We start from the raw sequence: 72089 nt of genomic DNA on the forward strand, positions 1-72089 counted from the left end.
TAGGAGGTGTCAGAATGATGGCCACTGGCGATGATGGGGAATGTGATGGTAATGAGGAAGGTGATGGCCAACATTTCAGGTTGTTCTACAGGAGAAGGTGTGAGTATATGGATGTGCAGATGTACATTCTGTGGTATATCTATCTACCTTACTGAGCTGGGGTATTTGTGACTGGGCTAAACATATTAATAAAATATATTTGTAAAAATTAAAGAATTCCTATAGTGTGACTGTTGCAACTGGGCACTTTGAGATTCTCAACAATATAATAATTTGAATAATACTGGGCCTGATCTCAGGGCAAGAATCTATCAACCCGCAAAGTGATATCTGGGGATTCTTAAAAAATCAATATTATTAATACATAATCCAGACATCGGGCAACAAGATGTATCTGCCCCTTCTGTAACCCACTCCCCTGCCAGAGCGGAGATAGAACCCACTAGTCCTCATGTGTTTGCTATCTCTGCAAAGTAACTAACAAAGTAAAAATATACATTAAAATTGTAAAACTAACTAGTGTCCCTTAAGCAATTTACTACAGGATATCAGAACATGTTAGTATTAGAGCTGAAAGGGTCTAATATTTATTTAATTGTCTTTCTTTTATACAGGAATTAGATACTGCTAAGTTATCTGCCAAAAAAACTAGAATTTTCCAGGGTCTAAGTAGCTCCTGGAATCATGATAAAAGTTGCCATTCCTACCAAAGTCTAAAATAGGGATCCCTTGCCACTGGGGGTGGAGGGAGGGAGGTGGAAATGATCCAGTAAGTGACAGGGGAAGGGGAATAGAGGAGCAAGTGACAACTGTGTGGCCTTGAGGAGAAGAGGCAGAGCAAGGGCAGAGCCTTGGGAGAATAGGTGGGGCAAGAGGTGGGGTTTCAGGGGTACAGTTGTCAGCAATTAAAAAGGAGGCAACCCAGTGAATGGTACATGAACTGATTCCCCAGTTTGTCATGCTGACACAGCACAGTAGTATCAGGAACGGATTTACTGTCTTTCTGACTATCCAGCAAGTGATTCAGCATGAAGGCCAAATACCATGTCCCCAGTGATCTCTGCACAGAGCTCGGTCTGAGAGCCAGAGTACAAGGAGAAAACTTTAGGTCTCTTTATGAGTAAAGAGCTGGAGAAGCCTGTCCTGGATCTGTTTGGTGCTCACCCCGTAGATGATGGGGTTTAGCATGGGGGGCACCAAAATGTACACATTGGCAATAAGAATGTGGAGATGTTGGGGCACATTGTGGCCAAATCGGTGTGTGAGAAAGGAGAAGAGAGGTGGGATGTAAGAGGCTAAAGTGACACAGAGGTGGGAGCCGCAAGTCCGAAAAGTCTTGTGCCGGGCATTCTTTGTGGGGAGGCTGAAGATGGCCCTGAGGATCTGGATATAGGACACAATGATAGAAAACACATCCACACCCATCACCAAGAATGCCACAAAGAGGCCATAGTAACTACTGATGCTGGTGTCGGCACAGGCCAGCTTCACCATGGCTATGTGCTCACAGTAAGAGTGGGGGATGATGTTGGTTCTACAATATGGCCACCGCTTTGCCAGAAAGGGATGGGGCAGCACAACCATACCACCACGCAGGACCACGGCCAGACCGATCTTGGCCACCACTCGCTTTGTCAGGATGCTGGAATGTCTCAGGGGATGGCAGATGGCCACATAGCGATCCAAAGCCATTGCAACAAGGATCCCAGACCCCATCACTGAGAAGCAGTGAATGAAGTACATCTGGGTGAGGCAGGCACTGAAATCGATTTCCCTGGAATTGAACCAGAAGATGCTCAGCATTTTGGGCACAAAGGACGTAGATACAACCAGGTCGGTGATGGCCAGCATGCAGAGGAAATAGTACATGGGCCCATGGAGGCTTGGCTCCGTCTTCACGATGGACAGGATGGTGAAGTTCCCCAAGATGGCTATGACATATATGGCACAGAAGGGGATGGAGATCCAGACATGGGCCACCTCCACGCCAGGAATGCCCAGCAGGATAAAGGTGGAGGGGTTGGTGAAATGAGTTCTGTTGGAATCTGACATGGAGTAGGGGAGAAGGTGTCCAGCTCTGAGGCAGAACGGTGTCTCCTGTATGTGCCGTGCGTTCCCCTGACTTCCTGTACGTGCCCAGGCTCTAGGGTGATGGTCACAGTACAAATATCTGGATAGAGAGACAATGTTAATGTGAGACACTACATGCACAACTGGAGGCTGTTCTCATGGGTAAAGCAGTTTGGTCACTGTTCACAGACTGAAAAATGACACTTTAATTATTCAGAGAAATGAAATATGAAAAATTGACCCTACTAATGCCAATTCCATATTTTATGGTGTTCCATGCATCAGTAATTCCTACACATCTGAGACTGTTTAGTTTAGAGCGGAGAGAAAGAAGGGAGATAGAGGAGAACAAAGTAAAAGAATGGAATGGATTACATTCAAATGGAGAAACAGAGAACAGTTCTCAACCAGAATCATCTATAGACACTTACTACTTCAAAGGGGCTAATTCCCCAAAGCTGAGGCAAATTATCAGCAAAACTGACTGGAAGGAAAATTTAGACAAAAAATGGAAATGAAAATTGGGAGTTCTTCAAGAAGACTATATTAGATAGCTAAAAAGCCATGATTCCACAGTCAAGAAAGTGGACAACTTTACCTAAAAACCCAGTTCAGTGGCAAAAGGGAAACAACTGTTAGAGGAAAAAAAATAACTATATAAAAATGGGGGAAAGGGACTATAGAAAATGTTTAGACCAATTCCTAGAGAGCGAAAGGAATCTTTTTAATGTATTTGAAAAGAGATGTGTTCATGAAATAGATTTGTTCTGCATTGGAAAGAAGCAGTATGAGGTAATCATATCACCTGAGGTGATCAAATACTCTCCAGTCCATCAGCTGTCAGGGAGAATGTTAAACAGCATCTGTGGTAGAACCTTAAAGTGATGAACACCAGAGTTATGTACACATCTCACTCGGAACCAGAGATATGCGATCAGGCAGCTGCAGAGCCCTCAAAAATAAATAAAAAAAAGGCAAATTCAAAACAGTTCTGTCTTAAAGTATTTAAAAAAAAGGAAAATTTTAAAAAATTGAGACGTTTAGAAGACAACGGAAAAGCTGGTAGGGGATTAGTTGAAAAAAAGTCTTGGAATGTTTATGGAAAACATGTCTTATCAAATGAACCCGATTTCATCCTTTAATGAGAGTATACATTTGGTAGCTCAAGGGAACCAATTTCTCTTACGCATTTCATTCAGCAGTGGAAAATACTTAGATAAAAAATGAACACAGCACAATATCAGTAGGTGAGAAATATCAGGAGGGCATATGTAAAATACAGTCACATGCAAAGTGATTCTCTCAGAACAAGGAATGCAGGCCTGACTCACAGACTAGGGCACTCTATTGTGGAGCACAGGGACCCTGAAAAGGATTTTGGAGTCATTGTAGACAATCAGCTCATCCCAAGCTACCTGTATGATGTTGTGGCCAAACGGGCTAATGCGATCCTTGGATGCATAAACAGGGGATTGGTGAGTTGGAGCAGGAGGATGATTTTACCTCTGCACATGGAATTGGTGAAACTGACTGTGTCAATTTCTGGGGTCTATATTTCAAAAAGGATCTTTAAAAATTGCAGAGGGTGCTGAAAAGAGCCCCAAAATGAGGGGAGGCTGAAGAAAATGCCCAACAGTAAGAAACTTAAAGAGCTTCATCTATTTATCTTATAAAAATAAATAATCAAGCCAGATGTTCCTGGTCAGAAAAAAGTGAGTAATAACAAGCTCTTTAATCTAGCGGAGAAAGGCAGAGCAAGACCCAAGTGGAAATTACGGCCAGATTTTTAGCATTGAAGGAGATTAACCATTGGATCAAACTGCAAAGTGAAGTGGTGGATTCTCCAACTCCTTGTGTCTGGAGATGCAGACTGGGTGATTTTTCTGGAAGATCTGCTTGAGGGATTGTCTACACTTAAAATGCCACATAGGGCTTTCGTGTAGGCACCACTTACACAGACAGCAGGAGTTCTTCTGTCAGCTTAGGTAATACACCTCCTTGAGAGAGGGTAACTAAGTCGATGAAAGAATTATTTTGTTGATCTCATTCTATCTACACTGGGGCTAGATTGAAATAGCTTCACCTCTCAGAGGTGTGGATTATTTTGCTGTTGCAAACAAAGAAAATGCAGTTTTGGGTTTCATTAACAGAGGCAAGTCATGGGAGGTGATAGTATTACTCTACTCGGTGTTTATTAGGCCTCCATGCTTTCCATTAGATAAAAGTCAGGTAACAGCCCCCACTTTAACAGCAATAGCCCTGAAATGCAAAAGGAGGACAAGGTGACAGTGTCTGTGCATTAAGACACAGCTGGCTTCCGAGGTCTTTACTCAGTTCCTACCTCAGTGGGGCCCCAGCAGAGTATGGTGGGCTAGGGCCTCTGAATTTGGTCCTGTGCCAGTCAAATGCAGCCACCTTGGGCTGGAGGTTGTCAGCCGGGGAGGAACAAAACAGAGGGAGCTATTTGCCCATGATACTGGAGCAAACTCTTCACCTGTGGCCAGGGAACTGGGATGTTTAATGGCTGTGCAGAGCAGAAAGAACCACAGACCTATTCTCCATCCCATCACACCCACATTGCACTGAGTTTGACAAGCCTGTAAGCTCCTCAGCAAGAGATGGGTACCTATGAATCCTGTGATGGAAATGTCTTCCCTGCAAATTCCCCTCAGGTAGCCGTGCCCCACATCTCTGACCAGAGCATCTGCAGCAGCATCCCACATCAGGAGCTGACAAAGGGGTGTGCACCATTTATAATATAGCTCTGTGCAATCCCAGTGGGATTCGTTCAGCCTCTAGGAAAGAAGCAGCATCTTAATGTAAACAGGCTGGAGACAAAACTCTCTGTGCTGCTGCTTTCTTAATCCATCTTTAGGAGTAAACAGTCATTAAGGGAGATGAGAACTCTTGGGCTCTGTGCTGAGTCCGAGAGCAATTGGCTGTTGTGTGTATTGGTGTATATTTAAAAATATAGTTGATTATTAAGAAAACTAGAGATAATGACTAGCTCTCCATAGGGTCTGAATCTTGTAAATACCCAGGATGGCTGGGATGATAGCAGAGAGGCAGATCTGGAGACAGATGCCCTAGGGGAGACACAAATACTTTCTACAGGTACACGGGGCTGTCACTCAGGGATCAGAGATCAATAATTCTCATCAGTAACTATCATCATATTAGTTAGAGCATAAGCTTTCGTGAGTGAATACTCACTTCGTTAGATGCATATTCACCCCTGAAAGCTCATGCTCCAATACCTCTGTTAGTCTGTAAGGTGCCACAGAACTCTTTGTTGTTTTTTACAGATCCAGACTAACACGGTGACCCCTCTAATACTTATCATCATACTGTGTATCACATTTCATTGAAAGATTTTATCAAACTCCTATCAAACAGAAGTCCCTGTGAACCTATCCCCTTTATACAGATAAGTAAACTGAGGTTCAGCGAGACATGAATGGGCCAACGTCACACAAAGAATGAGTGGCAAGATGACAGAGAGAACCCAGGAGTCCTGACTTCCCTGCTATAACCACAGTCTTTCCATCACACCAAGAGGGAAATGGACTCCCACTCTGGCAGGGATGGTTCTTTGGGTGGGATGCAGAGGAAAGGCTGAAAGTGGGAGCCTGAGCCTTCACCACCCTCTTAAGGTGAATCTGAGGTTTTCAGAATGAGCTGGAGTTTGAGAGTTCCCAGCTCCTGTGAGGTGTGAACTCTGGGACTCCCTTCTTCGAGTGTGACTGTGCCTCCGTCTTATGAATTCCCAAGACAACCCCTGGTACTGGGGTGGAGATGAGAGGAGAGGGCAGAGATAACAGGATGAAGGAAAGAAGGAGCCATCCTGGAGATGGAACAACTGAAAGCCCCCAAGAAGTTGAAACTCTCGCATAATGCAGCAGACTCTGGGAAGAGATTCAGGCAGAGTTTTGAGATACATCTATGCAAGCAGCCAGGTCTGGTGAGAAAAAGCAGCAGAAAATAGCAATCCTCTTAAACAGAGCAGCACTTGAGACAGTGGGCCCCTTTACTATCATGCAACTCAGGGTTTATCTCCACTGGCACTTTTGTCAGTAAATCTTTTGCCGGTCAGGGGTGTGAAAAAAACACCCCTCTGACTGAGAAAAGGGATGGTGTGGACATCGCTATGTCAGCAGGAAATACTCATTCAGGATGATTTAATTCTGCTGGCAGGAGAGCTCTCTCACATTGACATAGAGCGGCTACAGCAGAGACCTTACAATGGCAAAGCCGTACTGCTGCAGCTGTGTCACACTAACATCTCTAATATTAGTGGGTAGCCAGGTCAGTCTGTATCCACGAAAACAACAAGGTGTCCGGTGGCACCTTCGAGACCGACAGATTTATTTGGGCATAAGCTTTTGTGGGTAAAAAAACCTCACTTCTTCAGATGCATGGAGTGAAAGTTATAGATTCAGGCATTATATACTGACACAGGAAGAGAAAGGCGTTCCTTATGCCAAAGTAAATCTGTTAGTCTTTAAGGTGCCACCAGACTCCTTGTTGTTTTTATCAACATCTCTAGTGTAGACATAGCCCCAGTGAGGCCGAGGGAGCAGGTTATTACACATTTTGCAGAAATGTGAAGAGCCATGCGTAGCGCAAAATAGCAAAACATTCCAAGGGTGAAAGTTTCACCTTAGAACAGAAAACTAAGGCAAGTCCTTTTAAGAATTTCTAAGAGATGGAAGTTGGGGAATGGTCCCATTATTGTGTGGAACTTTCCTGGCTTATACACTACCCTGGTGGAATGGGCTAGCAAAAGGATCTGAGTCCTCGCTCCCACTTCCTTTACCCAGAGGCCTCCCTGCCCTATAGGGAAAAGATGTAAGATGAGGAAATACAAAGAAGGAAAAGGGGAAAAAATCCCCTAGTGAATATGCACCAAATAGAACAGTGTCAGTGTAACATATTATAGAAGTGGCATCCCAGCCTAGGAGGTAGGAGAGAGAGATGTCGCCCTTGGGAAGTGCCAGAATAATGGCCACTGGTGAAGATGAAGAAAATGATGGTGATGAGGAAGACAATGGCTAACATTTCAGGTTGTTCTACGGGAGAAGGTGTGAATATATGGATGTGTAGATGTACATTCTGTAGTAATAGAGTCCGGCACTGGATGCAGTCAGTTTCACCAATGCCATATGCAGAGGTAAAATCCTTCCCCTGCTCCAGTTCACCACTTCCCTGTTTATGGTTTTTTTTGGCTCTGTTGTTGCCTGACTGCATAATTCTGGTACCGAATGAGGTGTGTGGTTGATTGGTCACTTTGTAACCTGGTGGTCATAACTGTAACATTAGATGCTGTATAACATCCTCATTGATTGCTAATGGACTGGAAATGCCAAACAAAAAATACAACTCATTTTTCTGCAACATTATCAAATTTCCTTTGTCTCTGGAGAATTTGGCCTAAAATTTTTGCATTATTTCTTCGTTCTTAAAATACTTAATAGCCTCCTTTTTTTGTGATCCATAGCCTGGCCAAGCATGGATTTTTCCCTGATGTCTTTAATGTCCCTTATCATTTTCATAAAGTGCAATTTGAATTGCTTGCCATCTGTATTCCTTCTCCATTCATCATACATTGTTGCCTCCTCCCTGCAGTTGCTGCCTTCACTTTGTTGCTGGACCGGATTTTTAGCAAAAGTTGTCCACATTCTTGAGTTATCATTGCTTTTTAGCTATGTAATAAAGTCTTCTTAAGGAACTCCCAAGTTTCATTCCTGTTTTTCTGTCTGAACTTTTCCTCCCCGTCAGTTTTGCTGACAATTTGCCTCAGCTTTGAGGAAGAAGCCTTTTGAAGCACCATCTGTCCATTTCAAAGCAATCAGTTTCACTGTTTATTTTCCTCTCCTCTATCATATGCCCCCTTCTTTCTCTCTTCTTAAACTAAAGAGTCACAGACTTTTCAGTCTCTCTGCATGTGGCAGCCTTCTCTACTCTCACATCCTGTCTTATGCCTTGTCTAGGCTCGGGGGGGAGGGATCGCTCTAAGTTACGCAACTTCAGCTATGTGAATAATGTAGCTGAAGTCGATATACTTAGATCTACTTACCACAGTGTCTTCACTGCAGTAAGTTGATGGCTGATACTCTCCCTTCAACTCCTCCTGTGCCTCTTGCCCTGGTGGAGTACCAGAGTTGACGGGAGAGTGCTCAGTGGTCAATGTATTGCTTCTAGGAGTGATAAATCAATCTCCGCTGGATCGATCACTGCCCGTTGATCCAGCTGATAATGTAGAGAAGCCCTTGGAAAACCGCTTTCTCTCTCCTATATCTTTTATCGAGACTCGGCAACCCAAACTGAGCACATATTCAGAGCAGGTTATTTTCCATCCCATTCCTTAGGCATTGTCTTTGTTTTGGCCACTGCTTCAAAAGAGCAAGTTTGTCGGTTGAGCTGCCAGGTCTTTTCCCAGAGGTGTGTTCTAGTTGGGATGTTTCTCCTGGCATATGTCTTGGCAAAGCTTTGATTTTTTTTCCACTCTCAGATTTTGAGCTACCAGGTGAATGAAGAACTCCATACAGCATGAAATTTCTAGCCTGGGTTTCATTGCATTAAGGAACAATGAGCAATAAACAGTATCCACCCTCATGCTTCCTGCTCGTGTCTATTAAGGTTTCCCACACTGAGCCAAATAGGAATTATTGACCTAGGGAGCCTCACCAAATATGAAATTGGCATTAGTAGGGTCAGGGGTTCATAATTCATTTCTCTGAATTATGGAAATCTCATTTTTCATGTGTGAAGAGTGAACAATCTGCTTCACCCATGAAAATAGCCTCCAGCAGTGCATGTACTGCCTCATATTAATATTGTCTGTCCATCCAGATATTTGTACTACCACCATCACCCTAGATCCTGGACACATACGGGAAGTCAGGGGAAAGCACGGTACATGCAGGTGACACCGTTCTGCCTCAGAGTTGGAAACATTCTTCCCTACTCCATGTTAGATTCCAACAAAACTGACTTCCCCAACCCCTCCGCCTTCATCCTGCTGGGCATTCCTGGCCTGAAGGAGGCCCATGTCTGGATCTCCATCCTCTTCTGTGGGATCTATGCCATAGTCATCTTGGGGAACTTCACCATCCTTTTCATCGTGAAGATAGAGCTGAGCCTGTATGCGCCCATGTACTATTTCCTTTGCATGCCAGCTGTCATTGACCTGGCCCTATCTACGTCCATCCTGCCCAAAATGCTGAGCATTTTCTGGTTCAATTCCAGGGAGATCAATTTCAGTGCCTGCCTCACCCAGATGTACTTCATTCACTACTTCTCAGCAATGGGATCTGGGATCTTGGTGGCCATGGCTATGGATCGCTATATAGCCATCTGTGATCCCCTGAAATATTCCACCACTCTGTCAAGCCCTGTGGTGGCCAAGATGGGTCTGGTTATGGTACTACGCAGCTGCATACTCGTTCTACCTAATGTCTTCCTGGTGAGGCGGTGCCCTTATTACATAACTGACATCATCCCCCATACCTACTGTGAGCCCATATCCATGGTGAAGTTGCTCTGTGGTGACATCAGTGTCAATATTTACTATGGCTTCTCTCTGACATTCCTCATCACTGGTGTGGATGTGTTTTTTATTGCCCAGTCCTATATACAGATTCTCAGGGCCATCTTCAGCCTCCCCACAGAGGACACCCGGCTCAAGACTTTTTGGACTTGCAGCTCCCACCTGTTTGCCACCTTAGCCTTTTACATCCCAGCTCTCTTCTCCATCCTCAGGCTCAGAATGTGCGTCTGCATTTCCGAGTTCTCATGGCCGACATGAACATCCTGGTGCCCACATGCTACATCCCATCATCTATGATTTCAAGACCAAACAGATCTGGGACAGGCTGCTCTGGCTCTTTACTCATAAAGGACCTAAAGTTTTCTCCTGGTGCTCTGGCTCTAAGGCCAACCACCGTGCCGAGCTGGCTGGGAAGATGGTGCTGAGCCCTCTTTCCTGAATCACCTACTGGACAGTCAGAGAGACATTAAATCCTTTCCCGGCCCTACTGTGCTGTGTCAGCCTGACAGACTGGGGAAACGGTCTGTGTACAGCTCATTATCGCATAGGTTGCTACCTTTCTAATTGCTGGTAACTGAATTCCAAAGCCCTGCCCCTTGCTCTGCCTCTTCTGTCAAGTCTCACCCCTTGCTCTGCTCCTTCAACCTAAGGCCCCACTCCTGTATATTGATCCTCTCCTTCTCTCCCTTGTCACTCGCTGGATCAGCTCCTCCTCCCTCCCCACCTGCCCCAGGATCTGCAAGGGAGCCATTTCAGATTTTGTTTAGGGTGGCAACTATAACTGTGATTCCAGGGGCTACCTAAGCTCTTGAAAGCTCTAGTTTTTTGGCAGATAACTTAGCAATTAGCAGACAGGAGCACTGTATCTAATTTGTATATAAAGGAGAGAAAATTAAAAAAATATTACACCCAGTCAGCTCTAATACTGACATGTTCTGACATCTTGTGGCAAGTCATTTAAGGGATGCTGGTGAGGTTTATAATTTTCTTATTTTGTTACTAAATCTGTGGAGAGACCCTGCCACTTCCTGGGTTCTTGCTCAGTTCTGGAAGGTGAGTGGGGTCTAGTGAGTTAAAGTGTTTGTGTGTGTGGGTGGAGGAGATAGATCTGGGGTCTAGATAAGAATATCAGAATTGTCATAGTAGGTATTCTGTGTATCCCAGTATCCACTTATTATAACAGTGGCCAATGCCAGTTGATTCAGAGGCAATGAACAGAACAGATAATCATCAAGTGATTCATGCCCTGTACCCACTTCCAGCTTCTGGCAAACAGAGGCTAGGGACACCATCCCTGTTCATCCTGGCTAATAGCCATTGATTGACCTCCATGAACTTATCTAGTTCTTACTGGAACCTTGTAATGGTTTTGGTCTTCACAAGATCCTCCAGCAAAGTGTTCCACAGGTTGACTGTGGATAAATGCTTTCTTTTGTTTGTTTGTTTTAAACCTGTTGTATATTAATTTCTTTGGGTGACCGCTAGTTCTTATGTTATGTAAAGTAGTAAATTAACATTTTCTTATTTAATTTTTCCACACTGGTCATGATTTTATAGATCCCGTTTATATCCTGGCTTAATCATCTCTTTTCCAAACTGAAAATCATTCATCTCTCTTCATATAGAAGGTGTCCCATACCCCTAAAAATTTCTGTTGCCCTTCTCTGAACCTTTTCCAGTTCCAATATATCCAGGAGACTGTGAGTGCAAGAAGCAGTTCAGATTAGTCTGGTTATTAATACAGGTAAAATGAAGTCCCTGGCCATTACCGTCAAACAGCCTGCAGCTGCAAACTGTTCATTTCAGTATTAACTTGTGCAGAGAGATTGCAGGGCAGGTGGCAGCTTCACAGACAGGGCTGGAGACTGCTTGAAAGACGTGGGAGATTGTACAGCAGCTGCTGCTGCCCTGTACCATCCTCAGCCTTTGTGGGGATGTCATGGCATCAGGCTTGCTGCAAATCTATAGAAAAATGGACATCTCACCTCCCATGGATGGGAGCGATATGGGAGGGCTGAGGAAGGCTGCGAAGCTCCGGGCTCCCCTTTTCAATGCTTGTGGTCTCCAGCAGCTGCTCAGTATGAAGCACAAGATCAGGAGTGAGGATTTTAAAACCCAGCATTCGCCGCCATCAGTGCTGGGTCAGTTTTGGCATCTTTCTTGTTGGGGACACATTCCTAGAGTGAAAGAGCAGAAAATTCTGAATTGAGCCTACTGAGAAATGCCACTGCATGGCCAGGGATCACATGGGTGACAAATGTTTCTGTAGCACAGCACAACTGCCACTGTGTCAATATATATACAGCCAGACCACCTTAAACACCTTCCCAGAGATTGATCCACACCGAACTCTGTTTGCAAAGAGGCTACAGTACTTTCAGATTTGCTATGAAGGTGCTGATGATGACTTATGGGACGAATGGTTCCCCAGATACTGTGGTAAAAGTCTTTTGACCCAGTAATGTGTGTGAGGCTGAGGTCTGACAAACAGAAATTGCAGGTGACATTAGCTGAACAAGGAAAGGGAGAGGAATATTTTCACGGGATCATATGTTGCACATGTGATGGGTATTGTGGAAAACGTGCTTTCATTTTCCATTGATCCGCACCTCTGCTTGCTTTTCTCCTGTGGCACAGACCAAAATGTAGCCTTTTTCAGGACATGGATGGATGCCTTATGTAAAAAAACAAAATTAGATCTCAGTGAGATCTAGTTCTGCTGATATATTGCTGTGACACTCTGTACATCAAAGCAAAACCCTGACAGACCCATATTCATCACTGTTCTAGAATTACAACAATTCTTGTACAAAATATGTCATGTAAGGTGTCTATTGAAAAGTTATAGTTTTCTGAATATGATTATCTGATTTGTATACATGCCTCATTTTTGTACCTGACATTATAAATATTGAATTTGTACCTATATTTCAAATGAGTTTTCTCCTGTTGTTACTCTCACAAGGTAGTTTCCATCCAGTTTAGTCAGCGCATTGTGAATTGACTATTGAAGTTGATGGCCCCTCAGTTAACACAATGGACCGTGAAAGAAGCTTATATCCACCAGATGGACATTCCTGTGGACATTTTAGCCAGAATATGGGTGTGAATGAAGTTGAGCTTTCCCCCTTTGTATGTTATACATGAGTCTTAGTGAACTGTAGGAACACTATATGTGTACCTCAGCTTCCCTTTGTGCTGCACTAATGCCTCAGAGGTGGGAATTGGGTGTGTGGCTTTTGCTGAGGCCCTCAGGGGCAGGAAAGGCTACACAGATATCTGCATGTCTTCAGTGGATGGAGCCCTTTGTAATCTGAGACCCAGGAGTGGGATGCAACCAGGTGACACTTTGCCCAGAAAGCAGACAGGGGAGGGTTACTTTTTTTTGATAACATTCACTTCCATGTGTGTATTGAGGTTCCCTCAGCTGTGTCAGTGGCCCAGAGAGGCAGACCCCCAGCTGGTGAGGAACCTCCGTGGGGACATCCACCAGCTGTATATAAAGCTGTTCCCATTCTCCAACCACTGCAACTGGGAGTCTCCTGCTATTGGAGCCGGGTTCATCCTTCTCTGAGCGGATGAGCTAAATTCACATTGTCTTACTGCTGGGGGGATTGCTGGTGAGTCAGGGGTCTTGGGGAAACTGACTTCTTCATGGTGGAGTCTCTTCAGCCGTTATACCAGAGGAGAAGAGTAGCTTACAGGAGCATGTACGGGAAAGATCACCCTGTTCAGTGGGGAGACGGGTTCACTCACGTGGCAGCTCACAGTGCTGAGCATACAAAGCCCTGATGCTCAGTGGTCTCTGGAAGTGTGTGAGTTAAGGGTTGTGTTAGCTAATACGTAGATGTTAGGAATCATATACAACACTTTACTGGGTATTATGCACACAGCATTAGTGTTGGGAAGATGTTAACTCAGCGCTCTTCTCACAATTCTGTCCACCCATGCCGAGTGCCCCACTGCACTTTGTATAGCCGTGACAGTTTGGCCATTAGGAAACAAGAGGCTGTCAAAGGTTCGATGTCTAGGGTTGGCAGAATTAAGTTTTTATTTTTTTATCATTATGAAGGTTAATCTCTTTGTTTTTAAGCATTTTTATTTCTTTTATCAATTTATATTTCCATAACTATTTTGCATTTTTATAAATGTTTATTGATTTAAATTTTCACAGTTGCCAGAAACTGTCACACAATCAATAAGTAACGCCAGCAGACACTGAGATTCAAGAACTTAAAGTTGTATAAATGTAAAAATGTATAGCCAGGCTACTCGAGCCCACAAGAGCGTTTGATTTAAGATTCTTCACTTTGTATATTTTGATATTTGATGTTAACAATTTGTGGTTTGATTATCATCAATGCAACTATTTTTCATCAATTTGTGCCTGTGACTGATGGTTCTCAGGACATCCAGGACTGTGAGTCACCTCATTAGCCCCTGCCTCAGTGAGAGGGAATCTCGCTTCTGGAGGCTGAAAATCAGGTCCCTGACACTCAAGTACTCTCCTCTGGGCCAGCCCTGACTTTGCATTGCAGGTTAATAGGAGCACCCCAGTCCCCAAGTCCCATTGAATCAGTCCCCTATGATAAACATCCCTGACACTGGCTAGTCACAGACATTCCAGATTCACTGCCCCTGAAGAGCAGTGTCCCCTGTTTATCAGTCTTACCTTAAACCGCTGCTCCTGTGTTACACACAGCGCTAGTAATAAAAACAAAAATTGGTTTATTTAAGAAAGAATAAAGATTTAACTAGAAACAGGAAAGAGTAATGGAAACAAATGGTTACATTGCAAAAGAAAATCATAAAATACAAACCTAGCTCTACACTTATCCTTTCTTATCCTACACAACCTTTCCTATCTAACAAAGTGGATTCTTCCCCCCACCCACCACCTCCCAAGTTCAGTCTGTTGCAGAGCTAGCTGGTTTCACAAGATCCAGGATCCAAACGTTCAGGAAAAGATTCCCACTCTGCAAAGCATTTCCTCGGTGGATGGATACAGAATGCTTCTACTTCTTTGTGCTAGACTGAAAACAGCCTTTTGTTTCTAGTCACGGGCAGGGTGAACCCCTGTCTGGCTCTCAATTATTATTTTATTTCCTTTAAGTGGTTTTGATTCTTTGTGATTGCTTCTGATGGTTTTACATTGAAAGTCCTAGTGTTTGTGCAAGGCTAAAGAATGCAGATTATCATGCATCTGAGGAAGTGAGTATTCACCCACGAAAGCTCATGCTCCAAAACGTCTGTTAGTCTATAAGGTGCCACAGGATTCTTTGCTGCTTTTGCATTCTCATTGTCATTGTTGATGATGATCTTGACCCGTTCGTAAAGTGCTCGGAGATGTGCTGATGAAAAGTGCCATCTAGGAGCAAGGTATTTGTTGTTGTTGTTGTTATTATTAATTATTATTATTACTACTATAGTTACTGACGTGCCTCAAAGGGCTCTACTCTCAGAAGCATTTTCTGAAAATTAGATCCAACCAAGGAGTCTAAAGTTGGTCACCATGAAATGAATCACTTTCAGAATTCTTGGTTACACATGTTAAGGCCTGAAAGGACCAGTCTGATAATCTATTCCAGTATAACACAGTCCCTAGAATTCCGTCCAGTGATTCCAGCCTCCCACGTGGTACCTGGTGAGTGGATGCCTCTTTCTAAAAGATACACTCTAGTTCAACCTTGATTTCAGGGTTTGAAATGATAGAGAATATACTGCATCTCTTAGTAAGTTGCTTCAATGATCAATTACCCTCATTAAAAATATGCACCTTATTTCCTGATTGTCTTGGTTCAGCTTCCAGTTATTGGATCTTGTATGTCTTTGTCTGCTAGATGAAAGACCCTCTCGCATAAGGGATTTTCTCCACAAGGAAGGAATTCCATTTTGTGACCAAGTCAATTGAATCTACACAGATTGAAAGCAAGATGACTCTGACAGTAAAGCCTGATTTTCAGCCCTGGGATCATTCTTGTAGCTCTTCCATGGTCTTTTGCTGATGTTCCTGGATCCTGGGCATATCACTTTATCTCTCTGTAGCTCAGTTCTCCATCTGTAAAATGAGGAAAACCACATTTCTCTCTCAACCAGGAGATGCATAGACATTACAGCAATAGGGGCTATATAAATACCTTCATAGATCACATACCTGTTGTTGTTCCACTAGGTCAAAAATAACATGAACAAAGAACAAAAGGATAGCTAGGTTGGGTCAGACCAAGGGTCTGTCTAGCCTAGTATCCTGTCTGCCTATAGTGGCCAATGCCAGGTGCCCCAGAGGGAATGAACAGAACAGGTAATCATCAAGTGATCCAGCCCATGTCATCCAGTCTCAGCTTCTGTCAGTCAGATATTTGGGGATACCCAGTGCATGGGGTCAAGTTCCTAACCATCTTACCTAATAGCCATTGATGGACTTATCCTCCGGGTACTTATCTAGGGGTTTTGTTTTTTTTAACCCTGTTATGTGTAACCCCCAAGGAGGTGACCTAGATTCCTGGGGCTCTGTCTGCTGGCAACTCAGAGAAAGGCACTGTCCCTGTTAGGGAGGGGGAGTCAAGGCAGACTCAGAGTCTGCCCAGCAACCAATAGGGAGTGATATGTCCCTCCCAGGGAGTTCAGAAAAGGGGAGAAGCCATTATTTGAGTCAGTCTGGAGCCAGCCAGGGCAAGGACAGGACTGGCTTTGTGGGGAGCTAGGGAGTCCCAGGCCTGAAAGCGAAGTCATAATCACATCACGGTGATGAATATGGGGGGCAGTGTCACAAAAGCCTCCTCAGCTGCCATGGAACCTGCATATAAAAAGTTCAGGTACTTCAAGAAGAGACAACTGGGTGGTAGCAGACATGGGGGTGAGGGAGATGACTGGGTTGCAGTCACGAGGCCAGGGAGGCTCTGGGCTTCTCTTGGAAGCCATTGCTACTGTCATAAACAGATAGCTAAGGGTTAACATCTCTTTCACCTGGAAAGAAGTAATCTGAACACCTGACCAGAGGACCAATCAGAAAACAGGATTTTTTCAACTCTGGGTGGAGGGAGTTTGTGTCTGAGTCTTTGTCGGTCTGCCTGCTTTTCTCTCAGCTATGAGGAGTGATTTCTATTTCCTGCTCTCTAATCTTCTGTTTCCAAGTTGTGAGTACAGAGATCATGTATTTACATGTCTATAGTTGCTGGAGTGCTTTGAATTGTATTCTTTTTGAATATTCTTTTAAGCAATTGACCCTGTATTTGTCACCTTAATACAGCGAGACCATTTGTATGTATTTTTCTTTCTTTTTTATATAAAGCTTTCTTTTTGAGACTTGTTGGAGTTTTCTTTTCTGGGAAACTTCAGGGAAATTGAGTCTGTACTCACCAGGGAATTGGTGGGAGGAAGAAGTCAGAGGGAGATCTGTGTGTGTTAGATTTACTAGTCTGATTTTGCATTCCCTCTGGGTGAAGAGGAAAGTGCTTTTGTTTCCAGGATTGGAATTGCAGAGGGTGGACTCCCTCTGTTTAGATTCACAGAGCTTGTGTCTGTGTATCTCTCCAGGAGCACCTGGAGGGGGGAAGGGAAAATATTTATTTCCCTTTGTTGTGAGACTCAAGGGTTTGGGTCTTGGGGTCCCCAGGGAAGGGTTTCGGGGGGACTAGAGTGCCCCAAAACACTCTATTTTTTTGGGTGGTGGCAGCAAGTACCAGGTCCAAGCTGGTAACTAAGCTTGGAGGTTTTCATGCTAACCCCCATATTTTGGACGCTAAGGTCCAAATCTGGGACTAAGGTTTGACATGGTGGCAGCGGTTACGGGATAGACAGAATCCAGAAGCCAGTAGGAATATTATATTTTTCTTTTCTCTGCTAAGGGCTTTTTAGCAGAGAGAAACAGTTTGATTTTAAAAGGGAATCAGAGAGAATTTTTTTTTCTGCTCTCTCTGGCAGTTTGTGGCTTGCATAGTAAGCAAGAAGCCATTAAGAGGCTGTTCAGGGTCTTTTGTCACACAATAGCACTCCCATTAGGAGTCAATTACCAGCACTATATACATGCAAATAAAGTGGTTTTTCTGGTTTGCTTTACATTGAAAACAAAGGGCAAAAGCCCTGTTGCTAGGCAGACCCCAGGAGGCAACAGAGCCTGCAGTTCAGAAGATAAACACCAGAGGGCACCCCAACACAAGAAAACAGGAACCATGCCTACCAAGACAAAAATGGAGGCCGAAGAACAAATCAAAGAAGCTGAACACAGGCGAGAACTGGAAAAAAGACTACAAGAGATGGAGCTGAGAGAAAGAGAAGGAGAGGCAGCCTACAAAAGAGAGCAAGCAGACAAAGATGCAGACCACCAAAAACAGCTGGAACTCCAGAGGGAAGCCCACTGACAGGCCATGGAATTAGAAAAGGTTAAGCAAAACACAGCCAACCCTAACAACCCTGCGCCAATGATTGTTCCACAGCACAGGAAATTTCCCACCTACAAGGCAGGTGATGACACCGAGGCCTTCTTGGTAGAGGTCAGCTCAGCCCTCAGGCTGCTCTAAACTCCACTGAGGCAGGGAGAGAATGGGCCAGCAAATCAAACCCCTGTAACTGGCTCCTTGCCATCCCCGCTCTCTGGAGCACAACGGGGAGCTCTGCTGGCACAGCAGAGAATCCAGCTGGACCTGTCACCACTCAGATGGCTGGAAGGCTGGTTCTGTGCTCCAGACACTGTTCTGTGACTCAAGACAGCTGGGTTTGATTCTCTTTCCATGTGTCACCGTGGCCAAGCCATTGGCTGTCTCTGAGCCTCTGCACAGGTGGATAATAGCCCTACCCTGCCTCACAATGGTGGTGAGAGGATAAATACATTCACCCTAAGCTCAGGGCTCTGTCAGGGTTCCACAGAGCTACACCTCTGACATTAGTCTATCAAAGGCCACTTTTCACAGACTCCTATGACAGCTGCTTCTGGGAACCCCCATGAGTCCAGCTCCTTGGCGTCTGTGGGGGTAGATGTGGGGGCGCTCAGGCGTGACAGTGAGGGGTTAGTAGTAGATTTTTGAGGTGAGTGCTGCAGCATCACGGGGATTGTTGTTAGTCAGCCATTGAGGCTGAATTGGTCTAACTGCCGAGCAAGGCCACAGGGGGTTCATCTTAGACAGTCTGGCTCAAAAGAAGGAGTCTGAGGGCAAAGGTTACTATGGGGACTGGGCCCAGGCTCAGAAAAGGCTGTGTTATGGGTTTGGTTACAGAGATCCCCTTGGGACTATCACCTGATGTTCTGAAATTACCTCTGAGCCAGTTTTCTCTGCCAGCTTGGGACCTCCAGAACCCTGTCTTGTTGAGCCAGACATGCTAGCCTGCTCCAACTCAGACCTGGGGGCTGGGACATGCTCCTAAAACTGCAGGTTTTAGCTGAAAACTGCTCAGCAGGTTACCTGTCTCCAGCACCCAGACATCCAGTTCCCAAAGGGATCCAAACCCCAAATAAATACGTTTTACTCTATATAATGCTTATGTAGGGCAAATTAATAAACTGTCCACCCCCTGTAACACTGATGGAGAGATATGCACAGCTGTTTGCTCCCCCAGGTATTAATCACTTACACTGGGTTCACTAATAAACAAAAATATAAAAAGTAGGATTTACGTGGCTTCAAGTAATAACAGACAGAACAAAGTAAGTCACAAACAAAATGAAACAAAACACTCAAGTCTAAGCCTAATACATTAAGAAACTGATTGCAGGTAATATCTCACCCTCAGAGATGTTCCAATAAGCTTACTTCGCAGACTGGACTCTTTCCTAATCTGGGCCAAATCTTTTCCCCTGGTATTTTCTTTGTTAGATCCAGCAGACATCTCAGGTGATAAGCAGGAGTTTTCTCATGACTGGCAGCCCCCTCCCCTTCCTGCTCCACCCTCTTTTATGACCTTGGTACAAGGTGGGAATACCCCATCTCTTTGGTTACCTGCCCCCATGCTAAATGGAAAAGTAGCAGATCTAAGATGGATTTCACCACCATGCAACATGGCCACATGTCTCCAGTCTCTTCAGTCTTCACTCCCTCCACCACCCCCGGCTGGCCCCCATGCACACAGGAAGGCCTGCAGGCAAACAAACCATCCATCATCAACTGTCCTAACCAATGGGAGCCATCAAGCTCCCAATGCCTCATTGAGGACCCCCAGCCGGCGCGACTACAACAGTGACACAAGTCCACATCCCATCTCCCCAACTCCAGACACAGAAACAACACATGCATACAAATAGGATGTGCAGACGACAAGCTTTCCAATCACATCGCACAAAAGACTTCTCACATAAAGCACGTTCCAGCCACATCACACTTACACTCACAAGCATACCTCCCCAAGCACATGGAATGCAACATCACAGGCTGCTTCCACAAGAAAGGGGCAAACAGATGGGAAGATGGTCTCAGAGACACAAGGAAACTAGGATGGATCCCAAGAGCTCCCTAGCTTCCCAAAGGAATGTAAGTTGGGCCAGGTCTGTTTCTATACCTCCAGAACAAACCCTGTCTAACTTAAGTTGTTGTGACACATGAGATAAGTGAATGTAGATGTGTGACTGCTGTCTTTTATTTTAAAACCTTTTTCTCTGATGCTTTCCACTGTTTGCTAATAAAACTATTATTTTTAAGGAAGCTGGGGGTGACTGTTTAGCTCTGGTCACAAAAGTCAAATGGAAGAGACTAAGGTTTCCAGTCAGACCTTCTTCGTGATAAGCATTTTGCGTAGTTGGGATTATGTTCCCAACTCGAAGAGTGAGAGAATTGTGATATTCATCTGAAAACAGGAAAGAACCTTGTTTAATGGGTAAGGAGCTCATATATCCTGGTTTTACTGTGACAATCCTGATTTTTCTTGGTCAGCCTCTGTCCTTGTTGACTGCTTGTCGTTGTAGTAAGATGAGGCCCTGAAACATAAACTCTTGCATCAGAGGCCTGGTATGAGGCCTAAGGCCTAAACTAAAGTAATGGTCAAGACTTTGCTAATATAAAGCAAAGTTAAGTTGTGAGCAAAAAGCAGGCCCTGCTCACAGAAGCTGACCAGAAGAGGGCTGATGTTGCTGTCATGGTATAATCCCCACTCTGAACCTTAGCGTCCAAAAAGATGGGGTACCAGCATGAATTCCTCTAAGCTCAATTACCAGCTTAGAACCTGTAGCGCTGACACCAACCAGGAATTCCAGTGCCTGGTACACTCTGGTCCCCCCAAAACCTGGCCCAGGGACCCCCAAGACCCAGACCCTCTGGATCTTAACACAAGGAAAGTAAACCCTTTCCCTCACCTTTGCCTCTCCCAGGCTTCCCCTCCCTGGGTTACCCTGGAAGATCACTGAGATTCAAACCCCTTGAATCCTGAAACAGAGAGGAAAATGCACCTTCCCCCCTCCTTCTCTCTTCCCCTCCCAGATTCTTCCTCAGAGACAGTAATCCTGGCACTGAGAGAAATCAGCCTCTCTCTCCCTCTTCCCTCCTTTCTCTCCACCAATTCCCTGGCGAATCCAGACACAGTCCCCTGGGGTCTCACCAGAATAAAAAAACAATCAGGTTCTTAAACAAGAAAAGCTTTTAATTGAAGAGAGAAAAACAGTAAAAATGATCTTGTAAATTTAAGATGGAATATGTTACAAGGTCTTTCAGCTATAGACACTGGGAACACCCTCCCAGCCTAAGTGTACAAGTACAAATTAAAATCCTTCCAGCCAAATACACATTTGAACTCCTTCCAGCCAAACACACATTTGCAAATAAAGAAAACAAGCAGAAGCCTAACTTGCTTTATCTATCTAGTACTTACTAGTCTGAATCTATAAGAGCCTGTATTGGAGACACTGGAGAGAAACCTGGTTGCACGTCTGGTCCCTCTGAGCCCCCAGAGTGAACAACAACCAAGCACTAAGAGCACAGCACAAAAACTTCCCTCCCTCAAGATTTGAAAGTATCCTGTCCTCTGATTGGTCCTCTGGTCAGGTGACAGCCAGGCTCACTGAACTTGTTAACCCTTTACAGTCAAAGAGATATGAAGTACTTCTGTGCTATTAACTTTCGTTATCTGTTTATGACAGTTGCAAATATACACATCCCTAAAAGGTACTGAGTACTAGTAATATAAACGTGTGCTAGGATGGTACCAGAACATTCCGGTCCTAGCACATTCCACATAGATAACAAGGAACACGCTGACTCATCCTAAAGACAGGGTCAACAGGATAATAAGATGGATAGAGTTGTTTCTATGGAACCAATATGTACAAGTTAATAGGAGGCACCTTAATACGTAGAGGGGTTGTACCTCAATACGTTGGGAGTGATGTGTAACTTTTTTGTACTAGTGTTTAAAAATGTACCTCTGAGGGGTTTCCTTGTCTGGCCTAGGGGGCAGTGGAAAATCCCACCACTGACTAAGCTGGTCCATTGTCAGGGGACAGATATTTGTATTATGTACAGTAGTATGTCAATGGTATGTATGTTCGGTAGAGTCTATGGGAAACAGTTCTAATAATGTCGAGCCAATGTCAATGGTGCCTGTCTCATCTTTAGAGTCATCAGTCTGCCCCAATACAGGGAGATTCCCACATCTGAGCCATTCCTTTTCAGTGACAAATCCAAGGAACTGTCCCATATTGAGGTATCAGTGCAAGAGGTTGTAATGCTGCATCCTATATTCATCATAGTATTGTGATTATGAGAAGTTGATGGCATAATTATGATACCTTTGATACAAGATATGTGTTGTGAGGTGTCATTGGAAAAGTTACGGTTTACTGAATAGGATTATCCTATTTCTGTGCACATATCTTTTGTGTACCTGAAGTTATGAATATTTACTATGTATCTGTATTTCAAATGTGCTTACTCTGGGTAACACCAACACCTAGCCTCTCAGGTGAAGCTAGACAGGGCTGATGGCTCATAAACCAAGTTAACTGACCATGGAAGATGTTAGTCTTCCTGTGAATGTTCCAGCCAGCCTATGAACAATGGCTGTCATGACTCAACAGGGCATGCAAGGGCATGGGACCAGAGCTCATGGCTCTGAACTCTATATTGGTACCTGTATTTTTCCACAAACTGGGCTGAGAACTTGTCTTAAAATAAATGGTTCCCACCATATGGAAAAACTGTATGAGGTGGGGACTGATCCCCTCTTTCTACCTCACACCCCACACAAGAGAATTAGAAAAACCGAGAAAGAAAGACTGAATTAGGGGAAGTGCTGATCCTAAGCTAAAGGGATTTCTAACCTCTGTATGGAAACCTGGTGCACTACACGTGTCGTCAGAAAGGATGAGAAATTGCTATTTCAAAACCTATCTATCTAGTATGTTAGCCTTAGTTTGCAATTTTGTTTATTTGCTAGGTAATCTGGTTTCATCTGTTTGTTATCACTTGTAATAATGTAAAATCTATCTCTGTGTAGTTAATAAACATGTTTTATCACAACCAGGGTGTTTTGATTGAAGCATCTGGGAAAATCTCAGCTCTGTGAACAAAGGCTGTTACATACCTTTCCCCCATTCAGTGGAAAGGGACATATATTAATAAATCTGTACAGATCCCTGTGCAGCGCAAGATGTTATAATTCTGGGTTTAGACTGCAGCAAGGGTGCAAAGCTGGGGAGCTGGGAAATTGTCTCCTGTTTGTCCTTGAGCGGCTTAGGTAAAGCACTCAGGTAGCTCAGCTGGGTGGGCTGTTCAAGCAACACAGAAATCTGACATTCAAAGAGAGCTCAGAGTATAAAAACCATGATGTCCCGAGTCAGGATTTTTCAAGGGCTCCCATTTCTAGAGGTGCTGTGTGCTCTGGGCCCAATCTTGCCAGGGGCTGAGGGAGAGGAGACCCCACAGAATATCAATGACTAGTTCCCAAATCACCTCAGGTTTATTACTCTTGAAAATTTAATCAGCAAATGCATTTTCAAAGGGTTTATTCTCTGGCTCGATTGTGAAGGCAGGAATTCAGAGCTGTGTTGATCTGTGGTAACAGATCCAATAGGGCATATTTCGGCTTCCTGACTGGCTGAGGGCTTCAGCATTTCGACACTGTAGATACCCATCAAAGTTAGAGGCTACCCATATCTAACTCCTCTTTGGTCTCTGAGTGCCACATGTCAGGCCTCGTAGTCTTTCCTTACACAGGGTGGAATCCTGCTATCCTCCCACCCTTAGACTGCGCCCTGGGCTACAGCACACTGCGGGCTGACTGTGGATGCTGAGCAGGTCTGTGTGGGTTGGCACCTGTGATTTTTCCCTTTGGGACTGTGGAAGTATTGATGAGACTAATGACCAGCCAGCCTTCTTGAACCAAAATACTGTTTAATATGAACCGAAGGAATAACGTGTAACATGGATGAATAGGAGGGTTTTCAAACAACAGTCTTCACCCGTTTCTGATCCCAAGTCTTCCTGCTCTGAAGGGGACCCAGGCAGGCTGTGCACTTTCAGACTTCCGCAGCATTGTCTGTGCCTGTCAGTCTGAAGAGCTTCTGAGTAACAGCTGGCCAACCTCTGGACAGACTCCTAGCACTGGTAAAACAAGCTGTGTAATGTGGCTGGAATAAGATCTTCCCTGCTTGAAGCTCCAGTGTTGTCTCTCAACCTCCCTGGGGTGGTTACTGAGCGATGGCTTTTCTTGAACTATTCCTTCCCTTCCTTCTTGTTTTCTAGCAGCCTGCTATTAAACTAAGCTGAACCACACTAGTTTTGCCTTATATAGCCATAACATAAACATCCCAATCATTAATCCAATATAGCCATACAGCAAACATCCTAAGAACTGGGTTTAACATACACATTCATTAGTGCAGCTCAGCTCCATGTCTGTCACAATGCTGTTCCCGAGTGCTATGGATTTTATGAATACAGAACATAGATAGTCAGAGAGAGAGAGAAAGACAGACAGACAGAGAGCAATAGCCTACTTTCATGTGTGAAAAGAAGTTTAATTTCCATGAATACTCCTGCATTTGACTTTCAAATTCATTTCCTGCAAACCCTCATCATGCCTGAATTACAGATGCTGGGGTTACTATGTACTAGAGAGTGAGAGCTCAGGGAATGAATATTTTCTCTACTGATCCCAATGCTTGTTGTCACTGTGGATACAGGCTACAGACTGATAGAACAGAACCTGAGAAGAATCAGTCAGCTATTAACCCAGAGAGAGAGGAGCTTCCAGACTTTTGTTTGCTGGCAAATGATTGAATGAGGGCTGATGAAACACGCCACATTTTAGGTCCCACTGTAACCTTAGAAATCATCTCTGAAAGATCAGCAGGAAAGAATGGGCACACACGTGCGTACAAAAGTACAGATGTGTTAATGTTATGCCATAACTTTTCATTGTTATATAAATAAATTAGAAACCAAACTTTCATGACAGCATGTATATTGTAAGCCAATGGCAGAGCTGTTGGAATCTCCACAGGAAGGAGCAGTGGTAACTTTATTGCTTACTTGGTATTGCTTTAGAAAGCATTTTAGAAGAACTCCACATACTGATTGCAATGGATTTGTGCTGTTAACTCTTTCAGTGAACAGCTGTATGATACTGTCTCCCAGTAACTGACCAGAAGCTGTGTGTGACACTTACATTCAGGGTCATGAATACAATCCTTCTGCAATACCCAGGCAAGGCTTCTTAAAATATCCTGACCGAACAGAACCGCTGGTCTGGGTTTCAACAAAGAATAGAGCTGAGGTGCAGGAAAGGGGAGTTTCATAGTGCTTGTATGCATGGTGGAAGTAACTTGCACACTCAAATGGATATTAGTGCAAACCTAGTGTTTGCACTATTTACTCCTTTCTGACCCCAACCCCTCCTCCACCCAGCTAAGTAACTGTCTGCTTTAGCTTCTTTTACTTTGCCAAATACCTGTGTACTTTTGAATGGGAATAGGCTGCAGGTCCGGCAAAGATGAAAGGAATCCTATGGGATGATTGAACTCTTTGGATTCAATCAACATTGGCCAGGAAAAGCACTTCAGCTTCTCTTGAAGGGTTTCTTGGCATTCAGAATGTATCACCCAGAGCATTTGGTAAGGAAATGTTAATAGACCCTGGTTCTGATCGAATTCATACATGTAAATCTGGAATGATGCAGTTGATGTCAATGTTATTGAATTCAGAATCTGGCCCTAAGAATTTATCCTAGATACTGTAAAGAGGCAATGGTAGAATTTGAAGCCTCAGGAGTGAAGAAAATAAAATATATAGCAAAGACAGATGTTTATAAATAGCTTCAGTGCAGGACAGATAAACACAGTAAGGATTTTCACCATGCACCTCCCATGTGTTTTCACATGTCATGATACAATGGGCCACACTCAGAAGTGAAGGGCCAGAAAGGGTGTCTGGAAAGGTCACAAATGTAAAATTACACAGCGCTCAAGCAGGCTGCGGAACTCCCAGCCACAAGATATCAATGGGGCCAAGAGCTTAGCAGGATTCAAGAAGGACTGGATGTTTATATGGGTAACCAGAAAATCCAAATACAGTAGTGAGAATTGTTTTTAAAAAGTCAGAGAAGGATCCTGAACTTTCCTGATTTACACCAAAAGATATGACTAGCTAGTGGATGTCAGTGGAAAATTTCCCTGGGAACAAGTTACCTCATAGCTGCCTATTGCAAGGCTCTTTCTACCTTACTATGAAGAATCTAGACCTGGCCACTAAATACTGAGCTAAATGGACTACAAGTCTGATCTAGTCTGGCCATGCTTGTCTTCCAATAGATGGTGTAAATCCAAGACTATATTTTTGCTGATCATCCTTGAGCTTGTGGGAGTCTCTAGACAGGCACTGAGAGCAGATATATGTCTCATTAAATTTAACCTAGTCTCCTTTTTTTCCTTTCAGGAAGGAAAGCTCAAAACTCCTCAGTACATTATGTCAGCTGTCAATGACACCAAATTCAAATTTGCTGTGTTCCTTCTCACTGGGATACCTGGGCAGGAAGACATCCATCTCTGGATATCTGTCCCCTTCTGCTTAATGTATGTTATTTCGATAGTAGGAAATTCAGTCATTTTGTTCATTATAAAAACAGACCCAAGCCTCCATGAGCCCATGTACATTTTCCTTTCCATGTTGGCTGTCACAGACCTTGGCTTATTAATATCCACCATACCAACAATACTGGGCATATTCTAGTTTGACTCTAGGGAAATCAGCCTTGATGCCTGTTTTGCCCAACTGTTCTTCATCCACTCGCTTCAATGCATCAAATCTTCCATGCTTTTGCTGATGGCCTTTGACCGCTTCATCGCGATCTGTAACCCACTGAGATATGCTTCCATCTTAACCCTGCCGAGAATTGCCAGAACGGGAATGGTGTTTGTGCTAAGATTCGTGGCCCTAATATTCCCACTCCCTTTTCTCGTGAAATGGTTTCAATACTGTCGAGTCAATGTTCTCTCCCATTCCTACTGCCTGCACGAGGATGTCATGAAGATGGCCTGTGCGGATATCACAGTCAACAACATCTACGGCTTGTCTGTTGCATTTTTAACAATGGGGTTGGACTCGCTGCTCATCTTCCTCTCCTATGTGCTGATCCTCAAAACAGTACTGAGCATCGCATCCTCCACAGAGTGCCTCATGGCCCTGACCACCTGTGTCTCTCACCTATGCGCCGTCCTGCTGTTCTACATACCAGAGATTGGGCTGGCTCTGATACACAGATTCAGGAATAGCTCTTCTAACTTTCTTCAGATTCTTCTGGGCTATGTCTACATGATGATCCCGCCCCTGATAAATCCAATCGTGTACAGTGTGAAAAGCAAATACCTTCGTGCAAGGATAATCAGGGCATTTGTGAAGTGAAGGGTCAGTTCATCACCTGTCTCCAGCACTGGTGACAAAAAAAACATGAGCGTTGGTCACGACCATTTATTCCATCCTGGATCCTCTTCCCCCTCTGCACCTTCCTGCGCCCCATCTCTTCCCACAAGACTTTACCTCCTCTTTACCCAAGGCTCCGTCTCCTCTTCAAGCTAGAAGTTAGAAGCTAGAAGCCAGGTGATTGTAACAGCTGCCCAGGGAGTCAGCTACTTTGAGGATTCCCAGACTCTCTACATTTTACCTCCCAGAATGTACAACCCAGGGAAGGTGGGGAGTCTGGGGCTCCCCGCAGTAGCCTGGGCTCCTGGGGAAGCTGCTACCATGGCCTGACAGTGAGGGATAGATAGTTGGTTTCTGAGGAGAGTGTTGGAATGTCACAGGGTCATTGGGAATTTCAGCACAGTCACCAAAGAGGTGTTTGCCAGCCATTCAGACTGAAAGGGACTAACTGCCAAGCAACAGCCACGGGGGCTTCATCTTAGACGGTTTGGCTGGGAGAAAGCATTCTTAGGGCAAAAGTCACCTTCACACCTTGACCTTGGCCCTGAAACATGGACATGGCTGAGCACTACAGTGACTCCGCCCAGGCTCACACAGGTTTCAGCAAAGGCTGCTTCCACAAGGAAGTGGCAAAAAGAGGGGAAGATTTTCAGAGACATAGGGAAAGTAGACTGTGTCCCAAGAGTTCCTTTGCTTCCAAAAAGAATGTAAATTGAGCTAGTTTTGTTCCTCTATCTCCAGGGCAAAGGCTGTCTAAATTAGCTTGTAATGATACATGAAATAGAAGAATGAGGACGTGCGATAGCTGCCTGCTATTTTAAAACCATTTTCTCTAAGGCTTTGTGCTGTTTACTAACAAATCTCTTTGGTTTAAGGAGGCTGGGGGTAACTGTATAGCTCTGGTCAGAAGCGCTCGAAGGGAAGAAATTGAGGTATCCTGTCAGTCCTGCTTGGTGATAAGCATTTAGCATAGAAGGGGTGTTGTTCCCAGCCTGAAGAGTGGTAAAATTAGGATCATAGGAACTTAAGAATGGCCATACCAGATCAGATCAATGTTCCATCTAGCCCAGTGTCCTATCTTCTCACAGTGGCCAGTGCCATGTGCCCCAGATGAATGAACAGAACAGGCAATCAAAAAGTGATCCAGACCCTGTCGCCCATTCCCAGCTTCTGGCAAAAGAAATAAAAAAGTCTAGGAACACCATCCTTGCTCATCCTGGCTAATAGCCGTTGATGGACCTGTTTTCCATGAATTTATCTAGGTTTTTTTTTGTACTCTGTTAAAGTCTTGGCCCTCACAAAGTCCTCTGGCAAGGAGTTCCTCAGGTTGACTGTGTATTGTGTGAAGAAATAAATACTTCCTTTTGTTTGTTTTAAACATACTGCCTATTAATTTCATTTGGTGCCCCCTTGTTCTTGTGTTAAGTGAAGGAGTAAATAACACTTCCTCATTTACTTTCTCCATACTTGTCATGACTAAATTGTAATATTCCCTCAACACAGGAAAGGACATGGTTTGTGGGTAAAAAGAGCATTTATCCCATTTTCACTGTGACAATCATATTTCTTCTTGGCCAGCATATATTCTTGAATTTAGAATAGCAACTTCAAACCACAATTTGAGGACTTCAGTAACTCAGACATAGGTTTGGGGTTTGTTACAGGAGTGGGTGGGTGAGATTCTGTGGCCTGCATTGTGCAGGAGGTCAGACTAGATTATCATAATGGTCCCTTTTGACCTTAAAGTCTATGAGTCTATGAGAATAGCAACTTGTTGAAGTTGCATCCAAGATGGCGGTCTACTCCAGACAATGATTCATAGATTCATAGAATTTAAGGCCAGATGGAACTATGAGGTCATCTAATCTGAACTCCTGCAGAATGTCACCCAGTTACCACTGTATTGAGCCCAATGAGTCGTGTCTGACTAATGCATAACTTGTGTTCATCTAAAGTGTATCTTTCTGGAAGCCATCCAGTCTTGGTTTAGAGACATCAGGGAAATCCATTACCTCTTTGGGGAGTTCGTCCCACTGTTTCAGCACCCAGATTGTTAAAAATATGTGCCTCATTTCCAAATTTAATTTGTCTGGCTTCAGTTTGCAGCCATTGGTTCTTGTTATACCTTTCTCTGTGAGTTTAAAGAGCCCATTACTACCCGGCATTTCATCCCTGAAAAAGTGCTTGTACACTGCCATCAAGTCAGCTTTCAGTCTTCTTTACTTCTACTCACTACATCCCAGTTTATAAAGCCAAGGATAAGTTGGAAAAAACAGAGGCAGAGAAAGTCCTGGCTGTATTAGTCAACCCTAGGATAACTATGAGCCACAGATGTGATGCGCCTGTGAACAAGGCAAATGAGATACTAGAATGTTTCAGCGAGATAGGGAATCATTAATATCCTTATATCAGGCATTGTTGAGAACTCTTCTGGAAAACTGGAAAATAGGGGTCACTCATATTCCAGAAAGGAGAATTCAGTCTGTAACTGGTGCAGATAAAGGCTCCAAGAATGGTCAGGGCAATGGAGGGCCTGGCTTACAAGGAGGCTTGAAGAGCTTGGCTAGTTTAGCGTAGCACAACGCAAGGCTCTGTGGGGATCAGATTGCTCTATAAATACATTGGGGTAAAGGGGGTGGTGAACACCAGGGCTGTAGATGAGCTACTGAAGCTAAAAGACAGTGTTGGCACAAGAACAAAGGGGGACAAACTGGCCAGGTGTTAACTGAGGATGGGAAGGAGAAGAGGGTTTCCGACCATCCAAGAAGGGAGAATTCTGGAGCAGCCTCCCAACAGGAGCAGTTGGGGGTGGGGCAAACAAATCATCTCATTTTAAGATGGAGGTAGACAGTTTTCTGCACCGGACAATGTGCCGGTGCTGCCTGCCATAGTAGGAGTCTGGACACATTGACCTAGGAGGTCCTTTCAAGGTCTAGGCCCCTGTGGGCCACATTCACCTATTTTGCATCAAACTGGGATCTCATGTGGAGTCACTATGACCCTGCTTTGGTCCCTGGCCAATGGCTCTGTCCCTCAATAGATTCTGGAGACATCATGATTCAGCATTTTCGTCTGGAAAAAGAATTGTCCTTGGGTTCCTGTTTAGTGATGTCACAGGAGTTTCATTCCCTGAGTTTCTAGTAATCTCAGCATACTGAGCTGCCAGCTGCCCCCTCCCCAGCCCCTAGCCCCAGAGAAGAAGGATGGGACTGGCTAGCTGGGACTACCTGCTGCTGTATACCCTGAGGAGCGAGAGGTGGCCTGGAGGTCAGGGGTACCAAGCCCTGGGGAGGCAGAAAGTAGCCCAGGGGTAGCCACAGAGCAGCCGACTGCCAAGCCAGGTGTGGCTGTCGGCGTGTTGCGGCTGAATCCCCGCCGACACAGGAAAAGCCAATCCTGCCATTGCCAGGGCCCTGGGCTGGAACCAGGGCCCTGGGTGGAGTAGGATGGGCCCACATCCCCCTGCCATCCCGTCCCGGGGTGGCCGACTTCTTACACTACACCGGGAAGTTCCTGCTCTGGAGAAGGAACCTCCCTTACCAGCCCACTCCTAGACTGTTGCTTTGCTGGCTGCCTGAGCCCTGCCTAGGCTACAGAGAGCCCTGAGACTGTTTGTTGCTGGCAGCCTGAGCCTCGTCAAGCCCAGGCCAGAGCCTGTATGAGACTGTCTGTCACCCATCCCTATTGTGGGTCTGGGAACTAGAAAACACACAGGGCCTTGACCGGCCTTTGGGCAGAGACAAAGACCCCAGAGCAGGGGTGGCCAACCTGAGCCTGAGAAGGAGCCAGAATTTACCAATTTGCATTGCCAAAGAGCCACAGTAATACGTCAGCAGCCCCGCCTTCAGCTGCCTGCCCCTCCTCCCAGCGCCTCCCGCCCACCAGCAGCCCCACCAGTCAGTGTCTCCTCCTCCCTCCCCACACCTCCCGATCAGCTGTTTCATGGCGGGCAGGAGGCTCTGGGGGGGGAGGAGTGAGGGCACGGTAGGCTCAGGGGAGGGAGCAGGAAGGGGTGGAGTGGGGGCAGGACCTGTGGCAGAGCCAGGAGTTGAGCAGTGAGCACCCCCAACACATTGGAAAGTTGGTGCCTGTAGCCTCAGCCCCAGAGTCGGTGCCTATACAAGGAGCCGCATATTAACTTCTAAAGAGCCGCATGTGGCTGTGGAACCACAAGTTGGCCACCCCTGGACTAGACAGTTCCTGGGACACTTGCCGTGGCCAGACAAGCCCCAGTAAAGAGACAGGCTACACCTTGGGACCTGCCGCCATGGCTGCGGGATGATGTGGCAAGCCTGGAGGCAAGCAGACTGAGTGGCCCCACTCCTCACGGGACAGCGAGTGTTCACTACAGTATCCTACCAGGAATACTCGAAGTACAAACAAGTAGATACTCAAATATACACCTGTGCACATTATTTACATACATATCTATGTATGCATGCCATTTATCCACGGTATTCATCTATCATTTACCATAAGGTGTATATGTGGTGTTCAGCTGCTCAAGGAAATGATCGTGCAATCCCTCATACATATCACTGTATATATCTACATTAACGAGAGAGAAAATATCATATTGCCTCTATAGAAATCAATGGAATACCCACACCTTGAATACTGAATAAAGTTCTGGTTGCCCCATCTCAAAAATAATATATTTGAATAGGAAAAATACAGAGAAGGGCATCAAAATGTTCAGCGGTATGAAACCACTTGCAGATGAAGAGAGACTAAAATAACTGGGACTGTTCAGCTTGAAAAGGGGGGATATGACAGAGGTCTATAGAATCCTGAGTGGAGTGGAGTAAGTGAATCAGGAAGTGTTACTTACCTATTCACAAGAACCAGGAGTCACCAACCGAAGTTACTAGGCAGCCGGTTTAAAACAAACAAAAGAAAGTACTTTTTCACACAATGCACAGTCAACGTGAGAAACTCATTGCCAGGGAATGTAAAAGCAGCAAAGAATCCTGTGGCACCTTATAGACTAACAGACGTTTTGGAGCATGAGCTTTCGTGGGTGAATACCCACTTCATCAGATGCATCTGAGGAAGTGGGTATTCACCCACGAAAGCTCATGCTCCAAAACGTCTGTTAGTCTATAAGGTGCCACAGGATTCTTTGCTGCTTTTACAGATCCAGACTAACACGGCTACCCTCTGATAATTGCCAGGGAATGTTTCTAAGGCCAAAAGTAAAACAAGTCCAAAAAAGAATTGGATAAGTTCATGGAGGTTAGGTCCATCAGTGGCTATTAGCCAATATGGTCAAGAATGCAGCCCCATTCTCCGGGTGTCAATAAACCTCTTACTGCAAGAGGCTGGGAGCAAATGACACAGGATGGATCACTCGATAATTGCTCTGTTTTGTTCATTTGCTGTAATGTAGCTGCACTGGTCACTGTGAGAAGACAAGACACTGGGCTAAATGGACCATTGATCTGACCCAACAAGGTCATTCTTATATTCTCAAATTGTTCCACTGCTGAGTGTGTTGCTGCAGACAAGCCATTTCTAGGGGCTTTCTCTGTTATACAGCTGGCATAGCCATCCTCGCAGATGTCCAGAAGCAACTCAATGAGGCAGGCTGAGGCGAGGTGAGTGCTGCCACCTAGGGGTGTGGTCCTGTGGCACGAAGGACAGAGGTTCATGGTTTCAGCTAGAGCTGGGCTGGGAAACAGAGGTTTTTTCCCCTCCCATGAGAAAATATTGACCCAAACGAAAATTTTCTGGGGGGACATTTCATAGAAAATGGATCATTTTTCTCTGAAAGCTCAGCTGTCATGATACTGCCCAGCTGAAGCTATCTGGATCCCTAAGAGAGTTTTGGCAACTTTTCATCTGCTTCATCCTCGTAAGGTTGCACGGACGGAGTCTATGGCTGAACTCTGAAAAGCTCAAAACCTCCCGACAGTCTATGGCTGGGGTACTGTGTCCATCAGTTACTCTAACCAGCCCTCTCATGTCTGTGCAGCCCCCTCCACCCTGAACAAGGGCCCTTCACCAGACCCTGCAGGCAGTGGCTACTGTGACAGGCCCTGGTGGCATGTCTCTGAGGAGCCTGTGCTAGCAGGGAGCTGGAGAGGGTCCTACAGCAGTTGTAGAGGCCCAGAGATTGTGGGTGGAGGGGCCTACACAACCAGTTGATCACTGCAATCTATTCATTACTTTGGGGATCCCTGAATCCTGGATCCTCATTTCAGTCCTCAGGGAGAAGGGAAGGGACTTCCCCTTCTGGAATGATCTGAGGGAAGTTTGCATGTAAAGAGTCTTGTGGACTCCCTGACTTGCCCCCTGGGTTTGTAATGAAGAAAAAGGAGCTGCTGGGGAGAAATCTGGTCCTATTTATAATTATTATTCTATTTTATTTAATTTCAGCAAGATCACAGATGTGACAGCATCATCGTTAGCACGTGGTTGCCTCTGAGGTAGTCATGTGACTAAACAGAATCATATGAACGGCAATGACAAGCCCATATCCCAGGAATAGAGCCTGCAGCAAGGCTGGTGCTGCAATGGAGATATACCTACCTATCTATCTATCTCATAGAATTGGAAGGGACCCCAAAAGGTCATGGAGTCCCACCCCCTCTAGCAGGACCAAGTACTGATTTTACCTAGTATCCCTAAATGGCTCCCTCAAGGATTAAACTCACAACTCTGGGTTTAACAGGCCAGTGCTCAAACCACTGAACTACCCCTGCACTTTGGTAGAGTTAGCTCTGATCCCCTGTAATTTGGCCTCCTGCAGTTTGCCATTGGTCATGATGGGGTTAAAGCTTGAGTAGACTAAACCAAGCAGCAGACATTCCCTAATGGCCAAGTGGCCCCCAAGGGAATGTGCAGACATGCTTCATAAACACAGTTCTCTCTGTATCTGAACAGACACTGCCTGCTGCCTGTGCTACCTCTCTGATGACTCCTTGTCCTTTATGGTGAAGATCTCTGGTTTCAGTGGCTCCACGTCTAGCTGTAACTGGGTATGTTGGCAGGTTTCACTATCTTTAAAATACAAAGTGAAGGGTAAAGGCTGTGAGCTGTTTCCATTTGCAAATGTTCTGTGCAGTGGCAGAGGACTCAGCTGGGCTGTCAGGGTGACTCAGTGATGGACTGGAGGGCCGACAGCGCTAGGTAGCTTGCGAACCCCTCCCCTACATCTGCCCATACTCCACTGTTGATTATTTAAGCTACACAGAAATCTGAGATCCAAAGCAAGCTTGGAGTTAAAACCGCAATGCCCCAAGTCAGGATTTCTCAAGGGCTCCCGTTTCTAGATGTGCAATGTGCTCTGGGCCCGATTCTGCCAGGAGCTGAGCAAGATGAGACCCCAAGGAATATCAGTGACGCGTTGCCAAATCACCCCAGGTTTATTTGCTCCTCAATTGCTCCTCAATTCAGAGCTGTGTTGCTGTTGGTAACAGGTCCTATAGGGCTATTAATGTTTCTGACTGGATGAGGGCTCCAAGTTTCTACCCTGTAGATTCCACTCAGAGTTACAGAACTACCTACACATCTGCCCCCTCTATGGTCTCCGAGATCCAGATGTGAAGCCTTGTACCCTGCCCTCTCCTGGGGTGGAATCCCACGATCCTCCCACCCTCAGACTGGGCTCTGGCTATAGCACAGTATTGGTCAATTGTGCTTGCCCAGCAGGTCTGAGTGGGTTTGGCACATGTGGCTCTCCCCTCAGGAAGGCTGTGAGTAGTGGTGAGAAGAGTGACCAGCCAGCCTTCTTGAAAAAAAATACTGGTTAATCAAACAGTAGGAATAAAGCGCAACATGGGAGAATAAGAGGGTTTTCAAATAACAGTCCATACAAATCTCTGGCCCCAAGCCCTCGCACTCTGATGGGGACCCAGGCAGACCGAGGGACTTCAGACTTCCCCAGCGGTGTCTGTGCCTGTCAGTCTGAAGAGCTTCTCAGTAACAGCTGCCCCAGCTCTGCACAGACTCCCAGCACTGGCAAAACAAACTGTGTAACATGGCTGGAGCCCAGAAACAGGCTCTTCCCAGCTTGTAGCTCCGGTGAAGTCTCTCAATCTCTTGGAAGTGCTCACTGAGCAATGACTTTTCTTGAGCTGTTCCTTCCCATACTGCTTGTTTTCCAGCAGCCTGAGATTAAACTAAGATGAGCCAATATAGCCATGACGTAAACATCCCAGTAGTTAAGCCAATATAGCTCTACAGCAAACATCCCCAGAAATTGGTTTACCAGACACATTAATTATTGCAGATCAGGACCATGTCTGACACGATGCCCTTCCCAGTGGTATGCATTTTATTAATATAGGACATAAGCAGCAAAAGAGAGAGAGGGAGAGCAACAGACTGCTCTCATGTGTCAAATTAAGTTCCATTTCCATAAATACTCATGCTTTTGCCTTTCATATCCAAGTCTTTTAAACCCTCATCCTAGTTGAAATAAGAGGTTCTGGGGTTACTATGTACAAAAGAGTGAGAGCTCAGGGAATTAATATTTCATATACTGACCCCAATGTCTGTTCCCGCTCCAGCTACAGGCTACAGACTGACAGAATAGAACCTGAGGAGAACAAATCAGCTATTAAGCCAGGGACAGAGGAGACTTGAATAAGGGCTCAGAATGAGATCTTTTCAGATTCTGAAGAACTCTAGATGACAGATGCAACATTTTAAGCCCCAGCGAAAAGATCTCAGAAAGAAGATCAGAGGGGAAAGAATGGGTTGACATGTGTGTGCTAGAGTTTAGATGATGTGTAAATGTTATGTCAAAACTTTACTTTATTATAAAAATATTCCAGACATACTTTCATGACATGCAGGTATATTGAAAGCCATGGCAGAGTTGTTGGAATCTCTACAGGAAGGAGCAGTGGTAACTTTACTGCTTAATGGCTTTTGTTTTAGAAAGTATTTCAGAAGTACCCCGCATACTGTTTGCAACGGGTTTGTGCTATTAACTCTTCGTTCAGTGAACAGTTGTATGATTCTGTATCCTAGTAACTGACCAGAAGCTGTTTGTGACACTTCCATTGAGGGGCATGAACACAATCCCTCTGCAATACCTGTGCAAGACTTTCTGAAACATTGTGGGAGAACAGAACCATTGGTGTGTGTTTCAGCAAAGTGTAGAGCTGAGGTCCAGGAAAGGGGAGTGTAATAGTGGTTGTATATAACTGATGTCAATCACCTCTTACACAAGCATGACTGAGTAATTTGCACACTCAAGTGGATATTAAAGCAAAAGTAGGGTTTTTTAACTATTCGCCCATTTGTGACATCATCCCCTCCCCAGCCCCCCTTAAGTAACTGTCAGTGTTCGCTTCTAGTTTGTCAGATACCTAGAGACCCTTGCACGAAAAGAGGATACAGGTCCTGTGAGGATGGACGGAAGCCTGTAGGATTATAGAACTCCCAAGATTCAGTCAATATTGGCCGGGCACTTCAGTTTCTCTTGGAGGGACTCTGAGGAGGTCAAAGTGCATCTTTGGGAGTTTTTGGTAAGGGAAAGTAAATACAGCTTGGTTCTGATCAAGTGCACACATGTAAATCTGAAGTGACAGTGATGTAGTTGAAGTCACTGTTATTGAATTAAGAACGTGGCCCTTAGAATTTATTTCATCTACTGCAAAGAGGGAGTGGTATAATTTGGACTCTCAGTAGTGGAGAAAATAAATCAACATATGTATTGAGGCAATGTCACACGTCTATAACTAGCTGCAATGGACATTTTCTCCATGCACTTCCCATGTGTTTTAAGAAATCGTGATACAATGGGCCACACTGAGAAGTGGAGGGCCAGAAAGGGTGTCTGTGGGAAGACCACAACTGTACAATCACATAGTACCCAAGCAGGCTGCAGAACTCCCATTCACAAGATATAAAGGGGCCAAAAGCTTAGCAGGATTCAAAGAGGGACTGGATGTTTTTATGGGTAACCAGAAAATCCAATAACAGTACTGAGGATTTTTTTTAAGTCTTGGAAGAGCTCTAAACCTTCCTGATTTATACCACAAAATATGTCTTACTAGTAATGTCACGAGGAAACGTTCCCTGGGAGCAGGTTATAGCTGCCTATTTCAGAGCTCCTTCCTCTGCAGCATCTGGAACTGGCCACTGGATATTGGGTTAGCTGGACTGCAGGTCTGATCGAGTCTGGCAGCGCCCACCTTCCTATCAGTGGGATAAAACCAAGACTATGCCTCCCTGCCCTGAGAGCAGAATGATGTCTCATTAAATATAATTTAATCTCCTTTTCTTTTTCCTTACAGGAAGGAAAGGTCAAAATTCCTTGGACCTTCCCAGTACTTTATGTCACCTGTCAATGACACCCAATTCACATATGCAGTTTTACTTCTCACAGGGATACCTGGGCAGGAAAAAGTTTATCTTTGGATCTCTGTGCCCTTCTGCTTAATGTATGTTATTTCGATAGTAGGAAATTCAGTCATTCTGTTCATTATAAAAATAGATTCAAGCCTCCATGAGCCCATGTACATTTTCCTTTCCATGTTGGCCATCACAGACCTTGGTTTATCGATAGCCACCATGCCGACGATACTGGGCATGTACTTGTTTAACTCTAGGGAGATCACCCTCAATGCTTGTTTCACCCAGCTGTTCTTCATCCACTCGCTTCAGTGCATTGAATCCTCCATACTCTTGTTGATGGCCTTTGACCGTTTCATCGCAATCTGCAACCCACTGAGATATACCTCCATCTTAACCCTGCCAAGAGCAGCCAAGATGGGACTGGTGTGTGTGCTAAGAGGTATAGCTGCAATGTTTCCACTTCCCTTTCTCCTGAAACGGTTCCAATACTGTAGAGCCAATGTCCTCTCCCATTCCTACTGCCTGCACCAGGAGGTCATGAAGATGGCTTGTTCAGATATAACAGTCAACAGCATCTATGGCTTGTTTATTACACTCTTAACAGTGAGTTTGGACTCACTGCTTATCCTCCTATCTTATGTGATGATCTTCAAAACAGTGCTAAGTGTTGCATCCCATGCAGAGTGCCTCAGGGCCCTGAATACCTGCGTCTCTCACCTCTTTGCCGTCCTGATCTTCTACACACCAGAGATCGGCTTATCTATGATACACAGATTTGGGGAAAGCTCTTCTCACTTGCCTCCAATTCTCCTGGGCTATGTCTCCATGCTTGTTCCACCTCTGATGAACCCAATCATATATAGTGTGAAAAGCAAACACCTTCGTGTTAGGATAATCCGGGTGTTTGTCAAGTGAAGAATCAGTTCATCACTCATCTCCAGTTACTGCCACCCTTTCCATCCTGGACCCTTCCAACAGAGACAATGTATTATACTGATTACCACTCTATAGAGAGAGATTCAGAGGGGATCTAAGGCTTGGAGCAATGGGAAAGTGGCTGTCTCCACTGGCTGGTGAGGCAGGGCAGGGCACTGGGGGAAGGAGAACAAAGAAGGCAGCAGCATTTACAAAGTGACCGTGTTCATGGAGAGCAAGGGGACCAATGGGATGTTGGCCCATAGAGAATCTTATGAGTGGCTGCTCCGACCTCAGAATTTCTGTTGATACAGTCAATAAAGAGAAGGGATGTGGATGTTGTTTCCCATTACACCTGGTCTGTCACTGACCTATCTCTGGTTAAACATCCAGAGGCCAGGAAAAAATCCTGCAGAGCTGTTCTGCAGTCACAGTCCAGGCCCTTCCTTAGTGCTTTGGGTGCTGTGTGATCCATGGGGTTGCACCAGCTGTGGACAGGGGCTATTCAAGGAGCACAGTCACCCACCATTTCCCTGTACTCTTAGCCAGTTGCTTGTGACTGAGTTGTTTCAGAGATATAACTAACACAGGGGACCCAGGAAAAGCCAGCCCCTTCACAAAGGAACAGCTATCACAGCCCAGATACATACAGAAGCCATTTCCCCTCTGTGATCCTGCCCCATCCCTTTTTCTTCCCCCTTGAGACCCTACACTCTGCTCCTTCACTTCCCCTGAGGCCCCACCCTCTCTTCTGCCCCATCTCTTCCGTCAAGACTACTGTGATGGGCTGAGTTACAGAGATTCCCCTTGGCACTGTCATCTGATGTGCTGAAATTACTGTTACCAGATTTGCCCATTATTTGGGGGTATGATCATTTATTTCGGTTACTCTTCGGGGAGGTGTCTGTAATTCTATCAATGTGCTGCTTGTGTCACGTGTGTTTTCATACGGAGCTCTACTTCTCCCTCCCCATGAAGCGATCCTGCAGGACCTAGGTTCCCCAGGGCGGGGTTCCTCCAGCCCCAGAACCAGATGAACATACACACATAGACAGTAACAGAGCAAGTCTGAGTGGACCGTGTTCATCAGCACTGTCAAGCTGACCCCATATATGTCCCTGGACTCTCTGGGCTGGAGGAAGCAGCACTTTCAAGCAGCCCCCCCGGCCCCCTTATATGCCCCTTGGCTCAATGGACTAGGTCAAGCAGCACTTTCAAGCTGTCACCCTTATGTGTCCAAGATTCAGCACATCCCTGTCCCCACTCTCACATGACAACTGGACTGGCAGTAACCTACTGGCTGAGCAAACCCCACAGTACATTGGGCGCTGCAGGGATCTTTAGCTTAGGTAAAGAAGCGTTGCTGTAGAGGGAAGCTAAAAACACACAAGAGTACAGTTCAGCAAGGGAGAGAGAAGCAATCAGCTTAACCATGAAAGTTATATATTGAATACTAGTGATAACTACACAAGGAGCCTAAACCAACATAACCTACATTATTACAGGTTAATACCTAAGGTAGAAAGGAAAACAGAAAGAGAGAAAGAGAAAGAGATCTCACTGCTCCCTGAAGCTTGAACTGGTCGGGGTTCCCAGGTGATGGCGGTAGCTCAGGGTCCTGAGGGCAGGAGACAGGCAGAGCCCCCAGCACGATCAGTCAGCAGCAGATGGAGTCCCAGTGGAACTGATGCAGAGTTTGGATCTAAGCATCAGAACACTGACTGGAGGGTGAGTAGGGATTTTTGTAGAGAAAATAGAATGGTTCAAGGGAGAACAATGGATTTATTTATGGGTAAACTGATGACTCAAGGGTTTTCTTTAGGCTAGACAATAGGAGCTTATCTCTCTTGGCTATGGGTGGTGTTTTCTTCCAGGGAGCTCCCAATGCAATTAGGCTGCTTCAGCATTTTGGATATCAATCAAGGATTTATTACTAGAATTGGTCTGATAACTGCTGAGCTGGGTGTGGGCAGGTGTAGATTCTTTAACGTCTGGAGCAGAGAGTCCCATGATGCAGTGCTTCCCTGCTTTTTCTGGTCCCAGAGTTCAGTGTGGTTCTCTGTTCTCCATTCTATATGCAAATTGAGATGTATCCCTGTCCCATCTTTCATGCAGATGGGGTTAGGGGAGTTGTCTCTGTGCTTCATTCTGTATGCTAATGGAGATGTCTTAATCTTGTCACTCTTGTCAGGAGGGATCTAGGTGTGTCTTCCATCTACCTTTCATTGCTCTCTGCAAGTCTTTTCTCTGATGGGTTTTGGTTTAAGCAGAGGCTTGTGTGTGTGTGGGGTGGGTATCTTTCATGAGTCATACAGGCTGGACACTGCACCGTAGTTCCTCAAGAACACAGAGCTAACTGGTATCATAACCTCTGAGCCAGGTTTTATCTGAAAACTGATTAGCAGGTTTCCTTTTTCCAGCACCCAGACACCCAGCTCCCAATGGGATCCAAACCCAAAATAAATCAGTTTTACTCTGTATAATGCTTACACAGGGTAAATTCATAAATTGTCCGCCCCCCCCCCATAATACTGATAGAGAGATATGCACAGCTGTTTGCTCCCGCAAGTATTAATCACTTAAACTGGGTTTATTAATGAACAAAAGTGATTTTATTAAGTATAAAAAGTAGGATTTAAGTGGTTTCAAGTAATAACAGACAGAACAAAGTAAGTCACAAAAGCAAGATAAAACAAATTTGCAAGTCTAAGACTAATACATTCAGAAAATGATTACAGGTAATATATCACCCTCAAAGATGTTCCAATAAGCTTACTTTACAAACTGGACTCTCTCCTAGCCTGGACCCAATCCTTTCCCCGGTACAGTCTTTCTTAGTTCCAGCACACCTCTCAGGTGATAAACAGGAGTTTTCTCATGACTGGCAGCCTCCTTTGTCCGCTTCACCCCCTTTTATAGCTTTGGCACAAGGCAGGAACCTTTTGTCTGTGCCTGTCCCCAACCCTGCCTCCTCCATGGAAAAGTACAAGGATTAAGATGGATTCCAGTGTCATGTTACATGGTCACATGTCTCTGAGACCTCTAGTCTCCATTCCTCCTGGGCTGGCCCTCATGTACACAGACAGGCTTGCAAGTAAACAGAGTCATTCACAGTTCATTGATTTCTGAAGCAACCTTAATGGCTTCCACTTGATATTTTTACATCAGAGATACAGGTTTATATCTCATTCTCCTAACTTCAAACATAGAACTAATATATACAAACAAATGGGATGAACACACTTAGTAGATTACAAGTTTTCTAATGACACTATACAAGAGACCTTTTGCATAAAGCATATTCCAGTTACATTATATTCATAGGCTGGGTTTGATATCCTTCCCCTGTGTGGCCATGGGAAAGCCATGGGAGCCTCTGCATAGGTGGATAATAGCCCTTCCTTGCCTCACAGAAGTGGCGGGAGGATAAATAAATTCCAAGTGCTCTGAGATCCTAGGATCAGGGCTATGTCAGTGTTACACAGAACAACTTCCCTCACATTTGTGTATGAAAGGCCTCTTACCACAGCCTCCTGTGACAGCTCCTTCTAGGAAGCCCTGTGACTCCAGTCCCTTGGTGTATGTGGGAGTGTGTGTGGAAGTAGTGATCAGTCTGGAGGAATCAGCTTGGCTATTTATTCATTACACTCAATTTGTTTATAGGTAAACTGATGACTCAAGGGTTTTCTTTAGGCTAGACAATAGGAGCTGATCACTCTTGGCTATGGGTAGTCTATGGGGGATGTGGGGGAGTGACAATAATGCAGTAGGTAGTGGTTTTATGAGGCGAGTGTTGGAGCATCATTGGGATGCTGGGAGATTCAGCACAGTCACCGGACTGGTGTTTCCAAGCCACTGAAGTGGAATGGGTCTAACTGACAGGCAATAAAGGAAAGAATTTCTGAGGGGCGTGTTGAGTCTAACTGCCAAACAGTGGAACAACAGCCATGGAGGTATCATCTTAGATATCCTGCTGGGAGAAAGCAGTCTGAGGGAAAAGATCAGCTCCACACCTTGGCCCTGTATCACGAACATGGCTGAGCACTGTGGTGACTGGGCCCAGGCTCACGCAGGTTTCAGCAAAGGCTGCTTCCACATAAAAGGGGCAAACATGGGAAGATCCTGTGACAATCCTGATTCTTCTTGGCCAGCGTCTACCCTTGTTGAGTGCCTGTCAGCATTCAGAGGAGCAATTTGTTCACTTTTGTATCCAAGATAACGAGCCGTTCAAGACAATGATTCACAGAGTAATAGAGTTTGAGGCCATAAGGTGCCATTAGATCATCTGGTTCAGATGTTGTCAAATGGGGTCGTGTGCCATGCTGGAGTGTGTGTGGAAGTATGTAGGGGAGAGGAATTGGAAGCTTTAGGGAAAAATCTTTCTGTGCACATTCTACTCCCAGCAATGAATGACTAGCCAAGCTGATTCGTCCAGATGGATCCAGTCCTCAGATGGGGCTGTGGATTTGACTTTAAATGGTGCTGTGCATTTTGATGGATTTCTGTTAAGCTCACATAACATGATAAAAAGTTGTTGTTGTCTGTACATGGATCCATTTGCTATGGTGCTGTGTGCACATTTCATTGCAAATATCAGGGAGGAAGGAGAGCTAGGCAGGCAGTGGCATTTACAAAGGGATTGTGTTTGTGGAGAGCCAGGGGAACAGTGGAGCTATATCGGTGGCTGCTCAGACTTCAGAATTCCCATTGATATAATTAATCAAGAGAAGCGGTGTGGATGTTGTTTCCCTTGCACGTGGCCTGTCCCTGTCCCATCTCCAGTTAAAAATCTACGGGCTGTGAAACAAGTTGCACAGCTTTTATGCAATTGCAGTCCTGGCTCTTTCTGAGAGCTCTGGGTGCTGAGTGATCCAGTAGTGCTTCAGGAGTCATGGACAGGCTATTCAAGGGGCACAGACACCCACCCTTCCCCTACACCCTCATCAGTGTGCTTGTGACTGAGTTGTATCTGACACGTGATTAATGCAGGAGCCCCAGTGGCAGACATTCAGGCAGCCCACTGCTCCTGCATTGACGGCTGTGCATGCCGCACACCCGCTGAGCCCAGAGCTGTGTGTGTGAGAGACGGTCTGATGCACAGGAGTCCTCAAAAGAGACTCAGGCCCAGATTCTCTCCCTCTCTCCTCCATTTGTACTGCCCCAGTAATGCAAAGATTTGGAAATGACCTCAGCTCCTCCATAAAGGCCCAGCTAGTTCCTATGCCAGCTCAGCCCATTCGGAGTAGGATGACCACCATTTCAAAAGTCAAAATGAGACACATGGAGGAGCCCTGTCCCCCTTCAGTGGCACCACCCCTGCCTCTCTTCTTCCACTTGAGGACCCACCTCTTCCTCCATGGCCCCGACGCTGCCCAGGCTGGAAGCTGGAGCCTTGTCATGGCAAGAGGTGTCCAGAGAGTTCTGATGTTCCACCTTCCCTGGGCAGGAGGGTGAGGAGACCCAAGAGCATCCCCTAGCTTGTGTTCCCACCCACCAGGACACACCACACATTGAAGGTGGAGATTCTGGGACTCCCAACAGTGGCCTGGATCATTGGTCAGCTCTTAGCACAGCAAGGCCTGAGGTAAAGAGGAGGAAAAGAGGGAAGAGCCTCAGGAGGAGGGGAGGAAAGGGGGTGGCTGGATCTAAGGGGAAAATGAGCCGGGGATATGGTAAACCTGAACCAATGCAGACCCCAGCAAGGAGGTCGTGGAGAACTCCTGAATAAAGGAGGAGGATGGGCCTGGAGGGTAGGAGAGGCACTTAGCTATAGCCCAAGTTACTGTGCCATCTGAGTACTTCTCAATCTATAATATATTTATCAGTACAACTCCCTGTGCAGCAGGCCATGCTACTAACACCACTGGGCAGTTCCCAAAGCCAGAAAGCACCACTGTGATTACCTAGTCTGACCACCTGCATAGCACAGGCCAGACCTCCCCTGAAATAACTCCTAGAGGACAGTTGTTAGAACAACCTCCTGTCTTGATTTAACAATTGTCAGTGAGGGAGAATCAACCATGGCCCTTGGTAAATTGTTCCCATGGTTAATTACCCTCATTCTTAAAAATGTAAAATAAAAAAAATGACACCTTAGTTCCCGTCTGAATATGTCTAATTCATCTTCCAGCCCTTGGATCATGTTATAACTTTCTCTGCTAGACCGAAGAGCCCATTGTTAAATGTTTATGCCTCATGTAAGTACTTACAGACTGTGATCAAGTCACCCCTTAACCTTCTCTTCATTGAGCTAAATAGATCGAGCTTCTTCAGTCTATCACTGTAAGGCAGGTTTTCTAATCCTTTAATCATTCATGTGGCTCTTCTCTGAACCCCCTCCAATTTATCAACTTCCTTCTTCAACTGCAGACGCCAGTACTGGGCACAATATCCCAGAAGTATTCTCACATGTGCTAAAGACCAAGGTAAGATATCCTCTCTGCTCCTACTAGAGACTCCCCTGTTTCTACTTCCTGGATTGTACTGGCTTTTTCAGCCATAGCATACCACTAAGAGCTCAGGTATTGTTGAGGCATAGAGGGATTAAGTGAGTTGCCCAGGGTCACAGAAGAAGTCTGTGGAAGAGCCTGGAACTGAAGTCAGATCTTCTGAGTCTCAGTTTTGCACTTTAAGCCCTAAACCATCCTTTCTCCCTGGGGTTATTGGCAGGGGAGGGGGCAGCTGGCAGTTCAGCATACTGAGATTACCAGGAACCCATGGAACTAAACTCCTTGACATCATGAAAAGGGAGCCTCAAAACAATGCCTTTTCCAGATGATAACACTGTGTTATGCTTTCCCCTGAATCGATGTAGGGACAAATCCATGATCCAGGGCACAGAGCTAGGGCACAGAGCTGGGTCACAGTTGACAAGTAACTCCATGTGATCTCCTGGTGTGATGTAAAATGGGCAAATGTGACTCACAGAAACATAGTCCTGGAAGTGACCACTTAGGTCAATGAGCTCAGTCCCCTTCTACGTCATGTGACCCCAGCATACTATTCGGTGCATAAGCCTTTGTAAGCAGGTTCTGAATGAGTTCTCCCCTAACAGCTATCCGGGAGGGGGAGAGACCTCAGAAGGAAACTGTATTCACATGAACACACCTAGTCTGTTTAGGTATCCAGTAGATAGAGCGGTGTTGCTCAAAGTGATCAATTGTGGCTGGTCTTAGCTTACAAATCACTGCAGTGCTGAATGCAGGGGTAGTGAAATGTTTTAAATGTTATTGTCTTTATTGTACAAACGAAGGGGAGAGAAACTGTGCTTAACCTGGCCCAAATAAGGGGGTCATCCTCAGCTTCAAAAAACTCGTTAGACCAGGGGCTCAAATGCCAGAGTCCTGTGAAAATAAGAGGAGTGGGGACAGGTTTAATATCAGCATCCTAAGTCTTGTTTAAGTTTTCTCTTTGCTGTTCAAAAATAGAGTTGTATAGGCTCCATTGGCAGGAGGGTGTTGAACTGTCTATGGGCAGCCAGGAAATCCCTGGGGAAGGTGTGTGTGTTGCACCTGCAGGGCCCCCACTGCTGCCCCTTTCCCTAGTCTAGGGACTGTCCCCCTTCCCAGCCCCTATCACACTACCCCCCTATTGCAGGTTATTTTGCATGAAACTTGAACAAGTTACTCCTCTGAAACCTGACAGGCACTCAACAAGGATAGAAGGCCAAGAAGAATCGGGATTGTCACAATAAATCCAAGATATATTATCTACCTACCCTCTAAACCAGATCTTGTCCTATCTTTGGGGAATCTCACAATTGTCCCACTCTTCCAACTGGTAACATCACCCCATCTATGCTAAATGCTTATCACCAAGCAGGTTCAACTGGACACCTCAATCTTTTCCCTTTGGGCACTTATGACCAGAGCTATACAGTTAGCATCAGCTTCCTTAAAACTAGTCGATTTATTAGCGAACAGCACAAAGCATTAAAGAAAATTGTTTTAAAATACCAGGCAGCTGTCACAAGTCTACACTCATCTATCTCATGTATCACTACAAGCTAAGCTAGATAGGTTTTGCTCTGGAGATAAAGGAACAGAACTGGCCCAACTTACATTCCTTTGGGAAGCCACGGAGCTCTTGGGGCACATCCTAGTTTCCCTCTGTCTCTGAGAGGATCTTTTCATCTGTTTGCCCCTGTAGCAGGGAGGTGTGGCCTCCCTCAGAGAGTGACAAGGAGAGACCAGAACACACCTGCTAGTGGGCCAAACAAGGGGCACATCTGCCGTGCTGGAAGCGGAAGGGCAGGACAGGAAGGGGAAGGACCATAGATGGGCCCCGCAGCTCAATTGGTCTGGAGCCACCACAGGAGACAGAAGCAGAGGAGCTTCCAGGGCTGCCTCCTGAGGACTGGCCACAGTTCCCTGGGCAGCTGGCCAACTGAGACTCTTAGGAGATGTTGGGGTTCCTGCCTATGGCCAGCATTCCCTGAGATGATGGGCACAGGAACATGTGAGTAGGAGAGTAGGAAGCAGCGCAGGGAAACCATGGAACCATCTGGGAAGTGGCCTGATACAAGACAAGTGTTCAGGCCCTTTGCTGGGACACAGGAGTTGAGCAGACCCACATCCACCCTGCACCCCATTCCCACAGTCTCTAGCTCCTAGACTTTATTGGTGCTCATCCTTACCTGGACCACAAGTCTGCTTAGCCCACCTGCCTTGATTGCTGGCCAGAGCTGACCCATAGGTTTCCTGTCCTGCCCTTACAGGGATTTGTCTACAAAAAGGATAGCTCAGTGTTTTGAGCATTGGCCTGCTAAATCCAGGATTAGGAGTTCAATCTTTGAGGGGACCACTTAGGGATCTGGGGTAAAAATCAGTATTTAGTCTTGCTAGTGAAGGCAGGGGGCTGGACTCAATGACCTCTCAAGGTCCCTTCTAGTTCTAGGAGATAGATGTATCTCCTCTTATCTCTCTGTTGGGCCTGGGGCTCATGGATGGCTTAGCTGCTCTGCCATGATTGCAGGATGGAGCCCACTGTTTGGTTCCTGCCCCACTCTGGCTGAGGGCCAGGGGCTCAAAGACTATTTAATTTCTCTGTTCAGCTTGCAGGTCCTAGCCTACCACTCGTTGGATGCTGTACTGTTCTGCTTGGCCATAGGACTAGAACACAAGGTGTAGGTTATTCCCCATGTTTTGAGCTCACCTTTACAGGTATGCAGGAGAGGGATGACAGACAAGGAGGGATGGCAAAGCTGCCTACAGCCCCTTTCTTGTGAAGTAGCCTTTTCTCAAAACCTCCCTGTGTGAGCAGGACTGGCTCCAGGTTTTCTGCCACCCCAAGCGGCAAAAAAACAAACAAACAAAAAGCTGAGGCAGAGCAATTGTGCTGGTCCAGTCCTCGTTGGCAATTCAGCAGCAGGTCCTTCATTCTGAGAGGGACTGAAGGACTCACCACCGAATTGCCACCAATGACCCAGATGTGCAGCCTCAATAGCGTCTGGAGTGCCGCCCCTTGGTATTAGCCACCCCAAGCACCTGCTTCTTTAGCTGGTGCCTGGAGCCGGCCTTGTGTGTGAGCCTGGGCCCAGTCGCCATAGTGTTCAGCTGTGCCCGTGTTTCAGGGCCAAGGTGTGAAGTTGATCTTCATCCTCAGACTGCTTTCTCCTGCCACACCATCTGTGATGAGGGCCCCATGGCTGTTGCTCAATTCTTTGATAGTTGCACCCATTCAGCCTCAATGGCTTTGTACCGGTGTGGCAACTCACCGGCGCTGCGCCTCCTGCTGGTCGTCCAGGGAATTAGCTCACCAGCCTCCAGAGCGCCTTCTGCAGGCCGATGTCTCAGCTTGCCACTGGTCCCGGTGTCCCTCCTGGACCCCAGTGCCTCTTCTCTCGGGGTTCTGCCACCTGCAGTCTTGTTGGGTCTCCCCTCCCCGAGGAACCCCCAACCCTCTATCCCCACCTCACCTCAGTCTTTGGCTACTGCCAGTCCCCGTCTAGCTCCCACTCACTGGGAAGGACTGCAGCATAATGGCCATTCATCATTGGCAAGGAGGGTTTGGACCTGCTGCCTCTGCTTGCCCTTGGGCTGCCTCATTGCAACCCCAGTACCTTTTCTGGGCCTTTAACAAGGCCTGCAGCCTGGGGGTTTTCCAGGCCGGAGCTCCCTAGTTCTTCGGGCCCTTCCCCAGCCCTGCTCCACTTTAGGTACTCTGCTCAGCTCCCAGCAGCCAGGCCCATCCCTCTCAACCTCTAGAGAGAGAGACTTTGAGCTCCAGCCTAGCAGCCCCTTTATAGGGCCAGCTGCTGCCTGATTTGGACATGGCCCAGCGAACCTTTAGTTCGCAGCCCCACCCCTCTCCCAGGTCTAGCTTTATCCCTTTCTGAGCCAAAGCGGGTGACCACTTTGCTACAGGCTTGCAAGCACCAATCTGGTGGCCCTGCTGAAACCCCCAGGCATCCCAGTGATGATCAGGTCTATTTGCTGCTGGAAATTCAATCAGCAAATGCATTTTCAACAATTTTACTCTTTGGCTTGATTGTAGATGCAGGAATTCAGAGCTGAGTTGCTCTGAGGGCACACAAGCAAGTCTCATTTTATATGAGGGTTCCGTTCCACGGTTAGCGCTGTGATGGGGCAAGGCCAGATGGCTACAGTAAAGTACTGAGAAACAGGTATGTAAGCCCCAGGCTAAACAAATCCTTAGGACCATGGTAACCAAATGGCAGTTGCTCCAGGTTAATCAAGGCACCTGGGGCCAATTAAGATCTTTCAAGAAGGCAGTGGAGATAACTACATTGATTAGAACATCTGCAGCCAATCAAGGCAGGCTAATCAGGGCACCTGGGTTTAAAAAGGAGCTCACTCCAGTCAGGCAGGGAGGAGCCAGAGGAGAGGAAGTGCGTGTGAGGAGCTGGGAGCAAGAGGCACAAGGAGCTGAGAGTGAGAGGCTGTGCTGCTGGAGGACTAAGGAGTACAAGCGTTATCAGACATCAGGAGGAAGATCCTGTGGTGAGGATTGTGGAAGTACAGAAAGAACTGACATGGATTTGTAGGGGATCTTAATGCATGACAGTCTCTGTTAGCCAGAGTTAGGCTAGCTGTAACCCTAATAATGGGAGATTTGTAAAAGCAAGGATTGTGTGAGGCGAGTGGAAAAGAACTGTGTGAGAAGTTGTTTTTCGACCTTGTGTAGATAATACAATATGTAGACTGGCGTCTCTTAAGTGAGGAAAACAAGATATCAGGATGACCCATGTCTAAACAAAATGCAGCTGTTGCTTATTATTGTCTATAACAAAAGTATAAATGCTTGCTGTAATTGTTTACCTGTTGAGAGACCTGTCTAGGAAGGGGAGACCCTATGTCCTAGTGCACTCTCTCCCTGTTGTAGCTGCTAAACAGAATAAAGTATCTGACTCTGCTGCACCCAAACAAAAAGCGAGAACTGAGTTTTTCTCCGACAGGATAAAGAAGCTGTTTGGAGGAGGCCATGGGGATGTAGCCCAGGGAGTTGTAGCTGTCATGCAGCTGTTACAAGAGGCACTATAGACAGCTGCAATCCACAGGGTCCTGGGCTGGAACCCGGAGTAGATGGCGGGCCCGGGTTCCTCCCAAACCTCCCAACTCCTGATCAGACACAGGAGGAGTTGACCAAGACTGTGGGGAAGATCACTGAGGTGAGCAAATCTGCCAATAAGCGCAGGACCCACCAAGGTAGAGGAGGAACTTTGTCACAGCGCGTAAAGCGAAAACCACGTATGGTGAAACACTCATTGAGTTGAATGGCGGGCGCAATCGCCTGCACTACAGATGCAGTTTTTATATTGTAATTTTTCTTTTTTTTTCCCTGTTTTTACCAACTGCACAAAGATGAATTTGCGCATGTTAAATGCGCCTAAGATGCGACTTGCCTGTATTTCTGTTTCCTGACTAGCTGAAGACTCCAGCACTTCTGCCCTGAAGTTACCCCTCAGCGTTACAGGGCTATGTTCAACTCTTTCCCTTCTCTGGTTTCTGAGGGCCAAATGTCAGGACTCGTAGCCTCCTTTCTCATGGGGTGAAATCTCACCATTCTCCCACCCTCAGACTGGGCCCTGGGCTACCGCACAATGTGGCTGTAGCCCTGAGCACTGTGCCTGCTCAATAGGTCCGGCTGGGTTTGTACCTGTGGTTGACATGTGTGTGCTAAAGTACAGCTGTGTGAATGTTATGTCAAAACTTTTCATTGTAATACAAATATTACAAACACAAATTTCATGACATGTCTGCATATTGAAAGCCAGCGGCAGAGTTGTTGGAATTGCTACAGGAAGGAGCAGTGGTAACTGTTTGCAATGGGTTTGTGCTATTAACTCTCTGTTCAGTGAACAGCTGTATGGTACTCATCCCTGCTAACTGAGCAGAAGCCATTTGTAATACTTACATTCAGGGTCATGCACACAATAACTCTACAATAGCCGTGCAAGACTTTCCAAAAAGTCCTGAGAAAACAGAACCGCTGGTCTGTGTTTCAGCAAAGAGGAGAGCTGAGGTGCAGGAAAGAGCAGTGTGATAGTTTTTTATGTAATTTACCTCCATCACCTGTTAAAAAAGCATGGCTGAAGTAACTAGCACACTCAACTGGATATTAGTGCAAACCTAGTGTTTGCACTATTCACCCATTTGCGATGCCAACCCCTCCCTCATCCAGCTGAAGTAACTGTCCATGTTAGCTTGTAGCTTACCAGATAACTACAATCCCTTGCATGGGAGCAGATGCGGGTCCTGTGAGGATGAAGGGGAACCTGTAGGATGATCAAACTCTCTGGATTCAGTCAACATAGGCTGGGAAAAGCACTTCAGCTTCTCTTGGAGGAATTCTTGGGGTCAGAGTGTATCACTGGGAGCATTTGGTAAGGGAAAGTTAATAGATCCCAGTTCCGATCGAATTTACACACGTGAATCTGGAGTGATGCCGTTATTGAATTCAGAACCAGACCCTGAAAATTTATCCCATGTGCTGCAAAGAGGGAGTGGCATAATTTGAACCCACATGAGCAGAGAAAAAAAGATAAGGTACATAATGAGGCAATTAAACATGTTTATGAATAACTTAAATGCAGGACAGATAAACACAATGACCATTTTCACCATGCACTTGCCATATATGTACACACATGTCATGATACAATGGGCCATACTTTGAAGTTGAGGGCTAGACACCCTGTCTGTATGAATGTCATTATTGCAAACTCACACAGTGCTCAAATACGCTGTGGAACTCTGATCCACTAGATATAAATGGGGCCAAGGGATTATCCGGATTCAAAGAGGGACTGGATTTACACTACAAAATATGTCTAACTAGTGGGTGCCTGGGGGAAACTTTCCCTTGGAGCAGTTAATCTCCTAGCTCCCTATTGCAGGGATTCCTCCATCTTCCCCTGACGCATGTGTAATTGGTTACTAAGCCAGAAGGACTGCGGGTCGGATCCAGTCTGACAGTGCCTGTCTTCCTATTGGCATATCCTATTGGGGGTGTAAATCCAAATCTATGTTTTTTCTGATCTTCCTTGAGCTTCTGGGAATCCTAGATTTGCACTCAGAGCAGAAAGATGTCTCGTTAAATATCATCTACTTTCCTCTTCTCTTTCCTTTCAAGAAGGAAAGTTCAAAACTTCTCGGACCTGCCCAGTACGGGATGTCAGCTGTCAATTACACCAAATTCACACCTGCAGTGTTCCTTCTCACTGGGATACTTGGGCAAGAAGACATCCATCTCTGGGTCTCTGTCTTCTTCTGCTTCATGTATGCTATTTCCATAGTAGGAAATTCAATCATTCTGTTCATTATAAAAACAGATCCAATCGTCCATGAGCCCATGTACATTTTCCTTTCCACGTTGGCCATCACAGACCTTGGCTTATTGATAGCCACCATACCGAGGATACTGGGCCTATTCTTGTTTAAACTCTAGAGAGATCAGCCTTGATGCTTGTTTTCCCCAGATGTTCTTCATCCACTCTCTGCAATTCATTGAATCCTCTGTGCTCTTGTTGATGGCATTTGACCGCTTCATCGCAATCTGTAACCTGCTGAGATATGCCTCCATCTTAACCCTGCCGAGAATAGCCAAGATGGGACTGGTGTTTGTGCTAAGGGCAGTGGCAGCAATATTTCCACTCCTCTTTCTCCTGAAACGGTCCTAATTCTTTCGAGCCAATGTCCTCTCCCATTCCTACTGCCTGCACCAGGACGTCATAAAGCTGGTTTGTTCGGACATCACAGTCAACAACATCTATGGCTTGTTTTTTACAGTCATAACGGTGAGGTTGGACTCGCTGCTCATTTTCCTCTCTTATGCGATGATCCTCAAAGCAGTGCTGAGCATCACGTCACCAACAAAATGCCTTAGGGCCCTGAACACCTGTGTCTCCCACCTCTGCGCCATCCTGCTCTTCTACATGCCAGAGTTCAGCCTGACTGTCATACACAGATTCTGGAAGAGCTCTTCTCCCTTGCTTCAAATTATCTTGGACTACATCTACCTGCTGGTTCCTCCTTTAATGAATCCAATTGTGTACAGCATGAAAAGCAACCATCTTCGTGCGAGGATAATCAGAGTGTTTGTCAAGTAAAGAGTCAGTTCATCATCCAGTTCCAGAGCTGGTGACACAGGTCATGACCACCTATTCCACCTTGGACCCTTATATACGAGGAAACAAGAGCTACTGATCTCCACTCTGTCGAGAGAGGCTAAGACCTGATGCTTAGGGGGGCCAACCCCACCCGCAGTTGAGGGAGGACAACACTCCGGGGAAAAGAGACCAAACCAGGCAGCAGCATTTACAAAGTCAATCTGTTCGTGGAGAGCCAGGGGAACGATGCGATGTTGGCCCCTAAAGAGTCATATCTTGGAATCTGGGGTTAAACGTCATACACCAAGGACAGTCTCTTATCATCAGTCTCTGTGTCCCAGGACAAGAAGCCATTGTTCTCAGCCAATTTGACCCATGCTTACAAGGCCCGCTGGTTGCTAGGGAGATGGTGGAATTAGTGGACCCCTTCTGTTAATGGGCATGCCGGCATGGTGGGATTCAGTAGTATGGAAACCGGAAATAGTATAAGGGACTTACCATCAATCAAACCCTAACCCCTCCCCTTGGCCGCTTAAAACCTGCCCCTTGACACCGTAAGCCCTGACCACCTGTCACTGGAAGTCCCACCCATGGGGAATATTACTTCCGGGGTCAAGGAGGACATACAGCCGGAAGCAAAGTGTGTCATGTGACCCCTCTAAGAACTCCTCCCACTGCCCTCTACCAATCAGGAGGGGTTTCTCCCCCATAGGCCCACCCTGAGAGGAGATTTGTCCAATCAGGGGTGTTCCTGGGCATGGTGAGCCATCCGGAAGTGGTTCGTGTGACCCCTCCAAGAACTCCTCCACTGCCCTCTGCGAATCACGATGGGTTTCTGCCACACAGCACCGCCCTGAGAGCAGATTTGACCAGTCAGTGGTGTTCTGGGGTGGGGTGACCTGCCCAGAAGAGGGTCGTGTCACCCCTCTAAGAACTCGTCCCAGCGCCCTCTGCCAATCAGAGTGCAGCACTATCACCCCATTAGTCCCAGCAATCGGGGCAGAAGAGGCCATCTTTTACCAAGAACACGTGCTTTAGAAATCGTGGAAACATGGACGCCTTCACCACCCTGGTGAGCACTTCGGACGTTGTGTGAGCCCCGAGGGCCTTTGGACTTGTGTGGAGAAAGCGCTACATGAGCGACAGTTCCAGCGAGGGCCCTTTGACTCAGCCGTTGGTGGATATGCCACTACCCGAAACCCAAACCCTCGTGAGGCATTCGATGAGCATGAAATCCTCTCGTTGTTAGCCCCCCAGAGGTGGAAGACGAACGCAGCTCAAGGGAGTCACCAGAGCACAAGGTGAAGAAAAAAGATGTTGCTCAGGTAAATGAATGATTAAGAAGTGACGATTGATGATGGGGTGCAATGAAATTAGGAACCGGGAGGTTGTGTAAATCTAAAAACAAGCAGTGGGGTACTTACGCTGTTTCTTTTGTGAAAATCTCTCAACAGCTCGACGATGCCTTTCTAGAGGTCTTTGAGAACTGACATTGGTAGCCTTTTGGGAGCAGCGATGAGCTGTCAAAATATTAACAACAGGTTCCCTCCTCCTCACCCCACGAGGGGGTCGTGCCCCCCCAGGGGTCATACCTTATCCAACACTCCATGTTCTTGATACCTCCCGGGACCCCTGCCTGTCCACGCACCTACCCTCTCCCCCGACTGTCCCCTGCCACACCATCTAAATCCTCCTCTCATTCCTGATCACCACCCGGGACCCCTGCCCCATCCAACCACACCTTCTCTCTCTTCCTGCCCCCCACCACCCTATCCAACCCTTGCTATGTCCTGACTGCCCCTCCCGAACCCTTGCCCCCTTTCAATAGCCCTGTTCCCTGCCCTTTGACCTCCCCGACCCCTATTCACTCCCCGACAACTCACCGAACTCCCCTGCCCTCTTCCAACACCCCGTCCCTGCTCCCTGCCCCCTTACAGTGCTGCTTGGAGCCATTCGGCTTCAGCAGGGTCCACTTGGCCGTGAACGGAACGGGCGCTGCGGGGGCCCGAGCCAAGCCAGACACAGCATCTCAGCCGGGACCTGGACCAGTGCCGGTGCCGCGAGATCAGGGCAGGAGCTGCTCGGCCGGGACCGGGACCAGCACGGTGGGGCCTGAGCTTGGCCGGGGAATCGGGGCCCGGGCTGGGCCAGAGCCACTTGGCTGTGACCGTCACCATTGGCCCAGGGTCCGAGTCAAGCCAGAGCTGTTCGGCCGTGACCGGCACCAGTGCTGCGGGGCCCGAGCCGAGCCGGCTCGGAGCCACTCGGCCGGAACCGGCACTGGTGCTGTGGGCACCTGAGCCGGGCTGATGCCACTGAGGCCAGAGCCGGGGGTGCTTGGCCAGGACTGAGCATGGGCGCTCAGCCAGGGCCAGGCCAGGGGCCAGGCCGGAGGGAGACGCTCAGCCTGAGCTGGACTGGACTGCGCCATGCCTCTCTGGAGCCCTCCTCACGCCTGCCCCCCAGCGTACTTGCCTGCTGCTTGTTTCAGGCTTCTCGCAAACATCTGATTTGCCGGAAGCAGGGGAGGAGAAGGAGGGTGGAGTGTTCAGGGGAGGGGAGAGCAGTGAGCTGGGGCCGGGGGCCGGGTGGATAGCTGCCCGAGCTTTAGTTACATTTAAAAGCTGTTTTAGAACCGGTTGTCCTGTAACAACTGGTTCTCAAAGGGTTTCTAAATTTAATAACCGGTTCCTGCGAACTGGTGGGAACTGGCTTCAGCTCACCACTACGTGGGAGTAAATATATCATGCATCAGCTGTTTTTGCTCATGTCTGAGACACAGAACTCAAGAGAAAAATCCGGAAAAGGACAAAATGGAAGAATGAACCAGCTCAGACTCCCTTATGGTAGGGGTCACGGTGTCCATTTTGACAGGCGGCTGTAAAAGGTCGTGTTAAACAGGCAATGAATAAAACTTATTTATTTAAATGTGTCAATATGAATGTGTCCCCTTTCATATTTGTGTTAGTAAAAGACGGTACCAGTAAGTCATTTCTACACAGGCAACTCTCTTAAAGAAAATATATTACATCCCCGGGGAAGTTGGGAGCTTCGGCGGGGTGAACCTTCTTTCTCAAGTGGCCAGAAAGCATAGTAAAACTTTAAATAGAAGACAGGTAACAGTTTGGCTTTCAGAGAGGGACACTTACACTTTACACATTTCCACCCCACCATCAACTTCAGCCTGGACCATTCCACACAAGAGATCCACTTCCTAGACTCTACAGCACTAAATAAACGATGGCCACCTAAACACCACCCTATTCCGGAAACCTACTGACCACTATACTTACCTACATGCCTCCAGCTTTCATCCAGACCACACCACTCAACCCACTGTCTACAGCCAAGCTCTACGATACAGTCGCATTTGCTCCAACCCCTCAGATAGAGACAAACACCTACAAGATCTCTATCAAGCATTCTTACAACTACAATATCCACCTGCAGAAGTGAAGAAACAGATTGACAGCACCAGAAGAGTACCCAGAAGTCACCTACTACAGGACAGGCCGAAAAAAGAAAGTAACAGAATGCCACTAGCTATCACCAACCAGATCCCAACCAGTGGCGTATTATCGCCTAGGCCAACAAGGCATAGGCTTAGGTCGGCAAATTTGCTCACGTCCCCTCCCCATCTCTGCCCCTTCTCCAAATCCCTGGCCCGCCTCCTCCCCCAGGCGCACTGCACTTCCCTCCTTCCATCTCCCTCCCTGGCTTGCCACGGAAAGATGCTGGGAGGGAGAGAGAAGCAAGTAGTGGCACACCCAGAGGAGGCGGAGCAGAGCTGAGCTGCGACCCACAGGTGCAGGGAGTAACCCGGGAGAGGGGGCGGGAACCGCTTCCCACCCCAGCTCATCTCCACTCCACAGCCGCCATCCCCCGAACGTGCCACAAGTCCCCTTCTCCTCCCTCCCTCCCAGGCTTGCCGTTGGGGAGCGGAGGTGAGCTGGCGCGTGGGGGATGCATGGCAATTTTTTGAGGGCCTAGGGGTGGCAAATTTGTTAATCCGCCACAGCTCCCAACTAAAACCTCTCCAGCACATCATCAAGGATCTACAACCTATCCTGAAGGACAATCCCTCACTCTCACAGCTCTTGGGAGAGGGGCCAGTCCGCTCTTACAGACAGCCCGCAAACCTACAGCAACCACACAACAAAAACACTAACCCAGGAACCTATCTTTGCAACAAAGCCTCTTGCTAACTCTGTTCACATATCTATTGAGGGGATACCATCATAGGACCTAATCACATCAGCCACACTATCAGAGGCTCATTCACCTGCACATCTACCAATGTGATATATGTCATCATGTGTCAGCAATGACCCTCTGCCATGTACTTTGGCCAAACCGGACAGTCTCTATGTAAAAGAATAAATGGACACAAATCAGACGTCAAGAATTATAACATTAAAAAACCAGTGGGAGAACAATTCAATCTCCCTGGCCACTTGATTACAGACCTAGAAGTCACAATATTACAACAAAAAAACTTCAAAAACAGACTCCAACAAGAGACTGCTGAATTGGAATTAATTTGCAAATTGGACACCATTAAATTAGGCTTCAATAAAGACTGGGAGTGGATGAGCCCCACTACAGTTCCTCACATCTTCTTGTCAATTGCTGGAAATGGGCCATTTTCATTACCATTACAAACAGTTCTTTTTCTCTCCTGCTAATAATAGCTCACCTTAACTGATCACTCTCCATATAGTGTGTATGGTAACACCCATTGGTTCATGTTCTCTGTATATATAAAATCTTCCTACTATATTTTCCACTGCATGCATCCGATGAAGTGGGCTGTAGCCCACCAAAGCTTATGCTCAAATAAATTTGTTACTCTCTAAAGTGCCACAGGTACTCCTGTTCTTCTTTCCCTTTACACAAACCGGCTTGAATACATTTGAAAAGAAACAAGACCATTGTGTCAGATGTGGATGTGCAATGGCAGGCAAATTTGGTGGATATGCACTGGTTCTCCAAATGCAGCAGCGGTTTTAAGTACATCTTAACAGTGATAGACATTCTATCCAAATATGCCTGGGCCTTAGGCCTAAAAGACAAGACAGGTGTTGAGGTATCCAAGGCCTTTCAAGCTATTTTCAGCAAAGGTTGCATGCCTCAAAAATTACAAACCGATCAGGGGAAAAAAATTTTAAACAAACCTTTAAGCAGATTATTAAAGTGGCATGGAGTTCACCATCTTCTTACTAATTATGAAGTCAAAGCAGGGGTTGTAGAGCGATTTAACAGAACTTTAAAACCTAGGATGTGGAGATATTTTACAGCCCATAACACCTTTTGCTACACTGATGTGTTACCTGACTTTAAAGAGTTACAACCAGAGATTCACAGAACTATATGTACCAGAGCCGCTGATGTTAACCCTTCAAATTCTTTGAAGGTAAGGAAAATGGTTTACGGAGATGGTTTAAAATAACACTGGTTGTTGCCCCTAAATAATCCCCCAGAGGGGGATTCCACTCACTCTCCCTTTTCACAAATATGACCCAGACAGTGTCGTGGTACAGGCACCACTCTTGCAACCTCTCTAGGAGGTTGTATAGTTTTAAGCAGGCATAAGCGGTGGTGAAACAGGCTATGAAGACGTTGGTATTGCCAGAGACAGAGTACCGGTCTTTTGCGTGCTTCCAAAACACACACGTGGTTTCATTGTCGATAAACTCACAGGATGAAACCTTGTAACTGAGGGAAAAGAGATACTGAAAGAGTGGAGAAATTGGAGTGTCCAGAGAAGAGCAAAAAGAATGATTAAAGGTCTTGAGAACATGACCTATGAAGGAAGGCTGAAAGAATTGGGTTTGTTTAGTTTAGGAAAGAAAAGACTGAGAGGGGACATGATAGCATTTTTCAGGTATCTAAAAGGGTTTCATAAGGAGGAGGGAGAAAACTTGTACACCTTAGTTAGCCTCTAAGAATAAACAAGAAGCAATGGGCTTAAACTGCAGCAAGGGAAGTTTAGACTGGACATTAGGAAAAAGTTCCTAACTGTCAAGGTGGTTAAACACTGGAATAAATTGCCTAGGGAGGTTGTGGAATCTCCATCTCCGGAGATATTTAAGAGTAGGTTAGATAAATGGCTATCAGGGCTGGTCTAGACAGTATTTGGTCCTGCCATGAGGGCAGAGGACTGGACACGATGACTTCTTGAGGTCCCTGCCAGTTCTAGAATATATGAATCTATGAATTTATAAAATCTAAAGGTTTATTCATAAAAGGAAAAAGATACAGATGAGAGCTAGAATTGGTTCAATGGAATCAATTACATACAGTCATGGCAAAGTTCTTGGTTCAGGCTTGTAGCAGTGATAGAATAAAGTGCAGGTTTAAATTAAGTCTCTGGAGTACATCCCCAGCTGGGATGGGTCATCAGTTCTTTGTTCAGAGCTTCAGTTTGTAGCAAAGTCCCTCCAGAGGTGAGAAGTAGGATTGAACACAAGATGGAGATGAGGCATCAGCCTTTTATAGTTGTATCCAGGTGTAAGAACACCTTTTTGTCCTTACTGTAGAAAATTACAAGCAAAATGGAGTTTGGCGTCATATGGACAAGTCCCTGCATACTTTGCTGACTCACAAGGTGTATCTGCCTTCTCTCAATGGGTGTAGCTGATGGTCCTTAATGGGTCATCAAGCAGGCTAGGCAGAGCTGACACCAACTCGCCTGGGATGTCACCCAGAAGCATAGCAGAAGTTTGAAATACAGACAGGATAGAGCCAATATTCATAACTTCAATTACAAAATGACACATGCATACAGACAGCATAATCATAACAAACAACCCATAATCTGGTTTTAGACCCCTTCTAGGACCCCCTTCACATAAGATTTGGTGCCACTACAGGACCTTGGTTGTAGCCATGTTCTATGCAGTCCCAGTTCAAGTCAATAAGGTGACACACACATCTTCCGGTTTGGTCATTTTCTTTAAAACATGGTCACGGTCAGGGTCTGCACTAAATTGCACAGCATTTATCAAGGTCACCTCTTATGCTAAATGTTCTTGGGTTAGGCACAGACATTGCATAGAATACCCTATGGCAAGAACAGTGTTTAATAATCAGCTTTCCAAATACAACTCAGCACACAGGCCCCGGAGCTTGCAGTTTATATCTACTGAAGTCATGGCGCCGTTGGGCTGGCACATCTATGACACAGCCCTCACAATCTTCAAAAAGCTTTTCCCTAAGGCAGTTATTCAGGACAGCATAAACAGCAACACGTACAATAGTCTGCATGACTTTTTTTACGCTCATGATGTGGCACTGGCTCAGTTAGTTCCATGCCAAGCCTCCTAAACTCCTCATAGCCATCATCCTCGGAGTCCTCTTCAACAATTTGTATCGGCTTTGAGCAAAAACAAGGAGAACCCAGTTCATCTTTGCTGCTTGATGTAACGCTGTCCAGGGCCTCCAGGTCCTCTAGAAAGGCATCGTCAAGCTGTCAAGAAATTTACAGAAAAGAAACAGTGTAAGTTCTCCCTGCTTGTTTTTAAATAGACACAACCCAACCCCCATCCTCCGGTTCCTAAGCCCATTACACCCCATCATCAACGGTCACTTTTTAATCATTCATTTACCTGAGCATGTCTTTTCCGTTCACCTTCTCCTCCGATGACTCCCCCAAGCTGTGTTTGCCTTCCACCTCACAGGGGCGGAAAATGAGAGGCCATCACACTCATCAGGGTGCCTCAAGAGAGTTTGGGTTTCAGGTTCTGGCGTATCCATCAACGGCTGAGTCAAAGAGCCCTTGTGGGAACTGTCGCTAATGTAGCGCTTTCTCCACACAAGTTCAAAGGCCTTCGGGGCTAAAACAAAGTCCAAAGTGCTCACAGAGGTGGTGAAAAAGGAGTCCATGTTTCCACGATTTCTAAGGCACGCGTCCTTGGTAAAAGATGGCCTCTTCTGTCCCAATTGCTGGGACTTATGGGGTGATAGTGCTGCACTCTGATTGGCAGAGGGTACTGGGAGGAGTTCTCAGAGGGGTCACACGACCCTCATCTGGGTGGGTGACCCTGCCCCGCAACACCACTGATTGGTCAAATCTGCTCTCGGGGTGGTTCTGTGCGGCTGAAACCCATCGCGATTGGTAGAGTGCAGTGGGAGGAGATCTTAGAGGGGTCACACGAGCCACATCTGGATGAGTCACCCCACCCTGGAACACCCCTGATTGGTCAAATGACCTCTCGGCGTAGGCCTATGGGGGTGAAACCATTCCTGATTGGTAGAGGACAGTGGGAGGAGTACTTAGAGGGGTCACATGACACACTTTGCTTTCGGTCATGTGTCTGCCTTGACTCTGGAAGTAATATGACTGTGGGTGGGGCTTCTCGTGATAGGTGGCGGGGTTTAAGGGTGGAGGGGCAGGGTTTTAGGGGTCAAAGGGCCGGTTTGGGTTTGATTGATGGTGGGCTCCTAATAGTACTACTGGACAGACTTAGGATCCCTTGCCTTTCAAAAGGGTGGCTTTGTCAATTTAGTATCAGCTCTTCTTGAAGGAAGGATTGATTCTTGAACCATATGAGGTAAAGTAACAAATCCAGTGAGCTAGCCACACCCTCAATCTCATCCAAGCCCCCATGTCCCACTTCAACTTGGAATCTGAATTTAGATGTCATACCCCAAGGAGAGTCTCTCATACATCAGTCTCTGTGTCCCAGGACTACAAGCCATTCTTCTCAGCCACTTTAGCCCATGCTTAGCAGACCCGCTGGATGACAGGGAGATGTTGGAATTTGTGGGCCCCTTCTGTTAGTGGGCATGCTGGCAGGGTGGGATTCAGTAGTGTGGTAACCGGACACCCTTGGAGGCCCTTGCCTTCCAAAAGGGTGGCTTTGTAAATTTAGTGTCAGGTGTTCTGGAACGAGAGTCCTTGGACATTCGGGACTTCACTTTCTTTTGAAGCTTGCTGAAGGTTTGTTTGAGGCACATTAACATCTGTTTGAGCACTGTAACTTTGCTCCTTGGAGGGGATGGTGTCCTAGCTCTGGAGGCCTTTGGTGACTTTGGGGGAGAACCTTCAGGATTCCCAGTTGCTTTCTCCCCAGCTTGCCAAAGCCCTGTTGTACTCGTCGCAATGGACACCATCTTTGGTTGCTTGGTGGGAGCCGTTTTCCCCATTCCATCCTGCTTCTTGCTCTTGCCTGCTGGAAGGAGCCACATCTCTGGCATCTTGTTGTGGATGGATGATGCTGAGGAGTCTCCTGGAGTCCATCGCTTTGGAATTCCATGGGATCTTGTGGGCAAGTCAGCACCTGCAGAGCCAGCTGGTCTCTTCCATCGAAGCTTACTGCACTTCTTACAGATTTTGATTGGCGGCTGGTCCCTGGGGAGCTTTGAATTCACAGTTCCATCGAACCCCTGTGAATCCACGATGTCTTGAAGACCATGCAGCTCAGCAGATGTCTCCTTCTGAGTTTTCTTACCCTTCATCTTTCCTGGATATGCCTTGTGGCACTGCTGGCAAACTGAGACCTGGCCCACCATGAGGTGGGAGCTGCTCAACATTTCTGTCAGCTGCTTGATCTGCAGGTCGTGTGCAGCATGCCCAGCAAGGAGAGAGTCAAGGGTGGATCTTGTGAGCTGTTCAGAGCCTGGTGCCTCTGGGGCAACCTGGTGGCATTGGGTCCTGGGAAGATCTGCCCTGCTCTCACCTGCCTGTGCCCCTGGCCCCAGGCAGGAGCCTTCTCCCAAGATCACCTTCCTCTCCATGTGCAGCTCCAGCTTCTCTTCAGTCCCTTTGGTGCCGCTCACACTGGTAAGGGGCTTTCTCAATTCGCTCCTACAAATCTGGAGTGTGGCTTCGAGGGTCTTCTCTGCTATTGTGGTTCCTGGAGGTGGCAATGCCAGACCCACCATTGCTGGCAGAGTGCAGCGATCCGGGTTAATCTGGTTTCCTGACACGCCATCATTCCTGCCCGTCTCCATGGTGGTATCTTCCACTGGCGTTGGAGGACGTGTGGAAGAAGAGGAGCTTGTGCTTTGCCTCCCCGTCTGCAGGAAATCGGTCTCCATCTCACTGAACTCCACACTGGCTCCCCTGGCTTGGACGGCGTGAGGCAGCTTTGCCGGGGGCTCTGGGTCCAGGGTGAGCAGCCCCCTCTGCATGTCGAGATGCTCACGTCTTATGTGGAGTTCGATGGGGTGGGCAGGCTGTTGTCCCATTGTTGGGAATGCCACTGTCCTGTGCTTGCCTGGCTCCCTGGGGGGGCGGAGTGGTACAGGCAGGGCAGTCTCTCTCAGGAGGGGAGCATCTCTGTGCGACTCTCTCACGATCTTAGGAAATGCCTTCATTTGGATCTCTGAGCATTTCTGAGCCACGTGATCCTGCAGCTTGACCCTGGCCGTAGGCACAAGCCTGGCCAGGATGGCATCAGGGGATGCCATGATCCTGTGGGCCTTTTGGTGCAGGGGTCCCCAGGGGCAGACACATGGCTCCTGGATCTCCTGTGCATGCTGAGGGCTGGTGTCAGATCTCAGAGGCTTTGAGACCTTTGCTGGAAATCCACAATTGGGCCGATCTGTATTGAATGCCCATTGCTGCTTGGTGTCCTGCTCACCCAGCAATGGCTCCCTCGGGATGGGGGTTTGTGGAGCCCCCAGTTGGCTCTGCAGATGCTTCTGTCGGATGTTGAAGTCTGAACCATGCTCTGACATCTGGTCCAGACCTATGTTCTGCTCTCGCCGGTCTCGTCTGCTGTGGGCAGGAGGACTGGGAAGAGGCTGGGCTTGGATAGGATGAGTGGATCCTTCCCAGCTTGCGACAGTCATGACCTCCCTTGTGTGGCAGAGGGGCTCTGACCAAGTCATGGAGGCTTCTCTCAGGGAAAGGAGCTGGGACTCCAGAGGGAAGAGGTGGTGGATTCCATAGGGGAATAGGAGAACTGGCTCATGGCAGATGTCGACACACCCGGCCTGTGGGAGAAAGCAGACAGGAACAGATGGAACATGGCCCTGCTGAGCAAAGGCAGGGCTTGGACACAGCCTTCCAACAGTAGTGCAATGGGGCAGTGCCTAGGCATGCGTTGCACACCACAGCCTGACACAAGGACATCAACTGGGTAACGAAGGACTGAGAGGGGGAGCTGGCACTCATTTCATCTAGAACGATAACCCCTTTGTTACACGCACATGTGCAGCACCTAGCACAATGGGGCCTTGAGCATGATCAGGGATCTACTGCTATTTTAATAGAAAGATTAGCTAAAACAATTGGTTTAGGGGAGGAAGATGTGAGCATGTGTGTGTAACCCTTGCCAGAGGATGTTGTGAAGGCCAAGACTATAAACTATAAAAGGAACTAGATAACTTCCTCAATGGCTATGAGCTACCTGGGTTTGAACCCAGCTGATGACTAGTGTTTGGGGTGTATCATGTGGTGTCCCCTCACTGCTTGTCTGCTGCCTACTCTGGGGATTAGCTCTCGAGGTCAATGCCCCTTCCAATTGTCGCATGTGGTCACTGTCACTTCCACAATGACCCAGATAATTTTCCTGTTCATTGCCCCGCTGGTTTATACCACACCCTTGGTGGCTGGTAAGGAAACCGGGGCCCCCACTTCATACCGGGCTCCAGGCCAGGAACCCTCAACCCAGCAGTTCTGGGCTTTCCTCTCCAAGCCTCGACTGCTTCCTACTAATCCTGGTTCCCCTCCTTGTTCTGGGTGCACCAGCTCCAAACACTCCCCCCTCTTCCTGGGGAGGGGCTGCCTTTCCCAAAGACAGCCCCTGTCTGTTGCCAGCTTCCTGGCTTTATAGGCCCTGCCTATTCCTGCCCAGCTGAGCCTGCTTGAAATCAATTCCCTGCTCCCTGGCTCTTCCTCCACGTGCACCCTGTGGAGTTAATGGGTCTGCCTGGCCACCTGAGCCCCTTCCAGTCCTATGTGGGATGGACACCCCCTCACAGAGTGTCATTTGATTGCTTTTTCTTTCAAACACAGCACGGGCAGGTGCTAGAAAGTCACCTGCTGACAGATATTGCCATACAGAAGGATTTGATCCTACTCACAACCCCAATTTGTAATCTCTGCATTTAATTTCTGATAATCCCTCACTTCACTTTCACTGGTCTCTCACCTTGGAAGCTAAAGCCTCTTAGTGGCTTTTTCCCCATTATTTTAGGATCCTGGAGTGTCTGGTTGTCTTTGCTCCCTCTTCTCTACATTCACTATACCCTCCCACCCAGCCCCCACTGTGGTGCCCCCAATAAGTTGCCTTACTGTATCAGAACTTCATCCAGGTGTCTGGCCACGTACTGTAGCCTCCTCTCAAAAAGCCTGAGGCTGTAATCCAAGGGGAGCTTCTCCAGGGGCACAGGACAGCTGTGGAACAGAGAGAGCAGATAGCTGAGTGCAGGTCCTGCCCTCAGACCCTCTTTTACCCAGAGGTGCGGCACCGAAAGGCTCCCTGTCCCATTCTCCACTGAGGCAGCCTCCTCCCCTGCAATACCCGGGCCTTGGATGGTCTGGTTTGGGGTTAGCTGGATTGTTAGGTGAGCCCTGTCTAGTGCTGAGCAAGTGAGAGTGTATCCTGCTGGCAGCGTGTGTGTCATGTCCCACTCCCAGAAGCGAATCAACATATAGGATAACAGCCTACTATAGCTGCCAACTAATACAGCTACCTCTTTAGATCTAAGGGGTGCTTTATGCTGCAGAGCTGAAGGTCTAGGGTTCAAATGCTACTGGGAACCTATACTGGGGGACTGGAGGAGGGGCCATTACCCAAATGCTGGTTGATCCCTTTCACTCTACTCACCTTACCAGAAAGGCCAGACTTCCTCCTGACCTCTCCACCTCACCTCCTTGGGGTGCACGGGGTTGCTCCCAGAAAACATTTTCTCCCCCTCTTGGGAGGGGAGGATGGTCCAGTCCAGTTGACACAATTTACCCCCACACACACACTGCCCCAGGTTAAACGAACCGTATGATGCTCGAGGAAGGGAATGACCCACTGTACAAGGCGTGTGGGTGGATTAGAGATGGCAACTTCTGCTGGGTGGGAATGAATTGCATGAGTCTAAAGGAGAAGAGTTGCTTGCCTGGTATATAGGTTGGGGCAGGGGAGGGATTACTCGGGCTACTGCCCCTGGGTGGGGATGAATTGCATGATGCTATAGGATAGGACCGATCCACTGCAGGTTTATGGAGAGGGGCATTGCTTACCATGTCTCTAGGGATGCACAAGCCTCCTCCAACTCTTCCTCACAGCACCCAAAAGCTGCCAGAAGTGAGACATAAAGGAGACATTAAGCTGCTTGGGCACCCTCTGTTTCCTAGCACTCTAGAGCCCCAGATTTCACAGGCAGCCTGTGAACGGAGGCCCAGCCAGTGCCTCTGCATGACTCTGGGCACGACTGTACCTTTGCAGGAAGAGGGGAGGCAGGTGGGGGAATAGTCCCTATTTCTCTGCTTTGCATGGGGCCTAAGTCTGCCACCACAGCTGTGGGGTCAGGGGCTGCTTACCTTTCGATTTCTTCTTTTTCTTTCTGTGCCTCCTCTTCCTTGGAGAAGCCTGCCACACACAGAGAAAGCAGAAGGGTTAGAAGAGAACTCCTCTATGAACCTGGGAGAATAATGAGCCAGAGGTGGCTGCCATGTGGGGCCAGAGGGAATCTTTTCCTTGTGGGAGAGTATTGCACTATAAGGTTTATGGGTAGGCATTGTGCTTTCCTATGATGCAGACAATATTGGACACACATCAGTACCCATAACAGAGGTCACTGGAAGACTCCAGGGGTTGGAGAAACAGGGATTGCTGGTACCAGGAGCCTGCAGAGTTTATAAGCATTGAAGGAGAGAGCCTGCAAAGTTCTCTCTCCTGCAGAGATGATAAAACTCTGCAGGTTTTAGGATTGCAGGGTATGCAATTAACCTCAGATACCATGCATGGAATTCAGACCCTGGGGATGAAATCTGACCTCTGGACAACAATGTTTCCTAGAAACATATTTAGGGAATGCATGCTATTGGGGTTTTATCTGCATGCATTTGGGATGGTCATGCTACTTCTGAGTGGTGAAACCATGAATGGGTTATGCAAATCCTCCCAAACAAATGCTGATATAACCTCAATATCATCCTTAAACGGAAGCTTTTTTACACCAAAAAACAACAACAATAGTTTGGAATGAGTTCAGCCAACTTTCCTGGGAGCTGCAAAGTTTCTTGAAGGTAAACTGCCTGCTTGCGGCTTAACTCACCAGGTATTCCTTTCACAGGCTAGATCTTTCTTGCCTCGGCTCAGCCCTTGCCCTCCTCCCCAACAGATTAGTTCCTTTATTTCTCCAGGTGTTTTCAGCTGTCTTCCTTTTTGGGCAGGGAGGTGGTGGAGAAGAACCTAGATTAACTCCCTTTGAATCCTTAAGTAGGATTTGGCTATGACAGGAATCCTTTGTCCCCTAGTTTGACCCCCCAACTCCTTCCTTTTGGAAAAATACCACCAGTCCAAAATGATGTCCATCTGAGGGAAGTGGGATTGTTTAGTCTGCAGAAGAGACAAATGAGGGTGGATTTGATAGCCTCTTTCAACTACCTGAAAGGGGTTTCCAAAGACGATGGATCTAGACTGTTCTCAGTGGTAGCAGATGACAGAACAAGTAGCAATGGTCTCAAGTTGCAGTGGGGGAAGTTTAGGTTGGATATTAGGAAAAACATTTTCAGTAGGAGGGTGGTGAAGCTCTGGAATGGGTTACCTAGGGTGGTAGTGGAATCTCCTTCCTTAGAGGTTTTTAAGGGCAGGCTTGACAAAGCCCTGGCTGGGATGATTTAGTTGGGAATTGGTCCTGCTTTGAGCAGAGGCTTGGACTAGATGACCTCCTGAGGTCCCATCCAACCCTGAGATTCTATGGATTCCATGATTCTGTGAGGTGACATGATCACATGACCCTGCAGTGTCAAAGCAGCATCCCAGAAAACTTCTCAGGAAGGAGGAAGATTAGTATCTTCAAAGTCGGACTGTACTTCCTAATAGCCCATCCAGTCTGATTGCCTACTGTCTGGGGGCATTTCCCTGGTGCAAGCACTTTTGTAATTGATACAGAGCGCATAGTCCTAATTTCAGATACAGAAATGATACATCCATACAAATAGGATAATCCCATTCAGTAAATCATAACCTTTCCAGTGATATGTCACATGACCCATCTTGCATTAAACATATCTTAGTTATGCCACATTCATAGAAAAATATTTCTATGAAGAATATGGGGCGTAATGTTACAGGGGTGAAGAAGTATGTGGACAAGGGCGATCCAGTGGATATAGTGCACCTGAACTTTCAGAAAACCTTTAACAAGATCCCTCATGAAAGGTTCTTAAGCAAAGTAAGTTGTCATGGGATAAGAGGGAAGGTCCTCTCATGGACCAGTGAGTGTTTTAATGATAGGAAACTAAAGATAGGAATAAATGGTGAGTTTATGAAGAGAGATAAATAGCAAGGTCCCGCAGGGATTTGTCCTGGGACCAGAGTTGTTCAACATATTCATAAATGATCTAGAAAAGGGAGGAAACAGAGTAGTGGCCAGATTTGCAGATGATACCAAACTAAAGATAGTTAAATCCAAAGCTGAATATGCCCTCCTTGTTCCCGGATGTATCACTCTGTGCTGGGCTGTGTGAAAATGCATTTTGTTTGAATGGGCCCCATTTGTCAAACAAACTCTCCAGAACTCTCTGTGTGACTGCCCTGTCCTCATTGTTATTTACCATTCTGCCAATCTTCATGTCATCAGCACATTTTGATCAGCAGCAATTTTGTATTTACTTCCAAGTCATTGAAAAGATATTGACTAGCATCAGACCTAGTGCTGATCCCTGCAGAGCCCCATTAGAAACACCCACATTCGATGAGCCTTTTGACAATTACTTTTTGAGATCTGTCAGTTCGCCATTAGCCTGTTCCCAATCCGTTTAACTTGTGCTCCATTGATATTTTGTACAGTGCTAATTTTTAATCCAAATGTCCTGCGGTACTTGGATGCATAAACAGGGGAATCTCAAGTTGGAGAAGAGAGGTTATTTTACCTCTGTATTTGGCACTGGTGCAACAACTGCTGGAATCCTGTGTCCAGTTCTGGTGTCTAACATTCAGGAAGGATGTTGATCAATTGCAGAGGGTTCAGAGAAGAGCCATAAGAATGATGAAAGGATTAGAAAACATGCCTTGTAGTGATAGACTTAAGGAGCTCAGTCAATGTCGCTAAAAGAGATTAAGGGTGGTTTGACGAAAAGTCTATAAATCCCTACATGAGGAAGAAATAATTACAAATGGGCTCTTCAATTTAGCAGAGAAAGGTCTAATGGCTGGAAGTTGAAACTAGACAAATTCAGACTGGAAATAATACATCCATTTTTAACAGTGAGAGGAACTAACCATTGGAACAAATTACCAAGGTTATGGTGGATTGATTCTCCATCATGGCAATTTTTAAAATCAAGATTGGACATTTTAATAAAAGGTATGCACTAGGCATTATTGTGTGGAAGTTCTTTGGCCTGTGTTAGACAGAAGGGTCAGACTAGAATAGGCCCATCTTGCCTTGTAATCTATGGAAAACAACACCTTACAAAAGTCTAAGTTTGTCACATCTATGTTTGACATGACCCATTTTCTATAAAACATTGTTAACCTGCTTTAAATATATTCCTTTCCTTTAATTCTTTATTGATTGATTCCCATATAAGTTTGTCCGTTATTTCAGGCTAACTGGCCTATAAGAAGCCGGGTCAACCTCCCGTAACTTGTTTTTGAATATTGACAAAAGATTAGCACACTTCCAGTCTTCTGGAATTCCCTCAGGAATCCTAAATTGGTTACAAAATTAACATCAGTGGGCCAATAACCTCCTGAGCCAGCTCTTTGAGGACTCTTGGGTGAAGATGATCCGAGCCTGCTGATTTATATTTGGTTTCTGCATTCAGCTGGCATCAATCCAGCCTTTCCATCTCTCTAGGAGTCTCACTTACCTCAGATCTGGCAAGCCTTATCACAGCAAAATAGACCAGAAAAGGCAGAGTGAATGTCAGGATCGCTAGGCAGGAGGCAGAGTTGAGATAGGGGAGGAGTGAACTCATTTCCCCGGGCTCAAACACTAAGTAACTCTCAACACAGACACTCTCAAACCAGCTACAAGTCCCCAGGCTACACCTGAGGGCAGGTTGCTGCTCTGGCAACAGGCAGGTGCTGATGTGATGTCTAGGTCACAATGAGGCTGACCTCCTGCAATCTCCCTCTAGTCTGTGAGGTGTCAATGCTGTACTTAGATCAGGAGATGGGATGGGGCAACCGCCCAAGTGGGCTGAGCAGCTGAGTTCAGAATAAAACAGGAGAGAGGGCATCAGGTTTCCCAGGAAAACCCTGGGTCTTTTCTGAGCTCTGACTCTCAAGCCCTTAGGCAAGGGACATTTTTTCCCTACTTGTGGAAACTCCTAAAATCCTTGTGACTGATGCAGAATATCCCAGCCTGAAGTGAGAAGCAGCCCTGACCTGATTATCTAGTGCTACCAGTGCAGAAAAACTTTCATGGTATTGCCAGCCCAAGCATTCCAACAACATGAGCTGGGCCCCACCAAAATCATGAGATTAGTAATAGGAGACATATCAATCCTCTAGAACTAGAAGGGACCTTGAAACTCATCATGTCCAGCCCCCTCCTTCCGCTAACAGGACCAGCTTTTCCCCAAATCCCTAAAGCAGCCTCTTCAAGGATTGAACTCACAACCCTGGGTTTTACAGGCCAATGCTCAAACCACTGAACTATGCCAGATTGGTTTCAAAGTTGTGAGATCTTCAAAAAATATTCATCTGGGGAACTTTTCATTTACCTTCTGGTGTCTGAGCCGCTAAGTTGCACTCAATTCACGTTCTCCAGCTTCTCTTTGCAACTACGAGGCCTTCAAACTGGCTAACAAATAAAATGAAATAAAGAGCAGAGAATCTCAAATAAATTACTTGACTCCAGCAGTTAAGAAATGCACCCTATATCATAAGATAAGCAAGAGCCCTACCTCTTATCTAACATGTTCAATCAGTAGACCTCAAAGCACTGGACAAAGGAGGTCTGGAGCATTAACCCCCTTTTCGAGATGGGAAACTGAGGCACAGAGAAGTGCAGTGATTTGCCCAATGTCACCTGGAAAGACAGTAGCAGAGTCTGGACTAGCATTTAATTCTTCTGAGTTCCATCTAGTGCTCTATCCACTAGGCCACAGTGCATTGGAAGTATGGGGTCAGAGTCAATACATTCCTGTAGTGGATCTTTTGGGCTCTTCCAATACCAATGTTATTGAAGTTACACATTTTGACCTGTTTCCTGTGCTGGGACTGGCGTATCCTTGTTAAAATGAGTTTTTCACAGCAGGTTGCATCTGAGTTCTTGTTAGGCCTGAACACAAGTTAACTGGCCCATGTCTCCAATGTCCCCACGGGAAAGTTTAAAAGCCATTGAAGGCCTTGCAGAGCACTGACATACTGGGATTTTCAGAAAGCCTTTGAGAAGGTCCCTCAGCAAAGGCTCTTAAGCAAAGTAAGCTGTCATGGGTTAAGAGCAAGGGTCCTCTCATGGGTCAGTAACTGGCTGAACCATAGGAAAGATAGCGTAGGAATACTGCATGGAGATGTGGTCTCCCCATCTCCAAAAAGATATCTTGGAATTGGAGAAGGTTGAGAAAGGGGCAACAAAAATGATTAGGGGTGTGGAACAGCTTGCATAGGAGGAGAGATTAATAAGACTGGGACTTTTCATCTTAGAAAAGACAACTACAGGGGATATGATAGAGGTCTATAAAATCATGATTTGTGTGGAAAAAGTAAATAAGGAA

The 72089-nt window shown here is 46.5% G+C and overlaps 2 protein-coding genes and 2 pseudogenes across 2 annotated transcripts; 3 read left to right on the forward strand and 1 right to left on the reverse strand.

Moving 5' to 3' along the window:
• Window positions 1–1104: 1104 nt before the first annotated feature.
• Window positions 1105–2052, reverse strand: LOC115641947 (olfactory receptor 52R1-like). The gene has a single exon (XM_030545293.1). It carries the CDS (start codon window positions 2050–2052, stop codon window positions 1105–1107), a length of 948 nt encoding a protein of 315 aa, XP_030401153.1.
• A 24447-nt stretch (window positions 2053–26499) lies between these two features.
• LOC115641967 lies at window positions 26500–27435 on the forward strand (annotated as a pseudogene).
• A 10275-nt stretch (window positions 27436–37710) lies between these two features.
• On the forward strand, window positions 37711–38679 carry LOC115641956 (olfactory receptor 51G2-like). Its single transcript, XM_030545304.1, has one exon. It carries the CDS (start codon window positions 37744–37746, stop codon window positions 38677–38679), a length of 936 nt encoding a protein of 311 aa, XP_030401164.1. The 5' UTR covers window positions 37711–37743.
• A 13632-nt stretch (window positions 38680–52311) lies between these two features.
• LOC115641974 lies at window positions 52312–54231 on the forward strand (annotated as a pseudogene).
• Window positions 54232–72089: the final 17858 nt, after the last annotated feature.

This window comes from Gopherus evgoodei, unplaced genomic scaffold, assembly GCF_007399415.2.
Source record: "Gopherus evgoodei ecotype Sinaloan lineage unplaced genomic scaffold, rGopEvg1_v1.p scaffold_36_arrow_ctg1, whole genome shotgun sequence".
Classification (NCBI taxonomy): domain Eukaryota; kingdom Metazoa; phylum Chordata; order Testudines; family Testudinidae; genus Gopherus; species Gopherus evgoodei.

What these genes read in the sequence shown, in the direction of transcription:
- LOC115641956 (XM_030545304.1), top strand. Translation starts at nt 37,744, where the DNA reads ATGTCACCTGTCAATGACACCCAATTCACATATGCAGTTTTACTTCTC.
- LOC115641947 (XM_030545293.1), bottom strand. Translation starts at nt 2,052, where the DNA reads ATGTCAGATTCCAACAGAACTCATTTCACCAACCCCTCCACCTTTATC.